Source organism: Bombina bombina, unplaced genomic scaffold, assembly GCF_027579735.1.
Source record: "Bombina bombina isolate aBomBom1 unplaced genomic scaffold, aBomBom1.pri scaffold_543, whole genome shotgun sequence".
Classification (NCBI taxonomy): Eukaryota; Metazoa; Chordata; class Amphibia; order Anura; family Bombinatoridae; genus Bombina; species Bombina bombina.
The window spans coordinates 232,331-302,845 of record NW_026510753.1 but is presented as its reverse complement, the minus strand read 5'-3'; the positions used below and the strand labels follow the sequence as shown (position 1 = coordinate 302,845).

The window sequence follows — 70,515 nt, the reverse complement described above, 5'->3', positions numbered from 1 at the left end:
TTTTTTTTCTTTTAGTTGAATTTGGAATTTATACTATTTCTCCAATATGTAAGGGAAACCACAGCTAATTTAGGCTTAAATTCCCCAGTTCAAGAAGAGTTTCAAATGAGTAGAAGACTTTTTCTAACAAATTTCAAAGTTATATTTATATATGTACTGTGAATTCTTGGAACATGCTCAGTTTGTGACTGTTTTAAAAGTGCTCGCCCGAACAGGGACTTGAACCCTGGACCCTCAGATTAAAAGTCTGATGCTCTACCGACTGAGCTATCCGGGCTTCGAAAGTTCCTGTAAGGATATAGTTGTGTGAGCTTTATAAAGACGGATGGTTTATGGGAATTGCAAATAGCTGCTGTGTGTTAATTTTCCTTGTTTCATTCATTTTTTTTTCTTTTAGTTGAATTTGGAATTTATACTATTTCTCCAATATGTAAGGGAAACCACAGCTAATTTAGGCTTAAATTCCCCTAGTTGAAGAAGAAATATTCTTTATGTCCTTCTGTTTTTCCTTTTTTTGATCATGTTCTCTTGATATGTAACTCAGAGGAATGAACAAGTTGAAGAAAGTCCAGATGTTCTGGTATTTATTTGAAGCAACATGACATTTTTCTTCTGCAAAACAAGTTTATTTTTCCTTGTCATTCCAAGCACTAGCTTGATATAACTTAAAGAACTAATAAATTCAGAAGACTTGCATAACCAACAACTGCATAATAAAAAGACAATGTAAAACACTTAGCATGGTCCAGATGTTCTGGTATTTATTTGAAGCAACATGACATTTTTCTTCTGCAAAACAAGTTTATTTTTCCTTGTCATTCCAAGCACTAGCTTGATATAACTTAAAGAACTAATAAATTCAGAAGACTTGCATAACCAACAACTGCATAATGAAAAGACAATGTAAAACACTTAGCATGAATTTCAAATGAGTAGAAGACTTTTTCTAACAAATTTCAAAGTTATATTTATATATATTCACATATATACTGTGAATTCTTGGAACATGCTCAGTTTGTGACTGTTTTAAAAGTGCTCGCCCGAACAGGGACTTGAACCCTCAGATTAAAAGTCTGATGCTCTACCGACTGAGCTATCCGGGCTTCGAAAGTTCCTGTAAGGATATAGTTGTGTGAGCTTTATAAAGACGGATGGTTTATGGGAATTGCAAATAGCTGCTGTGTGTTAATTTTCCTTGTTTCATTCATTTTTTTTTCTTTTAGTTGAATTTGGAATTTATACTATTTCTCCAATATGTAAGGGAAACCACAGCTAATTTAGGCTTAAATTCCCCAGTTGAAGAAGAAATATTCTTTATGTCCTTCTGTTTTTCCTTTTTTTGATCATGTTCTCTTGATATGTAACTCAGAGGAATGAACAAGTTGAAGAAAGTCCAGATGTTCTGGTATTTATTTGAAGCAACATGACATTTTTCTTCTGCAAAACAAGTTTATTTGTCCTTGTCATTCCAAGCACTAGCTTGATATAACTTAAAGAACTAATAAATTCAGAAGACTTGCATAACCAACAACTGCATAATAAAAAGACAATGTAAAACACTTAGCATGAGTTTCAAATGAGTAGAAGACTTTTTCTAACACATTTCAAAGTTATATTTATATATATTCACATATATACTGTGAATTCTTGGAACATGCTCAGTTTGTGACTGTTTTAAAAGTGCTCGCCCGAACAGGGACTTGAACCCTGGACCCTCAGATTAAAAGTCTGATGCTCTACCGACTGAGCTATCCGGGCTTCGAAAGTTCCTGTAAGGATATAGTTGTGTGAGCTTTATAAAGACGGATGGTTTATGGGAATTGCAAATAGCTGCTGTGTGTTAATTTTCCTTGTTTCATTCATTTTTTTTCTTTTAGTTGAATTTGGAATTTATACTATTTCTCCAATATTTAAGGAAAACCACAGCTAATTTAGGCTTAAATTCCCCAGTTCAAGAAGAGTTTCAAATGAGTAGAAGACTTTTTCTAACAAATTTCAAAGTTATATTTATATATGTACTGTGAATTCTTGGAACATGCTCAGTTTGTGACTGTTTTAAAAGTGCTCGCCCGAACAGGGACTTGAACCCTGGACCCTCAGATTAAAAGTCTGATGCTCTACCGACTGAGCTATCCGGGCTTCGAAAGTTCCTGTAAGGATATAGTTGTGTGAGCTTTATAAAGACGGATGGTTTATGGGAATTGCAAATAGCTGCTGTGTGTTAATTTTCCTTGTTTCATTCATTTTTTTTTCTTTTAGTTGAATTTGGAATTTATACTATTTCTCCAATATGTAAGGGAAACCACAGCTAATTTAGGCTTAAATTCCCCAGTTGAAGAAGAAATATTCTTTATGTCCTTCTGTTTTTCCTTTTTTTGATCATGTTCTCTTGATATGTAACTCAGAGGAATGAACAAGTTGAAGAAAGTCCAGATGTTCTGGTATTTATTTGAAGCAACATGACATTTTTCTTCTGCAAAACAAGTTTATTTTTCCTTGTCATTCCAAGCACTAGCTTGATATAACTTAAAGAACTAATAAATTCAGAAGACTTGCATAACCAACAACTGCATAATAAAAAGACAATGTAAAACACTTAGCATGAGTTTCAAATGAGTAGAAGACTTTTTCTAACAAATTTCAAAGTTATATTTATATATATTCACATATATACTGTGAATTCTTGGAACATGCTCAGTTTGTGACTGTTTTAAAAGTGCTCGCCCGAACAGGGACTTGAACCCTGGACCCTCAGATTAAAAGTCTGATGCTCTACCGACTGAGCTATCCGGGCTTCGAAAGTTCCTGTAAGGATATAGTTGTGTGAGCTTTATAAAGACGGATGGTTTATGGGAATTGCAAATAGCTGCTGTGTGTTAATTTTCCTTGTTTCATTCATTTTTTTTTCTTTTAGTTGAATTTGGAATTTATACTATTTCTCCAATATGTAAGGGAAACCACAGCTAATTTAGGCTTAAATTCCCAAGTTGAAGAAGAAATATTCTTTATGTCCTTCTGTTTTTCCTTTTTTTGATCATGTTCTCTTGATATGTAACTCAGAGGAATGAACAAGTTGAAGAAAGTCCAGATGTTCTGGTATTTATTTGAAGCAACATGACATTTTTCTTCTGCAAAACAAGTTTATTTTTCCTTGTCATTCCAAGCACTAGCTTGATATAACTTAAAGAACTAATAAATTCAGAAGACTTGCATAACCAACAACTGCATAATAAAAAGACAATGTAAAACACTTAGCATGAGTTTCAAATGAGTAGAAGACTTTTTCTAACAAATTTCAAAGTTATATTTATATATATTCACATATATACTGTGAATTCTTGGAACATGCTCAGTTTGTGACTGTTTTAAAAGTGCTCGCCCGAACAGGGACTTGAACCCTGGACCCTCAGATTAAAAGTCTGATGCTCTACCGACTGAGCTATCCGGGCTTCGAAAGTTCCTGTAAGGATATAGTTGTGTGAGCTTTATAAAGACGGATGGTTTATGGGAATTGCAAATAGCTGCTGTGTGTTAATTTTCCTTGTTTCATTCATTTTTTTTTCTTTTAGTTGAATTTGGAATTTATACTATTTCTCCAATATGTAAGGGAAACCACAGCTAATTTAGGCTTAAATTCCCTAGTTCAAGAAGAAATATTCTTTATGTCCTTCTGTTTTTCCTTTTTTTGATCATGTTCTCTTGATATGTAACTCAGAGGAATGAACAAGTTGAAGAAAGTCCAGATGTTCTGGTATTTATTTGAAGCAACATGACATTTTTCTTCTGCAAAACAAGTTTATTTTTCCTTGTCATTCCAAGCACTAGCTTGATATAACTTAAAGAACTAATAAATTCAGAAGACTTGCATAACCAACAACTGCATAATAAAAAGACAATGTAAAACACTTAGCATGAGTTTCAAATGAGTAGAAGACTTTTTCTAACAAATTTCAAAGTTATATTTATATATATTCACATATATACTGTGAATTCTTGGAACAAGCTCAGTTTGTGACTGTTTTAAAAGTGCTCGCCCAAACAGGGACTTGAACCCTCAGATTAAAAGTCTGATGCTCTACCGACTGAGCTATCCGGGCTTCGAAAGTTCCTGTAAGGATATAGTTGTGTGAGCTTTATAAAGACGGATGGTTTATGGGAATTGCAAATAGCTGCTGTGTGTTAATTTTCCTTGTTTCATTCATTTTTTTTTCTTTTAGTTGAATTTGGAATTTATACTATTTCTCCAATATGTAAGGGAAACCACAGCTAATTTAGGCTTAAATTCCCCAGTTGAAGAAGAAATATTCTTTATGTCCTTCTGTTTTTCCTTTTTTTGATCATGTTCTCTTGATATGTAACTCAGAGGAATGAACAAGTTGAAGAAAGTCCAGATGTTCTGGTATTTATTTGAAGCAACATGACATTTTTCTTCTGCAAAACAAGTTTATTTGTCCTTGTCATTCCAAGCACTAGCTTGATATAACTTAAAGAACTAATAAATTCAGAAGACTTGCATAACCAACAACTGCATAATAAAAAGACAATGTAAAAGACTTAGCATGAGTTTCAAATGAGTAGAAGACTTTTTCTAACACATTTCAAAGTTATATTTATATATATTCACATATATACTGTGAATTCTTGGAACATGCTCAGTTTGTGACTGTTTTAAAAGTGCTCGCCCGAACAGGGACTTGAACCCTGGACCCTCAGATTAAAAGTCTGATGCTCTACCGACTGAGCTATCCGGGCTTCGAAAGTTCCTGTAAGGATATAGTTGTGTGAGCTTTATAAAGACGGATGGTTTATGGGAATTGCAAATAGCTGCTGTGTGTTAATTTTCCTTGTTTCATTCATTTTTTTTCTTTTAGTTGAATTTGGAATTTATACTATTTCTCCAATATGTAAGGAAAACCACAGCTAATTTAGGCTTAAATTCCCCAGTTCAAGAAGAGTTTCAAATGAGTAGAAGACTTTTTCTAACAAATTTCAAAGTTATATTTATATATGTACTGTGAATTCTTGGAACATGCTCAGTTTGTGACTGTTTTAAAAGTGCTCGCCCGAACAGGGACTTGAACCCTGGACCCTCAGATTAAAAGTCTGATGCTCTACCGACTGAGCTATCCGGGCTTCGAAAGTTCCTGTAAGGATATAGTTGTGTGAGCTTTATAAAGACGGATGGTTTATGGGAATTGCAAATAGCTGCTGTGTGTTAATTTTCCTTGTTTCATTCATTTTTTTTTCTTTTAGTTGAATTTGTAATTTATACTATTTCTCCAATATGTAAGGGAAACCACAGCTAATTTAGGCTTAAATTCCCCAGTTGAAGAAGAAATATTCTTTATGTCCTTCTGTTTTTCCTTTTTTTGATCATGTTCTCTTGATATGTAACTCAGAGGAATGAACAAGTTGAAGAAAGTCCAGATGTTCTGGTATTTATTTGAAGCAACATGACATTTTTCTTCTGCAAAACAAGTTTATTTTTCCTTGTCATTCCAAGCACTAGCTTGATATAACTTAAAGAACTAATAAATTCAGAAGACTTGCATAACCAACAACTGCATAATAAAAAGACAATGTAAAAGACTTAGCATGAGTTTCAAATGAGTAGAAGACTTTTTCTAACAAATTTCAAAGTTATATTTATATATATTCACATATATACTGTGAATTCTTGGAACATGCTCAGTTTGTGACTGTTTTAAAAGTGCTCGCCCGAACAGGGACTTGAACCCTGGACCCTCAGATTAAAAGTCTGATGCTCTACCGACTGAGCTATCCGGGCTTCGAAAGTTCCTGTAAGGATATAGTTGTGTGAGCTTTATAAAGACGGATGGTTTATGGGAATTGCAAATAGCTGCTGTGTGTTAATTTTCCTTGTTTCATTCATTTTTTTTTCTTTTAGTTGAATTTGTAATTTATACTATTTCTCCAATATGTAAGGGAAACCACAGCTAATTTAGGCTTAAATTCCCCAGTTGAAGAAGAAATATTCTTTATGTCCTTCTGTTTTTCCTTTTTTTGATCATGTTCTCTTGATATGTAACTCAGAGGAATGAACAAGTTGAAGAAAGTCCAGATGTTCTGGTATTTATTTGAAGCAACATGACATTTTTCTTCTGCAAAACAAGTTTATTTTTCCTTGTCATTCCAAGCACTAGCTTGATATAACTTAAAGAACTAATAAATTCAGAAGACTTGCATAACCAACAACTGCATAATAAAAAGACAATGTAAAACACTTAGCATGAGTTTCAAATGAGTAGAAGACTTTTTCTAACAAATTTCAAAGTTATATTTATATATATTCACATATATACTGTGAATTCTTGGAACATGCTCAGTTTGTGACTGTTTTAAAAGTGCTCGCCCGAACAGGGACTTGAACCCTGGACCCTCAGATTAAAAGTCTGATGCTCTACCGACTGAGCTATCCGGGCTTCGAAAGTTCCTGTAAGGATATAGTTGTGTGAGCTTTATAAAGACGGATGGTTTATGGGAATTGCAAATAGCTGCTGTGTGTTAATTTTCCTTGTTTCATTCATTTTTTTTTCTTTTAGTTGAATTTGGAATTTATACTATTTCTCCAATATGTAAGGGAAACCACAGCTAATTTAGGCTTAAATTCCCTAGTTCAAGAAGAAATATTCTTTATGTCCTTCTGTTTTTCCTTTTTTTGATCATGTTCTCTTGATATGTAACTCAGAGGAATGAACAAGTTGAAGAAAGTCCAGATGTTCTGGTATTTATTTGAAGCAACATGACATTTTTCTTCTGCAAAACAAGTTTATTTTTCCTTGTCATTCCAAGCACTAGCTTGATATAACTTAAAGAACTAATAAATTCAGAAGACTTGCATAACCAACAACTGCATAATAAAAAGACAATGTAAAACACTTAGCATGAGTTTCAAATGAGTAGAAGACTTTTTCTAACAAATTTCAAAGTTATATTTATATATATTCACATATATACTGTGAATTCTTGGAACATGCTCAGTTTGTGACTGTTTTAAAAGTGCTCGCCCGAACAGGGACTTGAACCCTGGACCCTCAGATTAAAAGTCTGATGCTCTACCGACTGAGCTATCCGGGCTTCGAAAGTTCCTGTAAGGATATAGTTGTGTGAGCTTTATAAAGACGGATGGTTTATGGGAATTGCAAATAGCTGCTGTGTGTTAATTTTCCTTGTTTCATTCATTTTTTTTTCTTTTAGTTGAATTTGGAATTTATACTATTTCTCCAATATGTAAGGGAAACCACAGCTAATTTAGGCTTAAATTCCCCAGTTGAAGAAGAAATATTCTTTATGTCCTTCTGTTTTTCCTTTTTTTGATCATGTTCTCTTGATATGTAACTCAGAGGAATGAACAAGTTGAAGAAAGTCCAGATGTTCTGGTATTTATTTGAAGCAACATGACATTTTTCTTCTGCAAAACAAGTTTATTTGTCCTTGTCATTCCAAGCACTAGCTTGATATAACTTAAAGAACTAATAAATTCAGAAGACTTGCATAACCAACAACTGCATAATAAAAAGACAATGTAAAAGACTTAGCATGAGTTTCAAATGAGTAGAAGACTTTTTCTAACACATTTCAAAGTTATATTTATATATATTCACATATATACTGTGAATTCTTGGAACATGCTCGGTTTGTGACTGTTTTAAAAGTGCTCGCCCAAACAGGGACTTGAACCCTGGACCCTCAGATTAAAAGTCTGATGCTCTACCGACTGAGCTATCCGGGCTTCGAAAGTTCCTGTAAGGATATAGTTGTGTGAGCTTTATAAAGACGGATGGTTTATGGGAATTGCAAATAGCTGCTGTGTGTTAATTTTCCTTGTTTCATTCATTTTTTTTTCTTTTAGTTGAATTTGGAATTTATACTATTTCTCCAATATGTAAGGAAAACCACAGCTAATTTAGGCTTAAATTCCCCAGTTCAAGAAGAGTTTCAAATGAGTAGAAGACTTTTTCTAACAAATTTCAAAGTTATATTTATATATGTACTGTGAATTCTTGGAACATGCTCAGTTTGTGACTGTTTTAAAAGTGCTCGCCCGAACAGGGACTTGAACCCTGGACCCTCAGATTAAAAGTCTGATGCTCTACCGACTGAGCTATCCGGGCTTCGAAAGTTCCTGTAAGGATATAGTTGTGTGAGCTTTATAAAGACGGATGGTTTATGGGAATTGCAAATAGCTGCTGTGTGTTAATTTTCCTTGTTTCATTCATTTTTTTTCTTTTAGTTGAATTTGGAATTTATACTATTTCTCCAATATGTAAGGAAAACCACAGCTAATTTAGGCTTAAATTCCCCAGTTCAAGAAGAGTTTCAAATGAGTAGAAGACTTTTTCTAACAAATTTCAAAGTTATATTTATATATGTACTGTGAATTCTTGGAACATGCTCAGTTTGTGACTGTTTTAAAAGTGCTCGCCCGAACAGGGACTTGAACCCTGGACCCTCAGATTAAAAGTCTGATGCTCTACCGACTGAGCTATCCGGGCTTCGAAAGTTCCTGTAAGGATATAGTTGTGTGAGCTTTATAAAGACGGATGGTTTATGGGAATTGCAAATAGCTGCTGTGTGTTAATTTTCCTTGTTTCATTCATTTTTTTTTCTTTTAGTTGAATTTGGAATTTATACTATTTCTCCAATATGTAAGGGAAACCACAGCTAATTTAGGCTTAAATTCCCCAGTTGAAGAAGAAATATTCTTTATGTCCTTCTGTTTTTCCTTTTTTTGATCATGTTCTCTTGATATGTAACTCAGAGGAATGAACAAGTTGAAGAAAGTCCAGATGTTCTGGTATTTATTTGAAGCAACATGACATTTTTCTTCTGCAAAACAAGTTTATTTTTCCTTGTCATTCCAAGCACTAGCTTGATATAACTTAAAGAACTAATAAATTCAGAAGACTTGCATAACCAACAACTGCATAATAAAAAGACAATGTAAAATTGCATAACCAACAACTGCATAATAAAAAGACAATGTAAAACACTTAGCATGAGTTTCAAATGAGTAGAAGACTTTTTCTAACAAATTTCAAAGTTATATTTATATATATTCACATATATACTGTGAATTCTTGGAACATGCTCAGTTTGTGACTGTTTTAAAAGTGCTCGCCCGAACAGGGACTTGAACCCTCAGATTAAAAGTCTGATGCTCTACCGACTGAGCTATCCGGGCTTCGAAAGTTCCTGTAAGGATATAGTTGTGTGAGCTTTATAAAGACGGATGGTTTATGGGAATTGCAAATAGCTGCTGTGTGTTAATTTTCCTTGTTTCATTCATTTTTTTTTCTTTTAGTTGAATTTGTAATTTATACTATTTCTCCAATATGTAAGGGAAACCACAGCTAATTTAGGCTTAAATTCCCCAGTTGAAGAAGAAATATTCTTTATGTCCTTCTGTTTTTCCTTTTTTTGATCATGTTCTCTTGATATGTAACTCAGAGGAATGAACAAGTTGAAGAAAGTCCAGATGTTCTGGTATTTATTTGAAGCAACATGACATTTTTCTTCTGCAAAACAAGTTTATTTTTCCTTGTCATTCCAAGCACTAGCTTGATATAACTTAAAGAACTAATAAATTCAGAAGACTTGCATAACCAACAACTGCATAATAAAAAGACAATGTAAAACACTTAGCATGAGTTTCAAATGAGTAGAAGACTTTTTCTAACAAATTTCAAAGTTATATTTATATATATTCACATATATACTGTGAATTCTTGGAACATGCTCAGTTTGTGACTGTTTTAAAAGTGCTCGCCCGAACAGGGACTTGAACCCTGGACCCTCAGATTAAAAGTCTGATGCTCTACCGACTGAGCTATCCGGGCTTCGAAAGTTCCTGTAAGGATATAGTTGTGTGAGCTTTATAAAGACGGATGGTTTATGGGAATTGCAAATAGCTGCTGTGTGTTAATTTTCCTTGTTTCATTCATTTTTTTTTCTTTTAGTTGAATTTGTAATTTATACTATTTCTCCAATATGTAAGGGAAACCACAGCTAATTTAGGCTTAATTCCCCAGTTGAAGAAGAAATATTCTTTATGTCCTTCTGTTTTTCCTTTTTTTGATCATGTTCTCTTGATATGTAACTCAGAGGAATGAACAAGTTGAAGAAAGTCCAGATGTTCTGGTATTTATTTGAAGCAACATGACATTTTTCTTCTGCAAAACAAGTTTATTTTTCCTTGTCATTCCAAGCACTAGCTTGATATAACTTAAAGAACTAATAAATTCAGAAGACTTGCATAACCAACAACTGCATAATAAAAAGACAATGTAAAACACTTAGCATGAGTTTCAAATGAGTAGAAGACTTTTTCTAACACATTTCAAAGTTATATTTATATATATTCACATATATACTGTGAATTCTTGGAACATGCTCAGTTTGTGACTGTTTTAAAAGTGCTCGCCCGAACAGGGACTTGAACCCTGGACCCTCAGATTAAAAGTCTGATGCTCTACCGACTGAGCTATCCGGGCTTCGAAAGTTCCTGTAAGGATATAGTTGTGTGAGCTTTATAAAGACGGATGGTTTATGGGAATTGCAAATAGCTGCTGTGTGTTAATTTTCCTTGTTTCATTCATTTTTTTTTCTTTTAGTTGAATTTGGAATTTATACTATTTCTCCAATATGTAAGGGAAACCACAGCTAATTTAGGCTTAAATTCCCCAGTTGAAGAAGAAATATTCTTTATGTCCTTCTGTTTTTCCTTTTTTTGATCATGTTCTCTTGATATGTAACTCAGAGGAATGAACAAGTTGAAGAAAGTCCAGATGTTCTGGTATTTATTTGAAGCAACATGACATTTTTCTTCTGCAAAACAAGTCAGATTAAAAGTCTGATGCTCTACCGACTGAGCTATCCGGGCTTCGAAAGTTCCTGTAAGGATATAGTTGTGTGAGCTTTATAAAGACGGATGGTTTATGGGAATTGCAAATAGCTGCTGTGTGTTAATTTTCCTTGTTTCATTCATTTTTTTTCTTTTAGTTGAATTTGGAATTTATACTATTTCTCCAATATGTAAGGAAAACCACAGCTAATTTAGGCTTAAATTCCCCAGTTCAAGAAGAGTTTCAAATGAGTAGAAGACTTTTTCTAACAAATTTCAAAGTTATATTTATATATGTACTGTGAATTCTTGGAACATGCTCAGTTTGTGACTGTTTTAAAAGTGCTCGCCCGAACAGGGACTTGAACCCTGGACCCTCAGATTAAAAGTCTGATGCTCTACCGACTGAGCTATCCGGGCTTCGAAAGTTCCTGTAAGGATATAGTTGTGTGAGCTTTATAAAGACGGATGGTTTATGGGAATTGCAAATAGCTGCTGTGTGTTAATTTTCCTTGTTTCATTCATTTTTTTTCTTTTAGTTGAATTTGGAATTTATACTATTTCTCCAATATGTAAGGGAAACCACAGCTAATTTAGGCTTAAATTCCCCAGTTCAAGAAGAGTTTCAAATGAGTAGAAGACTTTTTCTAACAAATTTCAAAGTTATATTTATATATGTACTGTGAATTCTTGGAACATGCTCAGTTTGTGACTGTTTTAAAAGTGCTCGCCCGAACAGGGACTTGAACCCTGGACCCTCAGATTAAAAGTCTGATGCTCTACCGACTGAGCTATCCGGGCTTCGAAAGTTCCTGTAAGGATATAGTTGTGTGAGCTTTATAAAGACGGATGGTTTATGGGAATTGCAAATAGCTGCTGTGTGTTAATTTTCCTTGTTTCATTCATTTTTTTTTCTTTTAGTTGAATTTGGAATTTATACTATTTCTCCAATATGTAAGGGAAACCACAGCTAATTTAGGCTTAAATTCCCCAGTTGAAGAAGAAATATTCTTTATGTCCTTCTGTTTTTCCTTTTTTTGATCATGTTCTCTTGATATGTAACTCAGAGGAATGAACAAGTTGAAGAAAGTCCAGATGTTCTGGTATTTATTTGAAGCAACATGACATTTTTCTTCTGCAAAACAAGTTTATTTGTCCTTGTCATTCCAAGCACTAGCTTGATATAACTTAAAGAACTAATAAATTCAGAAGACTTGCATAACCAACAACTGCATAATAAAAAGACAATGTAAAACACTTAGCATGAGTTTCAAATGAGTAGAAGACTTTTTCTAACAAATTTCAAAGTTATATTTATATATATTCACATATATACTGTGAATTCTTGGAACAAGCTCAGTTTGTGACTGTTTTAAAAGTGCTCGCCCAAACAGGGACTTGAACCCTCAGATTAAAAGTCTGATGCTCTACCGACTGAGCTATCCGGGCTTCGAAAGTTCCTGTAAGGATATAGTTGTGTGAGCTTTATAAAGACGGATGGTTTATGGGAATTGCAAATAGCTGCTGTGTGTTAATTTTCCTTGTTTCATTCATTTTTTTTTCTTTTAGTTGAATTTGGAATTTGTACAATTTCTCCAATATGTAAGGGAAATCACAGCTAATTTAGGCTTAAATTCCCCAGTTGAAGAAGAAATATTCTTTATGTCCTTCTGTTTTTCCTTTTTTTGATCATGTTCTCTTGATATGTAACTCAGAGGAATGAACAAGTTGAAGAAAGTCCAGATGTTCTGGTATTTATTTGAAGCAACATGACATTTTTCTTCTGCAAAACAAGTTTATTTTTCCTTGTCATTCCAAGCACTAGCTTGATATAACTTAAAGAACTAATAAATTCAGAAGACTTGCATAACCAACAACTGCATAATAAAAAGACAATGTAAAACACTTAGCATGAGTTTCAAATGAGTAGAAGACTTTTTCTAACAAATTTCAAAGTTATATTTATATATATTCACATATATACTGTGAATTCTTGGAACATGCTCAGTTTGTGACTGTTTTAAAAGTGCTCGCCCGAACAGGGACTTGAACCCTGGACCCTCAGATTAAAAGTCTGATGCTCTACCGACTGAGCTATCCGGGCTTCGAAAGTTCCTGTAAGGATATAGTTGTGTGAGCTTTATAAAGACGGATGGTTTATGGGAATTGCAAATAGCTGCTGTGTGTTAATTTTCCTTGTTTCATTCATTTTTTTTCTTTTAGTTGAATTTGGAATTTATACTATTTCTCCAATATGTAAGGAAAACCACAGCTAATTTAGGCTTAAATTCCCCAGTTCAAGAAGAGTTTCAAATGAGTAGAAGACTTTTTCTAACAAATTTCAAGGTTATATTTATATATGTACAGTGAATTCTTGGAACATGCTCAGTTTGTGACTGTTTTAAAAGTGCTCGCCCGAACAGGGACTTGAACCCTGGACCCTCAGATTAAAAGTCTGATGCTCTACCGACTGAGCTATCCGGGCTTCGAAAGTTCCTGTAAGGATATAGTTGTGTGAGCTTTATAAAGACGGATGGTTTATGGGAATTGCAAATAGCTGCTGTGTGTTAATTTTCCTTGTTTCATTCATTTTTTTTTCTTTTAGTTGAATTTGGAATTTATACTATTTCTCCAATATGTAAGGGAAACCACAGCTAATTTAGGCTTAAATTCCCCAGTTGAAGAAGAAATATTCTTTATGTCCTTCTGTTTTTCCTTTTTTTGATCATGTTCTCTTGATATGTAACTCAGAGGAATGAACAAGTTGAAGAAAGTCCAGATGTTCTGGTATTTATTTGAAGCAACATGACATTTTTCTTCTGCAAAACAAGTTTATTTTTCCTTGTCATTCCAAGCACTAGCTTGATATAACTTAAAGAACTAATAAATTCAGAAGACTTGCATAACCAACAACTGCATAATAAAAAGACAATGTAAAACACTTAGCATGAGTTTCAAATGAGTAGAAGACTTTTTCTAACACATTTCAAAGTTATATTTATATATATTCACATATATACTGTGAATTCTTGGAACATGCTCAGTTTGTGACTTTTTTAAAAGTACTCGCCCGAACAGGGACTTGAACCCTGGACCCTCAGATTAAAAGTCTGATGCTCTACCGACTGAGCTATCCGGGCTTCGAAAGTTCCTGTAAGGAGATAGTTGTGTGAGCTTTATAAAGACGGATGGTTTATGGGAATTGCAAATAGCTGCTGTGTGTTAATTTTCCTTGTTTCATTCATTTTTTTTCTTTTAGTTGAATTTGGAATTTATACTATTTCTCCAATATGTAAGGAAAACCACAGCTAATTTAGGCTTAAATTCCCCAGTTCAAGAAGAGTTTCAAATGAGTAGAAGACTTTTTCTAACAAATTTCAAAGTTATATTTATATATGTACTGTGAATTCTTGGAACATGCTCAGTTTGTGACTGTTTTAAAAGTGCTCGCCCGAACAGGGACTTGAACCCTGGACCCTCAGATTAAAAGTCTGATGCTCTACCGACTGAGCTATCCGGGCTTCGAAAGTTCCTGTAAGGATATAGTTGTGTGAGCTTTATAAAGACGGATGGTTTATGGGAATTGCAAATAGCTGCTGTGTGTTAATTTTCCTTGTTTCATTCATTTTTTTTCTTTTAGTTGAATTTGGAATTTATACTATTTCTCCAATATGTAAGGGAAACCACAGCTAATTTAGGCTTAAATTCCCCAGTTCAAGAAGAGTTTCAAATGAGTAGAAGACTTTTTCTAACAAATTTCAAAGTTATATTTATATATGTACTGTGAATTCTTGGAACATGCTCAGTTTGTGACTGTTTTAAAAGTGCTCGCCCGAACAGGGACTTGAACCCTGGACCCTCAGATTAAAAGTCTGATGCTCTACCGACTGAGCTATCCGGGCTTCGAAAGTTCCTGTAAGGATATAGTTGTGTGAGCTTTATAAAGACGGATGGTTTATGGGAATTGCAAATAGCTGCTGTGTGTTAATTTTCCTTGTTTCATTCATTTTTTTTTCTTTTAGTTGAATTTGGAATTTATACTATTTCTCCAATATGTAAGGGAAACCACAGCTAATTTAGGCTTAAATTCCCCAGTTGAAGAAGAAATATTCTTTATGTCCTTCTGTTTTTCCTTTTTTTGATCATGTTCTCTTGATATGTAACTCAGAGGAATGAACAAGTTGAAGAAAGTCCAGATGTTCTGGTATTTATTTGAAGCAACATGACATTTTTCTTCTGCAAAACAAGTTTATTTGTCCTTGTCATTCCAAGCACTAGCTTGATATAACTTAAAGAACTAATAAATTCAGAAGACTTGCATAACCAACAACTGCATAATGAAAAGACAATGTAAAACACTTAGCATGAATTTCAAATGAGTAGAAGACTTTTTCTAACAAATTTCAAAGTTATATTTATATATATTCACATATATACTGTGAATTCTTGGAACATGCTCAGTTTGTGACTGTTTTAAAAGTGCTCGCCCGAACAGGGACTTGAACCCTGGACCCTCAGATTAAAAGTCTGATGCTCTACCGACTGAGCTATCCGGGCTTCGAAAGTTCCTGTAAGGATATAGTTGTGTGAGCTTTATAAAGACGGATGGTTTATGGGAATTGCAAATAGCTGCTGTGTGTTAATTTTCCTTGTTTCATTCATTTTTTTTCTTTTAGTTGAATTTGGAATTTATACTATTTCTCCAATATGTAAGGGAAACCACAGCTAATTTAGGCTTAAATTCCCTAGTTCAAGAAGAAATATTCTTTATGTCCTTCTGTTTTTCCTTTTTTTGATCATGTTCTCTTGATATGTAACTCAGAGGAATGAACAAGTTGAAGAAAGTCCAGATGTTCTGGTATTTATTTGAAGCAACATGACATTTTTCTTCTGCAAAACAAGTTTATTTTTCCTTGTCATTCCAAGCACTAGCTTGATATAACTTAAAGAACTAATAAATTCAGAAGACTTGCATAACCAACAACTGCATAATAAAAAGACAATGTAAAACACTTAGCATGAGTTTCAAATGAGTAGAAGACTTTTTCTAACAAATTTCAAAGTTATATTTATATATATTCACATATATACTGTGAATTCTTGGAACATGCTCAGTTTGTGACTGTTTTAAAAGTGCTCGCCCGAACAGGGACTTGAACCCTCAGATTAAAAGTCTGATGCTCTACCGACTGAGCTATCCGGGCTTCGAAAGTTCCTGTAAGGATATAGTTGTGTGAGCTTTATAAAGACGGATGGTTTATGGGAATTGCAAATAGCTGCTGTGTGTTAATTTTCCTTGTTTCATTCATTTTTTTTTCTTTTAGTTGAATTTGTAATTTATACTATTTCTCCAATATGTAAGGGAAACCACAGCTAATTTAGGCTTAAATTCCCCAGTTGAAGAAGAAATATTCTTTATGTCCTTCTGTTTTTCCTTTTTTTGATCATGTTCTCTTGATATGTAACTCAGAGGAATGAACAAGTTGAAGAAAGTCCAGATGTTCTGGTATTTATTTGAAGCAACATGACATTTTTCTTCTGCAAAACAAGTTTATTTGTCCTTGTCATTCCAAGCACTAGCTTGATATAACTTAAAGAACTAATAAATTCAGAAGACTTGCATAACCAACAACTGCATAATAAAAAGACAATGTAAAACACTTAGCATGAGTTTCAAATGAGTAGAAGACTTTTTCTAACACATTTCAAAGTTATATTTATATATATTCACATATATACTGTGAATTCTTGGAACATGCTCAGTTTGTGACTGTTTTAAAAGTGCTCGCCCGAACAGGGACTTGAACCCTGGACCCTCAGATTAAAAGTCTGATGCTCTACCGACTGAGCTATCCGGGCTTCGAAAGTTCCTGTAAGGATATAGTTGTGTGAGCTTTATAAAGACGGATGGTTTATGGGAATTGCAAATAGCTGCTGTGTGTTTATTTTCCTTGTTTCATTCATTTTTTTTCTTTTAGTTGAATTTGGAATTTATACTATTTCTCCAATATGTAAGGAAAACCACAGCTAATTTAGGCTTAAATTCCCCAGTTCAAGAAGAGTTTCAAATGAGTAGAAGACTTTTTCTAACAAATTTCAAAGTTATATTTATATATGTACTGTGAATTCTTGGAACATGCTCAGTTTGTGACTGTTTTAAAAGTGCTCGCCCGAACAGGGACTTGAACCCTGGACCCTCAGATTAAAAGTCTGATGCTCTACCGACTGAGCTATCCGGGCTTCGAAAGTTCCTGTAAGGATATAGTTGTGTGAGCTTTATAAAGACGGATGGTTTATGGGAATTGCAAATAGCTGCTGTGTGTTAATTTTCCTTGTTTCATTCATTTTTTTTTTCTTTTAGTTGAATTTGGAATTTATACTATTTCTCCAATATGTAAGGGAAACCACAGCTAATTTAGGCTTAAATTCCCCAGTTGAAGAAGAAATATTCTTTATGTCCTTCTGTTTTTCCTTTTTTTGATCATGTTCTCTTGATATGTAACTCAGAGGAATGAACAAGTTGAAGAAAGTCCAGATGTTCTGGTATTTATTTGAAGCAACATGACATTTTTCTTCTGCAAAACAAGTTTATTTTTCCTTGTCATTCCAAGCACTAGCTTGATATAACTTAAAGAACTAATAAATTCAGAAGACTTGCATAACCAACAACTGCATAATAAAAAGACAATGTAAAACACTTAGCATGAGTTTCAAATGAGTAGAAGACTTTTTCTAACACATTTCAAAGTTATATTTATATATATTCACATATATACTGTGAATTCTTGGAACATGCTCAGTTTGTGACTTTTTTAAAAGTACTCGCCCGAACAGGGACTTGAACCCTGGACCCTCAGATTAAAAGTCTGATGCTCTACCGACTGAGCTATCCGGGCTTCGAAAGTTCCTGTAAGGATATAGTTGTGTGAGCTTTATAAAGACGGATGGTTTATGGGAATTGCAAATAGCTGCTGTGTGTTAATTTTCCTTGTTTCATTCATTTTTTTTTCTTTTAGTTGAATTTGGAATTTATACTATTTCTCCAATATGTAAGGAAAACCACAGCTAATTTAGGCTTAAATTCCCCAGTTCAAGAAGAGTTTCAAATGAGTAGAAGACTTTTTCTAACAAATTTCAAAGTTATATTTATATATGTACTGTGAATTCTTGGAACATGCTCAGTTTGTGACTGTTTTAAAAGTGCTCGCCCGAACAGGGACTTGAACCCTGGACCCTCAGATTAAAAGTCTGATGCTCTACCGACTGAGCTATCCGGGCTTCGAAAGTTCCTGTAAGGATATAGTTGTGTGAGCTTTATAAAGACGGATGGTTTATGGGAATTGCAAATAGCTGCTGTGTGTTAATTTTCCTTGTTTCATTCATTTTTTTTCTTTTAGTTGAATTTGGAATTTATACTATTTCTCCAATATGTAAGGGAAACCACAGCTAATTTAGGCTTAAATTCCCCAGTTCAAGAAGAGTTTCAAATGAGTAGAAGACTTTTTCTAACAAATTTCAAAGTTATATTTATATATGTACTGTGAATTCTTGGAACATGCTCAGTTTGTGACTGTTTTAAAAGTGCTCGCCCGAACAGGGACTTGAACCCTGGACCCTCAGATTAAAAGTCTGATGCTCTACCGACTGAGCTATCCGGGCTTCGAAAGTTCCTGTAAGGATATAGTTGTTTGAGCTTTATAAAGACGGATGGTTTATGGGAATTGCAAATAGCTGCTGTGTGTTAATTTTCCTTGTTTCATTCATTTTTTTTTCTTTTAGTTGAATTTGGAATTTATACTATTTCTCCAATATGTAAGGGAAACCACAGCTAATTTAGGCTTAAATTCCCCAGTTGAAGAAGAAATATTCTTTATGTCCTTCTGTTTTTCCTTTTTTTGATCATGTTCTCTTGATATGTAACTCAGAGGAATGAACAAGTTGAAGAAAGTCCAGATGTTCTGGTATTTATTTGAAGCAACATGACATTTTTCTTCTGCAAAACAAGTTTATTTTTCCTTGTCATTCCAAGCACTAGCTTGATATAACTTAAAGAACTAATAAATTCAGAAGACTTGCATAACCAACAACTGCATAATGAAAAGACAATGTAAAACACTTAGCATGAATTTCAAATGAGTAGAAGACTTTTTCTAACAAATTTCAAAGTTATATTTATATATATTCACATATATACTGTGAATTCTTGGAACATGCTCAGTTTGTGACTGTTTTAAAAGTGCTCGCCCGAACAGGGACTTGAACCCTGGACCCTCAGATTAAAAGTCTGATGCTCTACCGACTGAGCTATCCGGGCTTCGAAAGTTCCTGTAAGGATATAGTTGTGTGAGCTTTATAAAGACGGATGGTTTATGGGAATTGCAAATAGCTGCTGTGTGTTAATTTTCCTTGTTTCATTCATTTTTTTTCTTTTAGTTGAATTTGGAATTTATACTATTTCTCCAATATGTAAGGGAAACCACAGCTAATTTAGGCTTAAATTCCCTAGTTCAAGAAGAAATATTCTTTATGTCCTTCTGTTTTTCCTTTTTTTGATCATGTTCTCTTGATATGTAACTCAGAGGAATGAACAAGTTGAAGAAAGTCCAGATGTTCTGGTATTTATTTGAAGCAACATGACATTTTTCTTCTGCAAAACAAGTTTATTTTTCCTTGTCATTCCAAGCACTAGCTTGATATAACTTAAAGAACTAATAAATTCAGAAGACTTGCATAACCAACAACTGCATAATAAAAAGACAATGTAAAACACTTAGCATGAGTTTCAAATGAGTAGAAGACTTTTTCTAACAAATTTCAAAGTTATATTTATATATATTCACATATATACTGTGAATTCTTGGAACATGCTCAGTTTGTGACTGTTTTAAAAGTGCTCGCCCGAACAGGGACTTGAACCCTCAGATTAAAAGTCTGATGCTCTACCGACTGAGCTATCCGGGCTTCGAAAGTTCCTGTAAGGATATAGTTGTGTGAGCTTTATAAAGACGGATGGTTTATGGGAATTGCAAATAGCTGCTGTGTGTTAATTTTCCTTGTTTCATTCATTTTTTTTTCTTTTAGTTGAATTTGTAATTTATACTATTTCTCCAATATGTAAGGGAAACCACAGCTAATTTAGGCTTAAATTCCCCAGTTGAAGAAGAAATATTCTTTATGTCCTTCTGTTTTTCCTTTTTTTGATCATGTTCTCTTGATATGTAACTCAGAGGAATGAACAAGTTGAAGAAAGTCCAGATGTTCTGGTATTTATTTGAAGCAACATGACATTTTTCTTCTGCAAAACAAGTTTATTTGTCCTTGTCATTCCAAGCACTAGCTTGATATAACTTAAAGAACTAATAAATTCAGAAGACTTGCATAACCAACAACTGCATAATAAAAAGACAATGTAAAAGACTTAGCATGAGTTTCAAATGAGTAGAAGACTTTTTCTAACACATTTCAAAGTTATATTTATATATATTCACATATATACTGTGAATTCTTGGAACATGCTCAGTTTGTGACTTTTTTAAAAGTACTCGCCCGAACAGGGACTTGAACCCTGGACCCTCAGATTAAAAGTCTGATGCTCTACCGACTGAGCTATCCGGGCTTCGAAAGTTCCTGTAAGGATATAGTTGTGTGAGCTTTATAAAGACGGATGGTTTATGGGAATTGCAAATAGCTGCTGTGTGTTAATTTTCCTTGTTTCATTCATTTTTTTTCTTTTAGTTGAATTTGGAATTTATACTATTTCTCCAATATGTAAGGAAAACCACAGCTAATTTAGGCTTAAATTCCCCAGTTCAAGAAGAGTTTCAAATGAGTAGAAGACTTTTTCTAACAAATTTCAAAGTTATATTTATATATGTACTGTGAATTCTTGGAACATGCTCAGTTTGTGACTGTTTTAAAAGTGCTCGCCCGAACAGGGACTTGAACCCTGGACCCTCAGATTAAAAGTCTGATGCTCTACCGACTGAGCTATCCGGGCTTCGAAAGTTCCTGTAAGGATATAGTTGTGTGAGCTTTATAAAGACGGATGGTTTATGGGAATTGCAAATAGCTGCTGTGTGTTAATTTTCCTTGTTTCATTCATTTTTTTTTTCTTTTAGTTGAATTTGGAATTTATACTATTTCTCCAATATGTAAGGGAAACCACAGCTAATTTAGGCTTAAATTCCCCAGTTGAAGAAGAAATATTCTTTATGTCCTTCTGTTTTTCCTTTTTTTGATCATGTTCTCTTGATAAGTAACTCAGAGGAATGAACAAGTTGAAGAAAGTCCAGATGTTCTGGTATTTATTTGAAGCAACATGACATTTTTCTTCTGCAAAACAAGTTTATTTTTCCTTGTCATTCCAAGCACTAGCTTGATATAACTTAAAGAACTAATAAATTCAGAAGACTTGCATAACCAACAACTGCATAATAAAAAGACAATGTAAAAGACTTAGCATGAGTTTCAAATGAGTAGAAGACTTTTTCTAACACATTTCAAAGTTATATTTATATATATTCACATATATACTGTGAATTCTTGGAACATGCTCAGTTTGTGACTGTTTTAAAAGTACTCGCCCGAACAGGGACTTGAACCCTGGACCCTCAGATTAAAAGTCTGATGCTCTACCGACTGAGCTATCCGGGCTTCGAAAGTTCCTGTAAGGAGATAGTTGTGTGAGCTTTATAAAGACGGATGGTTTATGGGAATTGCAAATAGCTGCTGTGTGTTAATTTTCCTTGTTTCATTCATTTTTTTTTCTTTTAGTTGAATTTGGAATTTATACTATTTCTCCAATATGTAAGGAAAACCACAGCTAATTTAGGCTTAAATTCCCCAGTTCAAGAAGAGTTTCAAATGAGTAGAAGACTTTTTCTAACAAATTTCAAAGTTATATTTATATATGTACTGTGAATTCTTGGAACATGCTCAGTTTGTGACTGTTTTAAAAGTGCTCGTCCGAACAGGGACTTGAACCCTGGACCATCAGATTAAAAGTCTGATTCTCTACCGACTGAGCTATTCGGGCTTCGAAAGTTCCTGTAAGGATATAGTTGTGTGAGCTTTATAAAGACGGATGGTTTATGGGAATTGCAAATAGCTGCTGTGTGTTAATTTTCCTTGTTTCATTCATTTTTTTTCTTTTAGTTGAATTTGGAATTTATACTATTTCTCCAATATGTAAGGAAAACCACAGCTAATTTAGGCTTAAATTCCCCAGTTCAAGAAGAGTTTCAAATGAGTAGAAGACTTTTTCTAACAAATTTCAAGGTTATATTTATATATGTACAGTGAATTCTTGGAACATGCTCAGTTTGTGACTGTTTTAAAAGTGCTCGCCCGAACAGGGACTTGAACCCTGGACCCTCAGATTAAAAGTCTGATGCTCTACCGACTGAGCTATCCGGGATTCGAAAGTTCCTGTAAGGATATAGTTGTGTGAGCTTTATAAAGACGGATGGTTTATGGGAATTGCAAATAGCTGCTGTGTGTTAATTTTCCTTGTTTCATTCATTTTTTTTTCTTTTAGTTGAATTTGGAATTTATACTATTTCTCCAATATGTAAGGGAAACCACAGCTAATTTAGGCTTAAATTCCCCAGTTGAAGAAGAAATATTCTTTATGTCCTTCTGTTTTTCCTTTTTTTGATCATGTTCTCTTGATATGTAACTCAGAGGAATGAACAAGTTGAAGAAAGTCCAGATGTTCTGGTATTTATTTGAAGCAACATGACATTTTTCTTCTGCAAAACAAGTTTATTTGTCCTTGTCATTCCAAGCACTAGCTTGATATAACTTAAAGAACTAATAAATTCAGAAGACTTGCATAACCAACAACTGCATAATAAAAAGACAATGTAAAACACTTAGCATGAGTTTCAAATGAGTAGAAGACTTTTTCTAACACATTTCAAAGTTATATTTATATATATTCACATATATACTGTGAATTCTTGGAACATGCTCAGTTTGTGACTTTTTTAAAAGTACTCGCCCGAACAGGGACTTGAACCCTGGACCCTCAGATTAAAAGTCTGATGCTCTACCGACTGAGCTATCCGGGCTTCGAAAGTTCCTGTAAGGAGATAGTTGTGTGAGCTTTATAAAGACGGATGGTTTATGGGAATTGCAAATAGCTGCTGTGTGTTAATTTTCCTTGTTTCATTCATTTTTTTTCTTTTAGTTGAATTTGGAATTTATACTATTTCTCCAATATGTAAGGAAAACCACAGCTAATTTAGGCTTAAATTCCCCAGTTCAAGAAGAGTTTCAAATGAGTAGAAGACTTTTTCTAACAAATTTCAAAGTTATATTTATATATGTACTGTGAATTCTTGGAACATGCTCAGTTTGTGACTGTTTTAAAAGTGCTCGCCCGAACAGGGACTTGAACCCCGGACCCTCAGATTAAAAGTCTGATGCTCTACCGACTGAGCTATCCGGGCTTCGAAAGTTCCTGTAAGGATATAGTTGTGTGAGCTTTATAAAGACGGATGGTTTATGGGAATTGCAAATAGCTGCTGTGTGTTAATTTTCCTTGTTTCATTCATTTTTTTTTTCTTTTAGTTGAATTTGGAATTTATACTATTTCTCCAATATGTAAGGGAAACCACAGCTAATTTAGGCTTAAATTCCCCAGTTGAAGAAGAAATATTCTTTATGTCCTTCTGTTTTTCCTTTTTTTGATCATGTTCTCTTGATAAGTAACTCAGAGGAATGAACAAGTTGAAGAAAGTCCAGATGTTCTGGTATTTATTTGAAGCAACATGACATTTTTCTTCTGCAAAACAAGTTTATTTTTCCTTGTCATTCCAAGCACTAGCTTGATATAACTTAAAGAACTAATAAATTCAGAAGACTTGCATAACCAACAACTGCATAATAAAAAGACAATGTAAAAGACTTAGCATGAGTTTCAAATGAGTAGAAGACTTTTTCTAACACATTTCAAAGTTATATTTATATATATTCACATATATACTGTGAATTCTTGGAACATGCTCAGTTTGTGACTGTTTTAAAAGTACTCGCCCGAACAGGGACTTGAACCCTGGACCCTCAGATTAAAAGTCTGATGCTCTACCGACTGAGCTATCCGGGCTTCGAAAGTTCCTGTAAGGATATAGTTGTGTGAGCTTTATAAAGACGGATGGTTTATGGGAATTGCAAATAGCTGCTGTGTGTTAATTTTCCTTGTTTCATTCATTTTTTTTCTTTTAGTTGAATTTGGAATTTATACTATTTCTCCAATATGTAAGGAAAACCACAGCTAATTTAGGCTTAAATTCCCCAGTTCAAGAAGAGTTTCAAATGAGTAGAAGACTTTTTCTAACAAATTTCAAAGTTATATTTATATATGTACTGTGAATTCTTGGAACATGCTCAGTTTGTGACTGTTTTAAAAGTGCTCGCCCGAACAGGGACTTGAACCCTGGACCCTCAGATTAAAAGTCTGATGCTCTACCGACTGAGCTATCCGGGCTTCGAAAGTTCCTGTAAGGATATAGTTGTGTGAGCTTTATAAAGACGGATGGTTTATGGGAATTGCAAATAGCTGCTGTGTGTTAATTTTCCTTGTTTCATTCATTTTTTTTTTCTTTTAGTTGAATTTGGAATTTATACTATTTCTCCAATATGTAAGGGAAACCACAGCTAATTTAGGCTTAAATTCCCCAGTTGAAGAAGAAATATTCTTTATGTCCTTCTGTTTTTCCTTTTTTTGATCATGTTCTCTTGATATGTAACTCAGAGGAATGAACAAGTTGAAGAAAGTCCAGATGTTCTGGTATTTATTTGAAGCAACATGACATTTTTCTTCTGCAAAACAAGTTTATTTTTCCTTGTCATTCCAAGCACTAGCTTGATATAACTTAAAGAACTAATAAATTCAGAAGACTTGCATAACCAACAACTGCATAATAAAAAGACAATGTAAAACACTTAGCATGAATTTCAAATGAGTAGAAGACTTTTTCTAACACATTTCAAAGTTATATTTATATATATTCACATATATACTGTGAATTCTTGGAACATGATCGGTTTGTGACTGTTTTAAAAGTGCTCGCCCGAACAGGGACTTGAACCCTGGACCCTCAGATTAAAAGTCTGATGCTCTACCGACTGAGCTATCCAGGCTTCGAAAGTTCATGTAAGGATATAGTTGTGTGAGCTTTATAAAGACGGATGGTTTATGGGAATTGCAAATAGCTGCTGTGTGTTAATTTTCCTTGTTTCATTCATTTTTTTTCTTTTAGTTGAATTTGGAATTTATACTATTTCTCCAATATGTAAGGGAAACCACAGCTAATTTAGGCTTAAATTCCCTAGTTCAAGAAGAAATATTCTTTATGTCCTTCTGTTTTTCCTTTTTTTGATCATGTTCTCTTGATATGTAACTCAGAGGAATGAACAAGTTGAAGAAAGTCCAGATGTTCTGGTATTTATTTGAAGCAACATGACATTTTTCTTCTGCAAAACAAGTTTATTTTTCCTTGTCATTCCAAGCACTAGCTTGATATAACTTAAAGAACTAATAAATTCAGAAGACTTGCATAACCAACAACTGCATAATAAAAAGACAATGTAAAACACTTAGCATGAATTTCAAATGAGTAGAAGACTTTTTCTAACAAATTTCAAAGTTATATTTATATATATTCACATATATACTGTGAATTCTTGGAACATGATCGGTTTGTGACTGTTTTAAAAGTGCTCGCCCGAACAGGGACTTGAACCCTGGACCCTCAGATTAAAAGTCTGATGCTCTACCGACTGAGCTATCCGGGCTTCGAAAGTTCATGTAAGGATATAGTTGTGTGAGCTTTATAAAGACGGATGGTTTATGGGAATTGCAAATAGCTGCTGTGTGTTAATTTTCCTTGTTTCATTCATTTTTTTTTCTTTTAGTTGAATTTGGAATTTATACTATTTCTCCAATATGTAAGGGAAACCACAGCTAATTTAGGCTTAAATTCCCCAGTTGAAGAAGAAATATTCTTTATGTCCTTCTGTTTTTCCTTTTTTTGATCATGTTCTCTTGATAAGTAACTCAGAGGAATGAACAAGTTGAAGAAAGTCCAGATGTTCTGGTATTTATTTGAAGCAACATGACATTTTTCTTCTGCAAAACAAGTTTATTTTTCCTTGTCATTCCAAGCACTAGCTTGATATAACTTAAAGAACTAATAAATTCAGAAGACTTGCATAACCAACAACTGCATAATGAAAAGACAATGTAAAACACTTAGCATGAATTTCAAATGAGTAGAAGACTTTTTCTAACAAATTTCAAAGTTATATTTATATATATTCACATATATACTGTGAATTCTTGGAACATGCTCAGTTTGTGACTGTTTTAAAAGTGCTCGCCCGAACAGGGACTTGAACCCTCAGATTAAAAGTCTGATGCTCTACCGACTGAGCTATCCGGGCTTCGAAAGTTCCTGTAAGGATATAGTTGTGTGAGCTTTATAAAGACGGATGGTTTATGGGAATTGCAAATAGCTGCTGTGTGTTAATTTTCCTTGTTTCATTCATTTTTTTTCTTTTAGTTGAATTTGGAATTTATACTATTTCTCCAATATGTAAGGAAAACCACAGCTAATTTAGGCTTAAATTCCCCAGTTCAAGAAGAGTTTCAAACGAGTAGAAGACTTTTTCTAACAAATTTCAAAGTTATATTTATATATGTACTGTGAATTCTTGGAACATGCTCAGTTTGTGACTGTTTTAAAAGTGCTAGCCCGAATAGGGACTTGAACCCTGGACCCTCAGATTAAAAGTCTGATGCTCTACCGACTGAGCTATCCGGGCTTCGAAAGTTCCTGTAAGGATATAGTTGTGTGAGCTTTATAAAGACGGATGGTTTATGGGAATTGCAAATAGCTGCTGTGTGTTAATTTTCCTTGTTTCATTCATTTTTTTTTTCTTTTAGTTGAATTTGGAATTTATACTATTTCTCCAATATGTAAGGGAAACCACAGCTAATTTAGGCTTAAATTCCCCAGTTGAAGAAGAAATATTCTTTATGTCCTTCTGTTTTTCCTTTTTTTGATCATGTTCTCTTGATAAGTAACTCAGAGGAATGAACAAGTTGAAGAAAGTCCAGATGTTCTGGTATTTATTTGAAGCAACATGACATTTTTCTTCTGCAAAACAAGTTTATTTTTCCTTGTCATTCCAAGCACTAGCTTGATATAACTTAAAGAACTAATAAATTCAGAAGACTTGCATAACCAACAACTGCATAATGAAAAGACAATGTAAAACACTTAGCATGAATTTCAAATGAGTAGAAGACTTTTTCTAACAAATTTCAAAGTTATATTTATATATATTCACATATATACTGTGAATTCTTGGAACATGCTCAGTTTGTGACTGTTTTAAAAGTGCTCGCCCAAACAGGGACTTGAACCCTGGACCCTCAGATTAAAAGTCTGATGCTCTACCGACTGAGCTATCCAGGCTTCGAAAGTTCCTGTAAGGATATAGTTGTGTGAGCTTTATAAAGACGGATGGTTTATGGGAATTGCAAATAGCTGCTGTGTGTTAATTTTCCTTGTTTCATTCATTTTTTTTTCTTTTAGTTGAATTTGGAATTTATACTATTTCTCCAATATGTAAGGGAAACCACAGCTAATTTAGGCTTAAATTCCCTAGTTCAAGAAGAAATATTCTTTATGTCCTTCTGTTTTTCCTTTTTTTGATCATGTTCTCTTGATATGTAACTCAGAGGAATGAACAAGTTGAAGAAAGTCCAGATGTTCTGGTATTTATTTGAAGCAACATGACATTTTTCTTCTGCAAAACAAGTTTATTTTTCCTTGTCATTCCAAGCACTAGCTTGATATAACTTAAAGAACTAATAAATTCAGAAGACTTGCATAACCAACAACTGCATAATAAAAAGACAATGTAAAACACTTAGCATGAGTTTCAAATGAGTAGAAGACTTTTTCTAACAAATTTCAAAGTTATATTTATATATATTCACATATATACTGTGAATTCTTGGAACATGCTCAGTTTGTGACTGTTTTAAAAGTGCTCGCCCGAACAGGGACTTGAACCCTCAGATTAAAAGTCTGATGCTCTACCGACTGAGCTATCCGGGCTTCGAAAGTTCCTGTAAGGATATAGTTGTGTGAGCTTTATAAAGACGGATGGTTTATGGGAATTGCAAATAGCTGCTGTGTGTTAATTTTCCTTGTTTCATTCATTTTTTTTCTTTTAGTTGAATTTGGAATTTATACTATTTCTCCAATATGTAAGGAAAACCACAGCTAATTTAGGCTTAAATTCCCCAGTTCAAGAAGAGTTTCAAATGAGTAGAAGACTTTTTCTAACAAATTTCAAAGTTATATTTATATATGTACTGTGAATTCTTGGAACATGCTCAGTTTGTGACTGTTTTAAAAGTGCTCGCCCGAACAGGGACTTGAACCCTGGACCCTCAGATTAAAAGTCTGATGCTCTACCGACTGAGCTATCCGGGCTTCGAAAGTTCCTGTAAGGATATAGTTGTGTGAGCTTTATAAAGACGGATGGTTTATGGGAATTGCAAATAGCTGCTGTGTGTTAATTTTCCTTGTTTCATTCATTTTTTTTCTTTTAGTTGAATTTGGAATTTATACTATTTCTCCAATATTTAAGGAAAACCACAGCTAATTTAGGCTTAAATTCCCCAGTTCAAGAAGAGTTTCAAATGAGTAGAAGACTTTTTCTAACAAATTTCAAAGTTATATTTATATATGTACTGTGAATTCTTGGAACATGCTCAGTTTGTGACTGTTTTAAAAGTGCTCGCCCGAACAGGGACTTGAACCCTGGACCCTCAGATTAAAAGTCTGATGCTCTACCGACTGAGCTATCCGGGCTTCGAAAGTTCCTGTAAGGATATAGTTGTGTGAGCTTTATAAAGACGGATGGTTTATGGGAATTGCAAATAGCTGCTGTGTGTTAATTTTCCTTGTTTCATTCATTTTTTTTCTTTTAGTTGAATTTGGAATTTATACTATTTCTCCAATATGTAAGGAAAACCACAGCTAATTTAGGCTTAAATTCCCCAGTTCAAGAAGAGTTTCAAATGAGTAGAAGACTTTTTCTAACAAATTTCAAAGTTATATTTATATATGTACTGTGAATTCTTGGAACATGCTCAGTTTGTGACTGTTTTAAAAGTGCTCGCCCGAACAGGGACTTGAACCCTGGACCCTCAGATTAAAAGTCTGATGCTCTACCGACTGAGCTATCCGGGCTTCGAAAGTTCCTGTAAGGATATAGTTGTGTGAGCTTTATAAAGACGGATGGTTTATGGGAATTGCAAATAGCTGCTGTGTGTTAATTTTCCTTGTTTCATTCATTTTTTTTCTTTTAGTTGAATTTGGAATGTATACTATTTCTCCAATATGTAAGGAAAACCACAGCTAATTTAGGCTTAAATTCCCCAGTTCAAGAAGAGTTTCAAATGAGTAGAAGACTTTTTCTAACAAATTTCAAAGTTATATTTATATATGTACTGTGAATTCTTGGAACATGCTCAGTTTGTGACTGTTTTAAAAGTGCTCGCCCGAACAGGGACTTGAACCCTGGACCCTCAGATTAAAAGTCTGATGCTCTACCGACTGAGCTATCCAGGCTTCGAAAGTTCATGTAAGGATATAGTTGTGTGAGCTTTATAAAGACGGATGGTTTATGGGAATTGCAAATAGCTGCTGTGTGTTAATTTTCCTTGTTTCATTCATTTTTTTTCTTTTAGTTGAATTTGGAATTTATACTATTTCTCCAATATGTAAGGGAAACCACAGCTAATTTAGGCTTAAATTCCCTAGTTCAAGAAGAAATATTCTTTATGTCCTTCTGTTTTTCCTTTTTTTGATCATGTTCTCTTGATATGTAACTCAGAGGAATGAACAAGTTGAAGAAAGTCCAGATGTTCTGGTATTTATTTGAAGCAACATGACATTTTTCTTCTGCAAAACAAGTTTATTTTTCCTTGTCATTCCAAGCACTAGCTTGATATAACTTAAAGAACTAATAAATTCAGAAGACTTGCATAACCAACAACTGCATAATAAAAAGACAATGTAAAACACTTAGCATGAATTTCAAATGAGTAGAAGACTTTTTCTAACAAATTTCAAAGTTATATTTATATATATTCACATATATACTGTGAATTCTTGGAACATGATCGGTTTGTGACTGTTTTAAAAGTGCTCGCCCGAACAGGGACTTGAACCCTGGACCCTCAGATTAAAAGTCTGATGCTCTACCGACTGAGCTATCCAGGCTTCGAAAGTTCATGTAAGGATATAGTTGTGTGAGCTTTATAAAGACGGATGGTTTATGGGAATTGCAAATAGCTGCTGTGTGTTAATTTTCCTTGTTTCATTCATTTTTTTTCTTTTAGTTGAATTTGGAATTTATACTATTTCTCCAATATGTAAGGGAAACCACAGCTAATTTAGGCTTAAATTCCCTAGTTCAAGAAGAAATATTCTTTATGTCCTTCTGTTTTTCCTTTTTTTGATCATGTTCTCTTGATATGTAACTCAGAGGAATGAACAAGTTGAAGAAAGTCCAGATGTTCTGGTATTTATTTGAAGCAACATGACATTTTTCTTCTGCAAAACAAGTTTATTTTTCCTTGTCATTCCAAGCACTAGCTTGATATAACTTAAAGAACTAATAAATTCAGAAGACTTGCATAACCAACAACTGCATAATAAAAAGACAATGTAAAACACTTAGCATGAATTTCAAATGAGTAGAAGACTTTTTCTAACAAATTTCAAAGTTATATTTATATATATTCACATATATACTGTGAATTCTTGGAACATGATCGGTTTGTGACTGTTTTAAAAGTGCTCGCCCGAACAGGGACTTGAACCCTGGACCCTCAGATTAAAAGTCTGATGCTCTACCGACTGAGCTATCCAGGCTTCGAAAGTTCATGTAAGGATATAGTTGTGTGAGCTTTATAAAGACGGATGGTTTATGGGAATTGCAAATAGCTGCTGTGTGTTAATTTTTCTTGTTTCATTCATTTTTTTTCTTTTAGTTGAATTTGGAATTTATACTATTTCTCCAATATGTAAGGGAAACCACAGCTAATTTAGGCTTAAATTCCCTAGTTCAAGAAGAAATATTCTTTATGTCCTTCTGTTTTTCCTTTTTTTGATCATGTTCTCTTGATATGTAACTCAGAGGAATGAACAAGTTGAAGAAAGTCCAGATGTTCTGGTATTTATTTGAAGCAACATGACATTTTTCTTCTGCAAAACAAGTTTATTTTTCCTTGTCATTCCAAGCACTAGCTTGATATAACTTAAAGAACTAATAAATTCAGAAGACTTGCATAACCAACAACTGCATAATAAAAAGACAATGTAAAACACTTAGCATGAATTTCAAATGAGTAGAAGACTTTTTCTAACAAATTTCAAAGTTATATTTATATATATTCACATATATACTGTGAATTCTTGGAACATGATCGGTTTGTGACTGTTTTAAAAGTGCTCGCCCGAACAGGGACTTGAACCCTGGACCCTCAGATTAAAAGTCTGATGCTCTACCGACTGAGCTATCCAGGCTTCGAAAGTTCATGTAAGGATATAGTTGTGTGAGCTTTATAAAGACGGATGGTTTATGGGAATTGCAAATAGCTGCTGTGTGTTAATTTTCCTTGTTTCATTCATTTTTTTTCTTTTAGTTGAATTTGGAATGTATACTATTTCTCCAATATGTAAGGGAAACCACAGCTAATTTAGGCTTAAATTCCCTAGTTCAAGAAGAAATATTCTTTATGTCCTTCTGTTTTTCCTTTTTTTGATCATGTTCTCTTGATATGTAACTCAGAGGAATGAACAAGTTGAAGAAAGTCCAGATGTTCTGGTATTTATTTGAAGCAACATTTTTCTTCTGCAAAACAAGTTTATTTGTCCTTGTCATTCCAAGCACTAGCTTGATATAACTTAAAGAACTAATAAATTCAGAAGACTTGCATAACCAACAACTGCATAATAAAAAGACAATGTAAAACACTTAGCATGAGTTTCAAATGAGTAGAAGACTTTTTCTAACACATTTCAAAGTTATATTTATATATATTCACATATATACTGTGAATTCTTGGAACATGATCGGTTTGTGACTGTTTTAAAAGTGCTCGCCCGAACAGGGACTTGAACCCTGGACCCTCAGATTAAAAGTCTGATGCTCTACCGACTGAGCTATCCAGGCTTCGAAAGTTCATGTAAGGATATAGTTGTGTGAGCTTTATAAAGACGGATGGTTTATGGGAATTGCAAATAGCTGCTGTGTGTTAATTTTCCTTGTTTCATTCATTTTTTTTCTTTTAGTTGAATTTGGAATTTATACTATTTCTCCAATATGTAAGGGAAACCACAGCTAATTTAGGCTTAAATTCCCTAGTTCAAGAAGAAATATTCTTTATGTCCTTCTGTTTTTCCTTTTTTTGATCATGTTCTCTTGATATGTAACTCAGAGGAATGAACAAGTTGAAGAAAGTCCAGATGTTCTGGTATTTATTTGAAGCAACATTTTTCTTCTGCAAAACAAGTTTATTTGTCCTTGTCATTCCAAGCACTAGCTTGATATAACTTAAAGAACTAATAAATTCAGAAGACTTGCATAACCAACAACTGCATAATAAAAAGACAATGTAAAACACTTAGCATGAGTTTCAAATGAGTAGAAGACTTTTTCTAACACATTTCAAAGTTATATTTATATATATTCACATATATACTGTGAATTCTTGGAACATGCTCAGTTTGTGACTGTTTTAAAAGTACTCGCCCGAACAGGGACTTGAACCCTGGACCCTCAGATTAAAAGTCTGATGCTCTACCGACTGAGCTATCCGGGCTTCGAAAGTTCCTGTAAGGATATAGTTGTGTGAGCTTTATAAAGACGGATGGTTTATGGGAATTGCAAATAGCTGCTGTGTGTTAATTTTCCTTGTTTCATTCATTTTTTTTTCTTTTAGTTGAATTTGGAATTTATACTATTTCTCCAATATGTAAGGAAAACCACAGCTAATTTAGGCTTAAATTCCCCAGTTCAAGAAGAGTTTCAAATGAGTAGAAGACTTTTTCTAACAAATTTCAAAGTTATATTTATATATGTACTGTGAATTCTTGGAACATGCTCAGTTTGTGACTGTTTTAAAAGTGCTCGCCCGAACAGGGACTTGAACCCTGGACCCTCAGATTAAAAGTCTGATGCTCTACCGACTGAGCTATCCGGGCTTCGAAAGTTCCTGTAAGGATATAGTTGTGTGTATGTAAGGGAAACCACAGCTAATTTAGGCTTAAATTCCCCAGTTGAAGAAGAAATATTCTTTATGTCCTTCTGTTTTTCCTTTTTTTGATCATGTTCTCTTGATAAGTAACTCAGAGGAATGAACAAGTTGAAGAAAGTCCAGATGTTCTGGTATTTATTTGAAGCAACATGACATTTTTCTTCTGCAAAACAAGTTTATTTTTCCTTGTCATTCCAAGCACTAGCTTGATATAACTTAAAGAACTAATAAATTCAGAAGACTTGCATAACCAACAACTGCATAATGAAAAGACAATGTAAAACACTTAGCATGAATTTCAAATGAGTAGAAGACTTTTTCTAACAAATTTCAAAGTTATATTTATATTTATTCACATATATACTGTGAATTCTTGGAACATGCTCAGTTTGTGACTGTTTTAAAAGTGCTCGCCCAAACAGGGACTTGAACCCTGGACCCTCAGATTAAAAGTCTGATGCTCTACCGACTGAGCTATCCAGGCTTCGAAAGTTCCTGTAAGGATATAGTTGTGTGAGCTTTATAAAGACGGATGGTTTATGGGAATTGCAAATAGCTGCTGTGTGTTAATTTTCCTTGTTTCATTCATTTTTTTTCTTTTAGTTGAATTTGGAATTTATACTATTTCTCCAATATGTAAGGGAAACCACAGCTAATTTAGGCTTAAATTCCCTAGTTCAAGAAGAAATATTCTTTATGTCCTTCTGTTTTTCCTTTTTTTGATCATGTTCTCTTGATAAGTAACTCAGAGGAATGAACAAGTTGAAGAAAGTCCAGATGTTCTGGTATTTATTTGAAGCAACATGACATTTTTCTTCTGCAAAACAAGTTTATTTTTCCTTGTCATTCCAAGCACTAGCTTGATATAACTTAAAGAACTAATAAATTCAGAAGACTTGCATAACCAACAACTGCATAATAAAAAGACAATGTAAAACACTTAGCATGAGTTTCAAATGAGTAGAAGACTTTTTCTAACAAATTTCAAAGTTATATTTATATATATTCACATATATACTGTGAATTCTTGGAACATGCTCAGTTTGTGACTGTTTTAAAAGTGCTCGCCCGAACAGGGACTTGAACCCTCAGATTAAAAGTCTGATGCTCTACCGACTGAGCTATCCGGGCTTCGAAAGTTCCTGTAAGGAGATAGTTGTGTGAGCTTTATAAAGACGGATGGTTTATGGGAATTGCAAATAGCTGCTGTGTGTTAATTTTCCTTGTTTCATTCATTTTTTTTCTTTTAGTTGAATTTGGAATTTATACTATTTCTCCAATATGTAAGGAAAACCACAGCTAATGTAGGCTTAAATTCCCCAGTTCAAGAAGAGTTTCAAATGAGTAGAAGACTTTTTCTAACAAATTTCAAAGTTATATTTATATATGTACTGTGAATTCTTGGAACATGTTCAGTTTGTGACTGTTTTAAAAGTGCTCGCCCGAACAGGGACTTGAACCCTGGACCCTCAGATTAAAAGTCTGATGCTCTACCGACTGAGCTATCCGGGCTTCGAAAGTTCCTGTAAGGATATAGTTGTGTGAGCTTTATAAAGACGGATGGTTTATGGGAATTGCAAATAGCTGCTGTGTGTTAATTTTCCTTGTTTCATTCATTTTTTTTCTTTTAGTTGAATTTGGAATTTATACTATTTCTCCAATATTTAAGGAAAACCACAGCTAATTTAGGCTTAAATTCCCCAGTTCAAGAAGAGTTTCAAATGAGTAGAAGACTTTTTCTAACAAATTTCAAAGTTATATTTATATATGTACTGTGAATTCTTGGAACATGCTCAGTTTGTGACTGTTTTAAAAGTGCTCGCCCGAACAGGGACTTGAACCCTGGACCCTCAGATTAAAAGTCTGATGCTCTACCGACTGAGCTATCCGTGCTTCGAAAGTTCCTGTAAGGATATAGTTGTGTGAGCTTTATAAAGACGGATGGTTTATGGGAATTGCAAATAGCTGCTGTGTGTTAATTTTCCTTGTTTCATTCATTTTTTTTCTTTTAGTTGAATTTGGAATTTATACTATTTCTCCAATATGTAAGGAAAACCACAGCTAATTTAGGCTTAAATTCCCCAGTTCAAGAAGAGTTTCAAATGAGTAGAAGACTTTTTCTAACAAATTTCAAAGTTATATTTATATATGTACTGTGAATTCTTGGAACATGCTCAGTTAGTGACTGTTTTAAAAGTGCTCGCCCGAACAGGGACTTGAACCCTGGACCCTCAGATTAAAAGTCTGATGCTCTACCGACTGAGCTATCCGGGCTTCGAAAGATCCTGTAAGGATATAGTTGTGTGAGCTTTATAAAGACGGATGGTTTATGGGAATTGCAAATAGCTGCTGTGTGTTAATTTTCCTTGTTTCATTCATTTTTTTTTCTTTTAGTTGAATTTGGAATTTATACTATTTCTCCAATATGTAAGGAAAACCACAGCTAATTTAGGCTTAAATTCCCCAGTTCAAGAAGAGTTTCAAATGAGTAGAAGACTTTTTCTAACAAATTTCAAAGTTATATTTATATATGTACTGTGAATTCTTGGAACATGCTCAGTTTGTGACTGTTTTAAAAGTGCTCGCCCGAACAGGGACTTGAACCCTGGACCCTCAGATTAAAAGTCTGATGCTCTACCGACTGAGCTATCCGGGCTTCGAAAGTTCCTGTAAGGATATAGTTGTGTGTATGTAAGGGAAACCACAGCTAATTTAGGCTTAAATTCCCCAGTTGAAGAAGAAATATTCTTTATGTCCTTCTGTTTTTCCTTTTTTTGATCATGTTCTCTTGATAAGTAACTCAGAGGAATGAACAAGTTGAAGAAAGTCCAGATGTTCTGGTATTTATTTGAAGCAACATGACATTTTTCTTCTGCAAAACAAGTTTATTTTTCCTTGTCATTCCAAGCACTAGCTTGATATAACTTAAAGAACTAATAAATTCAGAAGACTTGCATAACCAACAACTGCATAATGAAAAGACAATGTAAAACACTTAGCATGAATTTCAAATGAGTAGAAGACTTTTTCTAACAAATTTCAAAGTTATATTTATATTTATTCACATATATACTGTGAATTCTTGGAACATGCTCAGTTTGTGACTGTTTTAAAAGTGCTCGCCCAAACAGGGACTTGAACCCTGGACCCTCAGATTAAAAGTCTGATGCTCTACCGACTGAGCTATCCAGGCTTCGAAAGTTCCTGTAAGGATATAGTTGTGTAAGCTTTATAAAGACGGATGGTTTATGGGAATTGCAAATAGCTGCTGTGTGTTAATTTTCCTTGTTTCATTCATTTTTTTTCTTTTAGTTGAATTTGGAATTTATACTATTTCTCCAATATGTAAGGGAAACCACAGCTAATTTAGGCTTAAATTCCCTAGTTCAAGAAGAAATATTCTTTATGTCCTTCTGTTTTTCCTTTTTTTGATCATGTTCTCTTGATATGTAACTCAGAGGAATGAACAAGTTGAAGAAAGTCCAGATGTTCTGGTATTTATTTGAAGCAACATGACATTTTTCTTCTGCAAAACAAGTTTATTTTTCCTTGTCATTCCAAGCACTAGCTTGATATAACTTAAAGAACTAATAAATTCAGAAGACTTGCATAACCAACAACTGCATAATAAAAAGACAATGTAAAACACTTAGCATGAGTTTCAAATGAGTAGAAGACTTTTTCTAACAAATTTCAAAGTTATATTTATATATATTCACATATATACTGTGAATTCTTGGAACATGCTCAGTTTGTGACTGTTTTAAAAGTGCTCGCCCGAACAGGGACTTGAACCCTCAGATTAAAAGTCTGATGCTCTACCGACTGAGCTATCCGGGCTTCGAAAGTTCCTGTAAGGATATAGTTGTGTGAGCTTTATAAAGACGGATGGTTTATGGGAATTGCAAATAGCTGCTGTGTGTTAATTTTCCTTGTTTCATTCATTTTTTTTCTTTTAGTTGAATTTGGAATTTATACTATTTCTCCAATATGTAAGGAAAACCACAGCTAATTTAGGCTTAAATTCCCCAGTTCAAGAAGAGTTTCAAATGAGTAGAAGACTTTTTCTAACAAATTTCAAAGTTATATTTATATATGTACTGTGAATTCTTGGAACATGTTCAGTTTGTGACTGTTTTAAAAGTGCTCGCCCGAACAGGGACTTGAACCCTGGACCCTCAGATTAAAAGTCTGATGCTCTACCGACTGAGCTATCCGGGCTTCGAAAGTTCCTGTAAGGATATAGTTGTGTGAGCTTTATAAAGACGGATGGTTTATGGGAATTGCAAATAGCTGCTGTGTGTTTATTTTCCTTGTTTCATTCATTTTTTTTCTTTTAGTTGAATTTGGAATTTATACTATTTCTCCAATATTTAAGGAAAACCACAGCTAATTTAGGCTTAAATTCCCCAGTTCAAGAAGAGTTTCAAATGAGTAGAAGACTTTTTCTAACAAATTTCAAAGTTATATTTATATATGTACTGTGAATTCTTGGAACATGCTCAGTTTGTGACTGTTTTAAAAGTGCTCGCCCGAACAGGGACTTGAACCCTGGACCCTCAGATTAAAAGTCTGATGCTCTACCGACTGAGCTATCCGGGCTTCGAAAGTTCCTGTAAGGATATAGTTGTGTGAGCTTTATAAAGACGGATGGTTTATGGGAATTGCAAATAGCTGCTGTGTGTTAATTTTCCTTGTTTCATTCATTTTTTTTCTTTTAGTTGAATTTGGAATTTATACTATTTCTCCAATATGTAAGGAAAACCACAGCTAATTTAGGCTTAAATTCCCCAGTTCAAGAAGAGTTTCAAATGAGTAGAAGACTTTTTCTAACAAATTTCAAAGTTATATTTATATATGTACTGTGAATTCTTGGAACATGCTCAGTTTGTGACTGTTTTAAAAGTGCTCGCCCGAACAGGGACTTGAACCCTGGACCCTCAGATTAAAAGTCTGATGCTCTACCGACTGAGCTATCCGGGCTTCGAAAGTTCCTGTAAGGATATAGTTGTGTGAGCTTTATAAAGACGGATGGTTTATGGGAATTGCAAATAGCTGCTGTGTGTTAATTTTCCTTGTTTCATTCATTTTTTTTCTTTTAGTTGAATTTGGAATTTATACTATTTCTCCAATATGTAAGGAAAACCACAGCTAATTTAGGCTTAAATTCCCCAGTTCAAGAAGAGTTTCAAATGAGTAGAAGACTTTTTCTAACAAATTTCAAAGTTATATTTATATATGTACTGTGAATTCTTGGAACATGCTCAGTTTGTGACTGTTTTAAAAGTGCTCGCCCGAACAGGGACTTGAACCCTGGACCATCAGATTAAAAGTCTGATGCTCTACCGACTGAGCTATCCGGGCTTCGAAAGTTCCTGTAAGGATATAGTTGTGTGAGCTTTATAAAGACGGATGGTTTATGGGAATTGCAAATAGCTGCTGTGTGTTAATTTTCCTTGTTTCATTCATTTTTTTTCTTTTAGTTGAATTTGGAATTTGTACTATTTCTCCAATATGTAAGGGAAACCACAGCTAATTTAGGCTTAAATTCCCCAGTTCAAGAAGAAATATTCTTTATGTCCTTCTGTTTTTCCTTTTTTTGATCATGTTCTCTTGATATGTAACTCAGAGGAATGAACAAGTTGAAGAAAGTCCAGATGTTCTGGTATTTATTTGAAGCAACATGACATTTTTCTTCTGCAAAACAAGTTTATTTTTCCTTGTCATTCCAAGCACTAGCTTGATATAAATTAAAGATTTAAATACTCTTCACCCTGTATAGAGTGTGTTCTTTCAAAGCGATTCTCGCTTTGGGTGCGAGAGGTCCCGGGTTCAAATCCCGGGCGAGCCCACATTTTCTGAAAAAATAAAACCATAGAACTATTTCCTTTAAATAGATTCCTCCTAAAGAGTTAACTTCCTCAGAGGCCATCTTCCTGTATCTCATTCACAAAGCAATGATACTTCCTACAGTTATGTGAAGGATAGTAAACATAAGAAAGAATTGTTTTTTATTTCCTTTTTGATGATACTTTATCAGACATATCTAACAAAATCCTTGCCAGCAAATCAGGGATGTCTTACTGGCTCGTTCGTGTAGTGGTATGATTTTGCTTCAGGTACGAGAGTTCCCTGGTTCAAATCCCTGACGAGCCCTTGATTTAAATACTCTTTACCATGTATAGAGTGTGTTCTTTCTAACATACATTAGATCTACTAAAAGGATATCAAATTACTAAAAACTATAGTACTCACAGGAAAAAAAGACAAAAGCGATATGGCTCAAAAACTTAGGAAAAATCTTTTACCAATTATGAAATCATGTTTTTTGGAAAATATAGACTAACAGACACTTCTAAGATTTATTCTGAGAAACTCGTACCTACTGGACAAACAATTTAATCAACAAAATCAAAGAACCAACACAGAAATCATCCCAAAACATGGGCTTGCTCCACAGAACATTTGTCATACATGTTGTTCATTAATAATAGAATTTATCGACCCACCTGCTGCTGAGACCCAGGTAAGACTCTCTCCCCCGACTTGTACCCTAGATCAGGCCCCCTTAGGCTGGGATACCCCAGAGACGTACGGCAGGGAAACCCGGGAAGATCCCACCCTTCAGAAGTACAGGGCTAGGACAGATGCTGGAGAAGAGGGGGTAGATGGGGAACGTTATGAGTGGGTGGGGGATAGGCTATATAGAATCCCCAAACCTGCCCAGAAAAGTACTGCCCCTCCACAGAATCGGCAGCTGGTGGTGCCTGCGAAATACCGGCAAGAGATTCTGTGGATTGGGCAAGATGTACCATTAGCTGGACATCTAGGGTCCCGCCGCACAGCTCATAGGATCACCCAAAATTTCTTCTGGCCCAATTTCAACCGAGATGTGCGGGTATATTGTAGCACTTGCGACACCTGTCAACGGGTGGGTAAGCGGGGGGACCACCCGAAAGCTAGGCTTATGACTATGCCTGTCATTGGGGAACCCTTTTCCCGCATAGCCGTTGACATTGTGGGCCCACTGGCCAGGGCTAGTCCATCAGGTAAGAAGTATATTCTCACTGTGGTGGACTATGCCACTCGTTACCCAGAGGCAGTAGCACTGTCGAATATAGAGGCAGAAACAGTAGCTGACGCCCTGGTTAAGGTTTTTACTAGGGTCGGGTTCCCTAAGGAGATTCTCTCTGACCAGGGGACCCAGTTTACCGCTGTGCTCACCCAGCAGCTGTGGAAGGTGTGCGGCATTAAACCATTGCTCAGTTCGCCTTATCACCCACAGACTAACGGTCTCTGCGAGCGCTTTAATGGCACCCACAAGCAAATGCTGAGGACCTTTACTGACACTTGCAGAGACTGGGAATGATTCCTGCCTCATCTGTTATTTGCGTACAGAGAGGTGCCCCAGGAATCTACGGGGTTCTCTCCCTTCGAGTTACTCTATGGGAGAAGGGTCCGCGGACCCCTGTATCTCATTAGAGGACACTGGGAGGGAGAGACAGAGCAGGAGGGGATACCCATAGTGCCATATGTTCTGGAACTCCAGGACCGCATGGAGAAACTGTCCCTGATGGTAAGAGAGAATCTCCAGGTGGCCCAGGGGAGACAGAAGGGGTGGTAAGATCGGGGTGCCCGGCAGCGGGTCTTCCAGGTTGGACAGAAAGTTTTGGTGCTCAAGCCTGTGAAGGCCAACAAGATGCAAGCATCTTGGCAGGGCCCGTATAAGGTGTTATCTCAGGTGTGTGATACTACCTATATTATAGCCAGCTGTGCAGATGAAAGGATCCAGCGATCCTTTCATGTGAACATGCTGAAGGAGTATCAGGAGAGGCCAGAGGATGTCGCTGCAGTGTGTGCCCCTGCTGCAGATGACCCAGAGAATTTACCCCTGCCCGACTTATTAAAAAAGGACCCCCAGACCGACCTCACTAGTCTTGTGCAGCTAGGGGACCGGTTAAGCCCTACCGAGAGGGTACAGGCAAGGCAGCTCCTGTGGGAAAAGCAGGCGACGTTCTCCCAAGAGCCCGGCTACACTACTCTAGCTGTACATAAGGTAGAGACCCCTGGACAGAATCCCCTGCGACAGCCCCCCTACCGTATCCCCGAAGCAGTCCGAGAAGGAATGCGGAAGGAGATACAGGAGATGGCTCGGATGGGAGTCATCGAGCACTCCGATAGTCCTTGGGCTTCACCTGTAGTCCTGGTACCTAAGAAAGATGGGACCACCCGGTTCTGTGTGGACTACAGGCGGCTCAACGAAAGGACCACCACTGACGCTTACCTGATGCCCCGGGTAGACAAATTACTAGACCGTATTGCTAGGGGACGCTATCTGACCACAATAGACCTGTGTAAAGGCTATTGGCAGATTCCCCTGGCTGAGGATGCTATCCCCAAGTCGGCATTCGTCACCCCATTCGGCCTGTACCAGTTTAAGGTCATGCCCTTTGGGATGAAGAATCCCCCGGCTACCTTCCAGCGTATGGTGGATAGACTCCTCGATGGCTTCCAGGAATTTGCTTGTGCATACCTGGACGACATTGCGGTTTACAGTGAGTCCTGGGAAGAACACCTAATCCATGTAGGGGTGGTTCTGGACAGGATTCGGGCCGCTGGCCTGACCTTGAAACCAGACAAGTGCCATCTAGGTATGGCTGAGGTACAGTACTTGGGTCACCGAGTGGGGTGTGGGAGCCAGAGACCGGAGCCAGCCAAGGTAGAGGCTGCGGCTAACTGGCCCACACCTATCACTAAGACCCAAGTGCTAGCCTTCCTGGGGACGGCCGGGTATTACCGACGTTTTGTCCCGGACTACAGTACTATTGCCAAGCCCCTGACTGACCTGACTAAAAAGAACCTCCCCAAAAAGGTCCTGTGGTCTCCAGCTTGTGAAGCCGCGTTTCAGGCAATGAAGCAGGCCCTTGTGAATGCCCCTGTTTTGGCTGCCCCAGTCCCTAACAAACGTTTTCTCATTCATACAGATGCTTCCATGTATGGACTGGGGGCTGTGCTGAGCCAAGTCGGGGAGGATGGAGGAGAGCACCCTGTCGCATACCTGAGCAGAAAGTTGTTACCTCGGGAAGTCAGTTATTCGGCAGTAGAGAAGGAATGTTTAGCCCTGGTCTGGGCACTGAAGAAGTTGAACCCTTATCTATATGGACAGGAATTCTCTCTCATAACGGACCACAATCCCTTAGTCTGGCTTAACCGGGTCTCAGGAGACAATGGCAGATTGCTGCGGTGGAGTTTAGCCCTCCAACCCTATAACTTCACCATCAGCTACCGGCCCGGTAAGCTAAACGGGAATGCAGATGGATTATCCCGGCAAACTGACATGCCTACCACCTCCTAGTCCGGTCATCCCCAAGTTGACCCGCCAAAGGGTCAAGCCGGGTCTGCCGGAGTGTTCCACCAGGGGGGAGCCATGTGACAGACCCTTCTGTTAGGACTGAAGGAGTTAACTGTGTTCAGCTTTAAGAAGCTAATTTCTAACGACAAGGTTACTAGCCTCAGCTATTGTGTACTGTCATTAAAGTTAGTGATAAACATTCTATTGTTTAATCACCCTCAGAGAGCAGACGCCTAGTGATAAGAAAAGCCAAGTGTGTGTCTTGTGTTTAAGTTATTATCAGCTTGAGCAAGGTATTCTATTGTATCATGTCAAAGGGTGTGTTCCCTCCATCTAATGTACAACATTCTTTCCACCCCCCATCTGGGGTCTAACCTGCATAAATACTGGGCATATGGCCCTTAATAAAGTTCACTTTGTTTTACCTTGAATGTGGAGCCTGGTCTCATGTTTGAGGGGAAATACTGGCTGAGTTGTGAGTTGCTGATCCCATATTCAGGACATTGTTCATCTGGTGTTAACCCTTGGTACACTGTTGGTACCGTAACAGAGGCCATCTTCCTGTATCTCATTCACAAAGCAATGATACTTCCTACAGTTATGTGAAGGATAGTAAACATAAGAAAGAATTGTTTTTTTATTTCCTTTTTGATGATACTTTATCAGACATATCTAACAAAATGCTTGCCAGCAAATCAGGGATGTCTTACTGGCTCGTTTGTGTAGTGGTATGATTTTGCTTCAGGTGCGAGAGTTCCCTGGTTCAAATCCCTGACGAGCCCTTGATTTAAATACTCTTCACCATGTATAGAGTGTGTTCTTTCTAACATACATTAGATCTACTGAAAGGATATCAAATTACTAAAACCTATAGTACTCACAGGAAAGAAGACAAAACTGATGTGGCTCAAAAACTTAGGAAAAATCTTTGACCAATTATGAAATCAAGTTTTTTGGAAAATATAGACTAACAGACACTTACTAAGATTTATTCTGAGAAACTCGTACCTACTGGACAAACAATTTAGTCAACAAAATCAAAGCACCAACACAGAAATCATCCCAAAACATGGGCTTGCTCCACAGAACATTTTTCATACATGTTGTTCATTAATAATAGAATTTATGAACCCAGGGATTGAAGGAGATGGGAAAAATTCTCTATGCTGCCTATTCTAGTGTATATTTTAGTGATAGTGTTGTGTTACTTTAGGTGAGGAAATTGCTTTAGATAATTATTTTTTTTGTACATGTCATAGAATAAACATCATACTCTTAAGTGCTCTGAATTGTTTAATGTCAGCACTAAGGGTAAAAGAGCATTATACAACAGTTTTAGACCTATTATTTCAAGAATGATCTCTCTGTGGACAGAGATTCCATGTTAACACCTTTTCTAGACTTGCTATTCTTCACTACCCTGAGATCTTTGAAACCTAGGTTTTTATTATAGTCTGATTGGTTAAGCATAGAGTACGACAGAGTCTGTTTCCACAAATTGTATTTTTTGGTCTGAATATAATTACAGAAAGCTGCTATATACAGTATCTTTGGACTACAAGACTGGAAACCTTATTATTTTTTTAAGTGGAATGTGTGTTAGAGACCACTTTGAAAAAGTTCACACAAAAATATAAAAAACACATATAAAATGGTATCTAAGGCTTGTTGGTCTAGGGGTATGATTCTCGCTTAGGGTGCGAGAGGTCCTGGGTTCAAATCCCGGACGAGCCCAACTTTTCTGAAAAAAGAAAACCATAGAACTATTTCCTTTAAATGAAACCATAGAACTAATTCCTTTAAATAATAATTAAGAGTTAAGTTCACACAAAAAAAATAAAAAAATATGGAATCTAAAGCTCGTTGGTCTAGGGGTATGATTCTCGCTTTGGGTGCAAGAGGTCCTGGGTTCAAATCCCGGACGAGCCCAAATTTTCTGAAAAAAGAAAACCATAGAACTATTTCCTTTAAATAGATTCCTCCTAAAGAGTTAACTTCCTCAGACACCATCTTCCTGTATCTCATTCACAAAGCAATGATACTTCCTACAGTTATGTGAAGGATACTAAACATAAGAAAGAATTGTTTTTTATTTCCTTTTTGATGATACTTTATCAGACATATCTAACAAAATGCTTGCCAGCAAATCAGGAATGACTTACTGGCTCGTTCGTGTAGTGGTATGATTTTGCTTCGGGTGCTAAAGTTCCCTGGTTCAAATCCCTGACGAGCCCTTGATTTAAATACTCTTCACCATGTATAGAGTGTGTTCTTTCTAACATACATTAGATCTACTGAAAGGATATCAAATTACTAAAACCTATAGTACTCACAGGAAAGAAGACAAAAGTGATGTGGCTCAAAAACTCTTTGACCAATTATGAAATCATGTTTTTTGGAAAATATAGACTAACAGATACTTCTAAGATTTATTCTGAGAAACTCGTACCTACTGGACAAACAATTTAATCAACAAAATCAAAGCACCAACACAGAAATCATCCCAAAACATGGGCTTGCTCCACAGAACATTTTTCATACATGTTGTTCATTAATAATAGAATTTTTGAACCCAGGGATTGAAGGAGATGGGAAAAATTCTCTATGCTGCCTATTCTGGTGTATATTTTAGTGATAGTGTTGTGTTACTTTAGGTGAGGAAATTGCTTTAGATAATGATTTTTTTTGTACACGTCATAGAATAAACATCATACTCTTAAGTGCTCTGAATTGTTTAATGTCAGCACTAAGGGTAAAAGAGCATTATACAACAGTAGTGATGTCGCGAATTGTTCGCCGTTGAATAGTTCCCAGCGAACATAGCTTGTTTGCGTTCGCAACTGCGGGCAAACATATGCAATGTTTGATCTGCCCCCTATTTGTCATCATTGAGTTAACTTTGACCCTGTATCTCACAGTCTGCAGACACATTCCAATCAGCAGCAGACCCTCCCTCCCAGACCCTACCAGCTCCTGGACAGCAGCCATTTTAGATTCATTCGGAAGCTGTATTCTTAGTGAGAGGAGGGACAGTGTAGCTGCTGCTGATTTAATAGGGAAATTGATAGCTAGGCTAGTAAATTAAGTGTCCACTACAGTCCTGAAGGACTCATCTGATCTCTGCTGTAAGGACAGCACCCCAAAAAGCCCTTTTTAGGGCTAGAACATCAGTCTGTTGTTTTTGTTTTTTTCCTGTGTAATCTAATTGCAGTTGCCTGCCTGCCAAGCCACTTGCCCAGTGCCACCACTCATATCTGGTGTAACAGTAGTGTAAATTTAAAAAAAACAAAAACTTTTTTGACTGTGAAACATCAGTCTGCTAGTGTAATCTAATTGCAGTTGCCTGCCTGCCAGCCTGTGTGCCAGGCCCACTTGCCCAGTGCCACCACTCATATCTGGTGTAACAGTAGTATAAATAAAAAAAAAAAATACTTTTTTGACTGTGAAACAGTCTGCTAGTGTAATCTAATTGCAGTTGCCTGCCAGCGTGTGTGCCAGGCCCACTTACCCAGTGCTACCACTCATATCTGGTGTAACAGTAGTGTAAATTTTAAAAAAATATACTTTTTTGACTGTGAAACATCAGTCTGCTAGTGTAATCTAATTGCAGTTGCCTGCCAGCGTGTGTGCCAGGCCCACTTGCCCAGTGCCACCACTCATATCTGGTGTAACAGTAGTGTAAATTTAAAAAAAAAAAACTTTTTTGACTGTGAAACATCAGTCTGCTTGTGTAATCTAATTGCAGTTGCCTGCCTGCCAGCGTGTGTGCCAAGCCCACTTGCCCAGTGCCACCACTCATATCTGGTGTAACAGTAGTGTAAATTTAAAAAAAAAAAAACTTTTTTGACTGTGAAACATCAGTCTGCTAGTGTAATCTAATTGCAGTTGCCTGCCTGCCAGCGTGTGTGCCAGGCCCACTTGCCCAGTGCCACCACTCGTATCTGGTGTAACTATCTGGTGTAACAGTAGTGTAAATTTAAAAAAAAAAAAACTTTTTTGACTGTGAAACATCAGTCTGCTTGTGTAATCTAATTGCAGTTGCCTGCCTGCCAGCGTGTGTGCCAGGCCCACTTGCCCAGTGCCACCACTCATATCTGGTGTAACAGTAGTGTAAATGTAAAAAAAAAAACTTTTTTGACTGTGAAACATCAGTCTGCTAGTTTAATCTAATTGAAGTTGCCTGCCTGCCAGCGTGTGTGCCAGGCTCACAGCGTATACTGTGTCCACTTGCCCAGTGCTACCACTCATATCTGGTGTAACAGAAGTGTAAATTTAAAAAAAAAAAAACTTTTTTGACTGTGAAACATCAGTCTGCTTGTGTAATCTAATTGCAGTTGCCTGCCTGCCAGCATGTGTGCCAGGCTCACAGCGTATACTGTGCCCACTTGCCCAGTGCCACCACTCATATCTGGTGTAACAATAGTGTAAATTTAAAAAAAAAAAGTTTTTGACTGTGAAACATCAGTCTGCTTGTGTAATCTAATTGCAGTTGCCTGCCTGCCAGCGTGCGTGCCAGGCCCACTTGCCCAGTGCCACCACTCATATCTCTTGTACCAGTAGTGTAAATTTAACAAAAAAAAATACTTTTTTGACTGTGAAACATCAGTCTGCTAGTGTAATCTAATTGCAGTTGCCTGCCTGCCAGCGTGTGTGCCAGGCTCACAGCGTATACTGTGCCCACTTGCCCAGTGCCACCACTCATATCTGGTGTAACAGTAGTGTAAATTTAAAAAACAAAAACAAATTTTGACTGTGAAACATCAGTCTGCTTGTGTAATCTAATTGCAGTTGCCTGCCTGCCAGCGTGTGTGCCAGGCTCACAGCGTATACTGTGCCTACTTGCCCAGTGCCACCACTCATATCTGGTGTAACAGTAGTGTAAATTTAAAAAAAAAAACTTTTTGACTGTGAAACATCAGTCTGCTTGTGTAATCTAATTGCAGTTGCCTGCCTGCCAGCGTGTGTGCCAGGCCCACTTGCCCAGTGCCACCACTCATATCTAGTGTAACAGTAGTGTAAATTTAAAAAAAAAAACTTTTTTGAATGTGAAACATCAGTCTGCTTGTGTAATCTAATTGCAGTTGCCTGCCTGCCAGCGTGTGTGCCAGGCCCACTTGCCCAGTGCCACCACTCATATCTAGTGTAACAGTAGTGTAAATTTAAAAAAAAAAACGTTTTTGACTGTGAAACATCAGTCTGCTAGTGTAATCTAATTGCAGTTGCCTGCCTGCCTGCCAGCCTGTGTGCCAGGCCCACTTGCCCAGTGCCACCACTCATATCTGGTGTAACAGTAGTGTAAATTAAAAAAAAAAAACTTTTTTGACTGTTAAACATCAGTCTGCTAGTGTAATCTAATTGCAGTTGCCTGCCAGCGTGTGTGCCAGGACCACTTGCCCAGTGCCACCACTCATATCTGGTGTAACAGTAGTGTAAATTTAAAAAAAAAAACTTTTTTGACTGTGAAACATCAGTCTGCTTGTGTAATCTAATTGCAGTTGCCTGCCTGCCAGCGTCTGTGCCAGGCCCACTTGCCCAGTGCCACCACTCATATCTGGTGTAACAGTAGTGTAAATTTAAAAAAAACAACCCTTTTTGGACTGTGAAACATCAGTCTGCTTTTTTGTGTCAGGCTCACAGCGTATACTGTGCCCACTTGCCCAGTGCCACCACTCATATCTGGTGTAACAGTAGTGTAAATTTAAAAAAAAAAACTTTTTTGACTGTGAAACATCAGTCTGCTTGTGTAATCTAATTGCAGTTGCCTGCCAGCGTGTGTGCCAGGCTCACAGCGTATACTATGCCCACTTGCCCAGTGCCACCATTCATATCTGGTGTAACAGTAGTGTAAATTTTTTTAAAAAAACTTTTTTGACTGTGAAACATCAGTCTTCTTGTGTAATCTAATTGCAGTTGCCTGCCTGCCAGCATGTGTGCCAGGCCCACTTGCCCAGTGCCACCACTCATATCTGGTGTAACAGTAGTGTAAATTTAAAAAAAAAAATTTTTTAACTGTGAAACATCAGTCTGCTAGTGTAATCTAATTGCAGTTGCCTGCCTGCCAGCGTGTGTGCCAGGCCCACTTGCCCAGTGCCACCACTCATATCTGGTGTAACAGTAGTGTAAATTAAAAAAAAAAAAAACTTTTTTGACTGTGAAACATTAGTCTGCTAGTGTAATCTAATTGCAGTTGCCTGCCTGCCAGCATGTGTCTCATGCTCACAGCGTATACTGTGCCCACTTGCCCAGTGCCACCACTCATATCTGGTGTAACAGTAGTGTAAATTTAAAAAAAAAAACTTTTTTTGACTGTGAAACATCAGTCTGCTTGTGTAATCTAATTGCAGTTGCCTGCCTGCCAGCATGTGTGCCAGGCCCACTTGCCCAGTGCCACCACTCATATCTGGTGTAACAGTAGTGTAAATTTAAAAAAAAAACTTTTTTAACTGTGAAACATCAGTCTGCTTGTGTAATCTAATTGCAGTTGCCTGCCAGCGTGTGTGCCAGGCTCACAGCGTATACTATGCCCACTTGCCCAGTGCCACCATTCATATCTGGTGTAACAGTAGTGTAAATTTTTTTAAAAAAACTTTTTTGACTGTGAAACATCAGTCTTCTTGTGTAATCTAATTGCAGTTGCCTGCCTGCCAGCATGTGTGCCAGGCCCACTTGCCCAGTGCCACCACTCATATCTGGTGTAACAGTAGTGTAAATTAAAAAAAAAAACTTTTTTAACTGTGAAACATCAGTCTGCTAGTGTAATCTAATTGCAGTTGCCTGCCTGCCAGCGTGTGTGCCAGGCCCACTTGCCCAGTGCCACCACTCATATCTGGTGTAACAGTAGTGTAAATTAAAAAAAAAAAAAAAAACTTTTTTGACTGTGAAACATTAGTCTGCTAGTGTAATCTAATTGCAGTTGCCTGCCTGCCAGCATGTGTCTCATGCTCACAGCGTATACTGTGCCCACTTGCCCAGTGCCACCACTCATATCTGGTGTAACAGTAGTGTAAATTTAAAAAAAAAAAAAACTTTTTTTGACTGTGAAACATCAGTCTGCTTGTGTAATCTAATTGCAGTTGCCTGCCTGCCAGCATGTGTGCCAGGCCCACTTGCCCAGTGCCACCACTCATATCTGGTGTAACAGTAGTGTAAATTTAAAAAAAAAACTTTTTTAACTGTGAAACATCAGTCTGCTAGTGTAATCTAATTGCAGTTGCCTGCCTGCCAGCGTGTGTGCCAGGCCCACTTACCCAGTGCCACCACTCATATCTGGTGTAACAGTAGTGTAAATTTAAAAAAAAAAAACTTTTTTGACTGTGAAACATCAGTCTGCGTGTGTAATCTAATTGCAGTTGCCTGCCTGCCAGCGTGTGTGCCAGGCCCACTTGTCCAGTGCCACCACTCATATCTGGTGTAACAGTAGTGTAAATTTAAAAAAAAAAACTTTTTTGACTGTGAAACATCAGTCTGATTGTGTAATCTAATTGCAGTTGCCTGCCTGCCAGCATGTGTGCCAGGCCCACTTACCCAGTGCCACCACTCATATCTGGTGTAACAGTAGTGTAAATTTTAAAAAAAAAAAACTTTTTTGACTGTGAAACATCAGTCTGCGTGTGTAATCTAATTGCAGTTGCCTGCCTGCCAGCGTGTGTGCCAGGCCCACTTGTCCAGTGCCACCACTCATATCTGGTGTAACAGTAGTGTAAATTTAAAAAAAAAACTTTTTTGACTGTGAAACATCAGTCTGCTAGTGTAATCTAATTGCAGTTGCCTGCCTGCCAGCGTGTGTGCCAGGCCCACTTACCCAGTGCCACCACTCATATCTGGTGTAACAGTAGTGTAAATTTAAAAAAAAAAAACTTTTTTGACTGTGAAACATCAGTCTTCTTGTGTAATCTAATTGCAGTTGCCTGCCTGCCAGCATGTGTGCCAGGCCCACTTGCCCAGTGCCACCACTCATATCTGGTGTAACAGTAGTGTAAATTTAAAAAAAAAACTTTTTTAACTGTGAAACATCAGTCTGCTAGTGTAATCTAATTGCAGTTGCCTGCCTGCCAGCGTGTGTGCCAGGCCCACTTGCCCAGTGCCACCACTCATATCTGGTGTAACAGTAGTGTAAATTTAAAAAAAAAAACTTTTTTGACTGTGAAACATCAGTCTGCTTGTGTAATCTAATTGCAGTTGCCTGCCAGCGTGTGTGCCAGGCTCACAGCGTATACTATGCCCACTTGCCCAGTGCCACCATTCATATCTGGTGTAACAGTAGTGTAAATTTTTTTAAAAAAACTTTTTTGACTGTGAAACATCAGTCTTCTTGTGTAATCTAATTGCAGTTGCCTGCCTGCCAGCATGTGTGCCAGGCCCACTTGCCCAGTGCCACCACTCATATCTGGTGTAACAGTAGTGTAAATTAAAAAAAAAAACTTTTTTAACTGTGAAACATCAGTCTGCTAGTGTAATCTAATTGCAGTTGCCTGCCTGCCAGCGTGTGTGCCAGGCCCACTTGCCCAGTGCCACCACTCATATCTGGTGTAACAGTAGTGTAAATTAAAAAAAACAAAAAACTTTTTTGACTGTGAAACATTAGTCTGCTAGTGTAATCTAATTGCAGTTGCCTGCCTGCCAGCATGTGTCTCATGCTCACAGCGTATACTGTGCCCACTTGCCCAGTGCCACCACTCATATCTGGTGTAACAGTAGTGTAAATTTAAAAAAAAAAAACTTTTTTTGACTGTGAAACATCAGTCTGCTTGTGTAATCTAATTGCAGTTGCCTGCCTGCCAGCATGTGTGCCAGGCCCACTTGCCCAGTGCCACCACTCATATCTGGTGTAACAGTAGTGTAAATTTAAAAAAAAAACTTTTTTAACTGTGAAACATCAGTCTGCTTGTTTAATCTAATTGCAGTTGCCTGCCAGCGTGTGTGCCAGGCTCACAGCGTATACTATGCCCACTTGCCCAGTGCCACCATTCATATCTGGTGTAACAGTAGTGTAAATTTTTTTAAAAAAACTTTTTTGACTGTGAAACATCAGTCTTCTTGTGTAATCTAATTGCAGTTGCCTGCCTGCCAGCATGTGTGCCAGGCCCACTTGCCCAGTGCCACCACTCATATCTGGTGTAACAGTAGTGTAAATTTAAAAAAAAAACTTTTTTAACTGTGAAACATCAGTCTGCTAGTGTAATCTAATTGCAGTTGCCTGCCTGCCAGCGTGTGTGCCAGGCCCACTTGCCCAGTGCCACCACTCATATCTGGTGTAACAGTAGTGTAAATTAAAAAAAAAAAAAAAACTTTTTTGACTGTGAAACATTAGTCTGCTAGTGTAATCTAATTGCAGTTGCCTGCCTGCCAGCATGTGTCTCATGCTCACAGCGTATACTGTGCCCACTTGCCCAGTGCCACCACTCATATCTGGTGTAACAGTAGTGTAAATTTAAAAAAAAAACTTTTTTAACTGTGAAACATCAGTCTGCTAGTGTAATCTAATTGCAGTTGCCTGCCTGCCAGCGTGTGTGCCAGGCCCACTTACCCAGTGCCACCACTCATATCTGGTGTAACAGTAGTGTAAATTTAAAAAAAAAACTTTTTTAACTGTGAAACATCAGTCTGCTAGTGTAATCTAATTGCAGTTGCCTGCCTGCCAGCGTGTGTGCCAGGCCCACTTACCCAGTGCCACCACTCATATCTGGTGTAACAGTAGTGTAAATTTAAAAAAAAAAAACTTTTTTGACTGTGAAACATCAGTCTGCGTGTGTAATCTAATTGCAGTTGCCTGCCTGCCAGCGTGTGTGCCAGGCCCACTTGTCCAGTGCCACCACTCATATCTGGTGTAACAGTAGTGTAAATTTTAAAAAAAAAACTTTTTTGACTGTGAAACATCAGTCTGCTTGTGTAATCTAATTGCAGTTGCCTGCCTGCCAGCATGTGTGCCAGGCCCACTTACCCAGTGCCACCACTCATATCTGGTGTAACAGTAGTGTAAATTTAAAAAAATAAAACTTTTTTGACTGTGAAACATCAGTCTGCTAGTGTAATCTAATTGCAGTTGCCTGCCTGCCAGCGTGTGTGCCAGGCCCACTTGCCCAGTGCCACCACTCATATCTGGTGTAACAGTAGTGTAAATTTAAAAAAAAAAAAACTTTTTTGACTGTGAAACATTAGTCTGCTAGTGTAATCTAATTGCAGTTGCCTGCCTGCCAGCGTGTGTCTCATGCTAACAGCGTATACTGTGCCCACTTGCCCAGTGCCACCACTCATATCTGGTGTAACAGTAGTGTAAATTTAAAAAAAAAACTTTTTTAACTGTGAAACATCAGTCTGCTAGTGTAATCTAATTGCAGTTGCCTGCCTGCCAGCGTGTGTGCCAGGCCCACTTGCCCAGTGCCATCACTCATATCTGGTGTAACAGTAGTGTAAATTTAAAAAAAAAAAACTTTTTTGACTGTGAAACATTAGTCTGCTAGTGTAATCTAATTGCAGTTGCCTGCCTGCCAGCATGTGTGCCAGGCCCACTTGCCCAGTGCCACCACTCATATCTGGTGTAACAGTAGTGTAAATTTAAAAAAAAAACTATTTTAACTGTGAAACATCAGTCTGCTAGTGTAATCTAATTGCAGTTGCCTGCCTGCCAGCGTGTGTGCCAGGCCCACTTGCCCAGTACCATCACTCATATCTGGTGTAACAGTAGTGTAAATTTAAAAAAAAAAAACTTTTTTGACTGTGAAACATTAGTCTGCTAGTGTAATCTAATTGCAGTTGCCTGCCTGCCAGCGTGTGTCTCATGCTCACAGCTTATACTGTGCCCACTTGCCCAGTGCCATCACTCATATCTGGTGTAACAGTAGTGTAAATTTAAAAAAAAAAAACTTTTTTGACTGTGAAACATCAGTCTGCTTGTGTAATCTAATTGCAGTTGCCTGCCTGCCAGCGTGTGTGCCAGGCCCACTTACCCAGTGCCACCACTCATATCTGGTGTAACAGTAGTGTAAATTTAAAAAAAAAAAAACTTTTTTGACTGTGAAACATCAGTCTGCGTGTGTAATCTAATTGCAGTTGCCTGTCTGCCAGCGTGTGTGCCAGGCCCACTTGTCCAGTGCCACCACTCATATCTGGTGTAACAGTAGTGTAAATTTTAAAAAAAAACTTTTTGGACTGTGAAACATCAGTCTGCTTGTGAAATCTAATTGCAGTTGCCTGCCTGCCAGCGTGTGTGCCAGGCCCACCACTCATATCTGGTGTAATAGTAGTGTAAATTTAAAAAAAAAAAAAACTTTTTTGAATGTGAAACATCAGTCTGCTAGTGTAATCTAATTGCAGTTGCCTGCCTGCCAGAGTGTGTGCCAGGCTCACAGCGTATACTGTGCCCACTTGCCCAGTGCCACCACTCATATCTGGTGTAACAGTAGTGTAAATTTAAAAAAAAAAAACTTTTTTGACTGTGAAACATCAGTCTGCTAGTGTAATCTAATTGCAGTTGTGTGCCTGCCTGCCTGCCTGCCAGCGTGTGTGCCAGGCCCACTTGCCCAGTGCCACCACTCATATCTGGTGTAACAGTAGTGTAAATTTAAAAAAAAAAAACTTTTTGGACTGTGAAACATCAGTCTGCTTTTTTGTGTCAGGCTCACAGCGTGTACTGTGCCCACTTGCCCAGTGCCACCACTCATATCTTGTTTAATAGTAGTGTAAGTGTAAATTTAAAAAAAAAAAACTTTTTTGACTGTGAAACATCAGTCTGCTTGTGTAATCTAATTGCAGTTGCCTGCCTGCCAGCGTCTGTGCCAGGCCCACTTGCCCAGTGCCACCACTCATATCTGGTGTAACAGTAGTGTAAATTTAAAAAAAAAAAAACTTTTTTGACTGTGAAACATTAGTCTGCTAGTGTAATCTAATTGCAGTTGCCTGCCAGCGTGTGTCTCATGCTCACAGCATATACTGTGCCCACTTGCCCAGTGCCACCACTCATATCTGGTGTAACAGTAGTGTAAATTTAAAAAAAAAAAACTTTTTTGACTGTGAAACATTAGTCTGCTAGTGTAATCTAATTGCAGTTGCCTGCCTGCCAGCGTGTGTCTCATGCTCACAGCTTATACTGTGCCCACTTGCCCAGTGCCATCACTCATATCTGGTGTAACAGTAGTGTAAATTTAAAAAAAAAAAACTTTTTTGACTGTGAAACATCAGTCTGCGTGTGTAATCTAATTGCAGTTGCCTGCCTGCCAGCGTGTGTGCCAGGCCCACTTGTCCAGTGCCACCACTCATATCTGGTGTAACAGTAGTGAAAATTTAAAAAAAAACTTTTTTGACTGTGAAACATCAGTCTGCTTGTGAAATCGAATTGCAGTTGCCTGCCTGCCTGCCAGCGTGTGTGCCAGGCTCACAGCGTATACTGTGCCCACTTGCCCAGTGCCACCACTCATATCTGGTGTAACAGTAGTGTAAATTTAAAAAAAAAACTTTTTTGACTGTGAAACATCAGTCTGCTTGTGTAATCTAATTGCAGTTGCCTGCCTGCCTGCCAGCATGTGTGCCAGGCCCACTTGCCCAGTGCCACCACTCATATCTGGTGTATCAGTAGTGTAAATTAAAAAAAAAAAAACTTTTTGAACTGTGAAACATCAGTCTGCTTTTTTGTGTCAGGCTCACAGCGTGTACTGTGCCCACTTGCCCAGTGCCACCACTCATATCTTGTTTAATAGTAGTGTAAGTGTAAATTTAAAAAAAAAAAACTTTTTGACTGTGAAACATCAGTCTGCTTGTGTAATCTAATTGCAGTTGCCTGCCTGCCAGCGTGTGTGCCAGGCCCACTTGCCCAATGCCACCACTCATATCTGGTGTAACAGTAGTGTAAATTAAAAAAAAAAAAACTTTTTTGACTGTGAAACATCAGTCTGCTAGTGTAATCTAATTGCAGTTGCCTGCCAGCGTGTGTGCCAGGCTCACAGCGTATACTGTGCCCACTTGCCCAGTGCCACCACTCATATCTGGTGTAACAGTAGTGTAAATTTAAAAAAAAAACTTTTTTGACTGTGAAACATCAGTCTGCTTGTGTAATCTAATTGCAGTTGCCTGCCTGCCAGCATGTGTGCCAGGCCCACTTGCCCAGTGCCACCACTCATATCTGGTGTAACAGTAGTGTAAATTTAAAAAAAAAAACTTTTTTGACTGTGAAACATCAGTCTGCTAGTGTAATCTAATTGCAGTTGCCTGCCTGCCTGCCAGCGTGTGTGCCAGGCCCACTTACCCAGTGCCACCACTCATATCTGGTGTATCAGTAGTGTAAATTAAAAAAAAAAAAACTTTTTGAACTGTGAAACATCAGTCTGCTTTTTTGTGTCAGGCTCACAGCGTGTACTGTGCCCACTTGCCCAGTGCCACCACTCATATCTTGTTTAATAGTAGTGTAAGTGTAAATTTAAAAAAAACAACTTTTTGACTGTGAAACATCAGTCTGCTTGTGTAATCTAATTGCAGTTGCCTGCCTGCCAGCATGTGTGCCAGGCCCACTTGCCCAGTGCCACCACTCATATCTGGTGTAACAGTAGTGTAAATTTAAAAAAAAAAAATTTTTGACTGTGAGACATCAGTCTGCTAGTGTAATCTAATTGCAGTTGCCTGCCTGCCAGCGTGTGTGCCAGGCCCACTTGCCCAGTGCCACCACTCATATCTGGTGTAACAGTAGTGTAAATTTAAAAAAAAAAAAAAAACTTTTTGGACTGTGAAACATCAGTCTGCTTTTTTGTGTCAGGCTCACAGCGTATACTGTGCCCACTTGCCCAGTGCCACCACTCATATCTGGTGTAACAGTAGTGTAAATTTAAAAAAAAAACTTTTTTGACTGTGAAACATCAGTCTGCTTGTGTAATCTAATTGCAGTTGCCTGCCAGCGTGTGTGCCAGGCTCACAGCGTATACTATGCCCACTTGCCCAGTGCCACCACTCATATCTGGTGTAACAGTAGTGTAAATTTAAAAAAAAAAAACTTTTTTGACTGTGAAACATCAGTCTGCTTGTGTAATCTAATTGCAGTTGCCTGCCTGCCAGCGTGTGTGCCAGGCCTACTTGCCCAGTGCCACCACTCATATCTGGTGTAACAGTAGTGTAAATTTAAAAAAAAAAACTTTTTTGACTGTGAAACATCAGTCTGCTAGTGTAATCTAATTGCAGTTGCCTGTCTGCCAGAGTGTGTGCCAGGCCCACTTGCCCAGTGCCACCACTCATATCTGGTGTAACAGTACTGTAAATTTAAAAAAAAAAAAAAACTTTTTTGACAGTGAAACATTAGTCTGCTAGTGTAATCTAATTGCAGTTGCCTGCCTGCCAGCGTGTGTCTCATGCTCACAGCATATACTGTGCCCACTTGCCCAGTGCCACCACTCATATCTGGTGTAACAGTAGTGTAAATTTAAAAAAAAAACTTTTTTGACTGTGAAACATCAGTCTGCTTGTGTAATCTAATTGCAGTTGCCTGCCAGCGTGTGTGCCAGGCTCACAGCGTATACTATGCCCACTTGCCCAGTGCCACCACTCATATCTGGTGTAACAGTAGTGTAAATTTAAAAAAAAAAAACTTTTTTGACTGTGAAACATCAGTCTGCTTGTGTAATCTAATTGCAGTTGCCTGCCTGCCAGCGTGTGTGCCAGGCCTACTTGCCCAGTGCCACCACTCATATCTGGTGTAACAGTAGTGTAAATTTAAAAAAAAAAACTTTTTTGACTGTGAAACATCAGTCTGCTAGTGTAATCTAATTGCAGTTGCCTGTCTGCTAGAGTGTGTGCCAGGCCCACTTGCCCAGTGCCACCACTCATATCTGGTGTAACAGTAGTGTAAATTTAAAAAAAAACAAAAACTTTTTTGACAGTGAAACATTAGTCTGCTAGTGTAATCTAATTGCAGTTGCCTGCCTGCCAGCGTGTGTCTCATGCTCACAGCATATACTGTGCCCACTTGCCCAGTGCCACCACTCATATCTGGTGTAACAGTAGTGTAAATTAAAAAAAAAAAAAACTTTTTGGACTGTGAAACATCAGTCTGCTTTTTTGTGTCAGGCTCCCAGCGTGTACTGTGCCCACTTGCCCAGTGCCACCACTCATATCTTGTTTAATAGTAGTGTAAGTGTACATTTAAAAAAAAAAAAACTTTTTGGACTGTGAAACATCAGTCTGCTTTTTTGTGTCAGGCTCACAGCGTATACTGTGCCCACTTGCCCAGTGCCACCACTCATATCTTGTTTAATAGTAATGTAAGTGTACATTTAAAAAAATAAAAACTTTTTGGACTGTGAAACATCAGTCTGCTTTTTTGTGTCAGGCTCACAGCGTATACTGTGCCCACTTGCCCAGTGCCACCACTCATATCTTGTTTAATAGTAGTGTAAGTGTACATTTAAAAAAAAAAAAAAAACTTTTTGGACTGTGAAACATCAGTCTGCTTTTTTGTGTCAGGCTCACAGCGTATACTGTGCCCATTTGCCCAGTGGCACCACTCATATCTTGTTTAATAGTAGTGTAAGTGTACATTTAAAACAAAAAAAACTTTTTGGACTTTGAAACATCAGTCTGCTTTTTTGTGTCAGGCTCACAGCGTATACTGTGCCCACTTGCCCAGTGGCACCACTCATATCTTGTTTAATAGTAGTGTAAGTGTACATTTAAAAAAAAATGACAGGCTGAGGCAGGCCACCCCGCAGGTGCCATCGTGGTCGTGGTGCTGTGATTCCCTTTGGCCCTAGAATAATGCCCAGTGTTCAGAGGCCACGTACCATGAACTCGAAAAGTTCTGAGGACATAGTTGACTTTTTAACACAGGACACCCAATCTTCTATAGCTTCCGCTCCGAACCTTGACGCACCATCCTCCTCCAGCTTATCTTCGGGCACCTCTCAAGTTACCACTCGCCCGCCTGCCGCCACCACCAACACTAGCACCACAGCCGCTTCACTTGATCTGTCAGAGGAGTTATTTACACATCAGTTGGAAGAAATGAGTGATGCGCAACCATCATTGACAGAGGATGTAGATAACAGTGATATGTCTCAGTCAGGCAGCATTACAGACATGGACGTACAGTGTGATGATGATGATGATGTTGTACCCGCTGCTGCTTCCTTTGTTGATTTGTCAGATACAAGTGAAGCGGTTGATGATGACGATGCGTCCGTGGATGTCACGTGGGTGCCCGCTAGAAGAGAAGAAGAACAGGGGGAAAGTTCAGATGGGGAGACAGAGAGGAGGAGGAGACGAGTTGGAAGCAGGGGGAAGTCATCGCAAGGAGCTAGTGGCATAGTCAGACAGCATGCATCGGCACCCGGGGTCAGCCAGACAGCACGCCAATCAACGCATGCTGTTGCCACCACCAGAATGCCGTCATCGCAGAGCTCAGCAGTGTGGCATTTTTTTTGTGTGTCTGCCTCTGACAACAGCGATGCCATTTGCAACCTGTGCCAAAAGAAACTGAGTCGTGGGAAGTCCAACACCCACCTAGGTACAACTGCTTTGCGAAGGCACATGATAGCACATCACAAACGCCTATGGGATCAACACATGAGTACAAGCAGCACACAAACTCAAAGCCGCCATCCTCCTCCTGGTCCAGCATCTTCAGCCACGTCAACCACTGCTGTCCTCCTTGCCCCTCTCAACCATCTGCCACTCCGTCTCTCTTCCGGAGCAGTTCCTGCTCATCTGCCCACAGTCAGGTGTCTGTCAATGACATGTTTGAGCGTAAGAAGCCAATGTCACAAAGTCACCCCCTTGCCCGGCGTCTGACAGCTGGCTTGTCTGAACTCTTAGCCCGCCAGCTTTTACCATACAAGCTGGTGGAGTCTGAGGCGTCCAAAAAAATTGTAGCTATTGGGACACCGCAGTGGAAGGTACCCGGACGAAATTTCTTTGCACAAAAGGCAATCCCCAACCTGTACTCGATTGTGCGAAAGGAAGTAATGGCATGTCTGGCACACAGTGTTGGAGCAAGGGTCCATCTGACCACTGATAGCTGGTCTGCAAAGCATGGTCAGGGCAGGTATATCACCTACACTGCACATTGGGTAAACCTACTGACGGCTGCCAAGTATGGAATGCGTGGCTCTGCAGAGGAGTTGGTGACACCACCACGACTTGCAGGCAGGCCTGCTGCCACCTCCTCTACTCCTCCTACTCCTTACTCTTCCATAACCTCCTTGGCTGAGTCCTCTTCTGCTGCTGCGTTTTGCTCCACATCAACGGCACCCCCCCCCAAGCTCCCCAGGTACTATTCCACATCCCGGATACGGCAGTGTCACGCCGTCTTGGGGTTGACTTGCCTGAAAGCAGAGAGTCACATCGGACCAGCACTCCTGTCCGCCCTGAATGCACAGGTGGATCAGTGGCTGACTCCGCACCAACTGGAGATCGGCAAAGTGGTTTCTGACAACGGAAGTAATTTGGTGGCGGCATTGAAATTGGGCAAGTTGACACATGTGCCGTGCATGGCACATGTGTGTAATCTGATTGTACAACGCTTTGTGCACAAGTACCCAGGCTTACAGGACATCCTGAAGCAGGCCAGGAAGGTGTGTGGCCATTTCAGGCGTTCCTACACGGCCATGGCGCACTTTTCAGATATCCAGCGGCGAAACAACATGCCAGTGAGGCGCTTGATTTGCGACAGCCCGACACGTTGGAATTCAACACTCCTAATGTTCGACCGCCTGCTCCAACAAGAAAAAGCCGTTAACGAGTATTTGTATGACCGGAGTGCTAGGACAGCCTCTGCGGAGCTGGAAATTTTTTTGCCACGTTACTGGACGCTCATGCGCAATGCCTGTAGGCTCATGCATCCTTTTGAGGAGGTGACAAACCTAGTCAGTCGCACCGAAGGCACCATCAGTTACATAATACCATTTGTTTTCTTCCTGGAGCGTGCCCTGCGAAGAGTGCTGGATCAGGCCATAGATGAGCGTGAAGAGGAAGAGTTGTGGTCACCATCACCACCAGAAACAGCCTTTTCAGCATCGCTTGCTGGACCAGCGGCAACACTGGAAGAGGATTGTGAGGAAGAGGAGTCAGAGGAGGAATGTGGCTTTGAGGAGGAGGAGGAAGACCAACCACAACAGGCATCCCAGGGTGCTCATTGTCACCTATCTGGTACCCGTGGTGTTGTACATGGCTGGGGGAAGAACATACCTTCAGTGAGATCACTGAGGATGAGGAACGGGACATGAGTAGCTCGGCATCCAACCTTGTGCAAATGAGGTCTTTCATGCTGTCGTGCCGGTTGAGGGACCTTCATATAAAAAAGCTGAAGGAGAACGACCTGTACTGGATGTCCACGCTACTAGACCCCTGGTATAAGCATAAAGTGCCTGAAATGTTACCGAATTACCACAAGTCGGAAAGGATGCAGCAGTTCCAAAATAAATTAAAAAGTATGCTTTATACAGCGTATAAGGGTGATGTCACAGCACAACGGGAATCTAACAGAGGAAGAGGTGAAAGTAATCCTCTGACTCCCACGACCACGCCGGCAAGGACAGGACGCTTTACAGACGTGTTGTTGATCGAGGACATGTGGAGCTTTTTAAGTCCTATGCATCGCCACAGCCCTTCGGGGTCCACCCTCAGAGAACGACTCGACCGACAGGTAGCAGACTACCTCGTCTTAACTGCAGATCTCGACACTCTGAGGAGCGATGAGCCCCTTGACAACTGGGTGTGCAGGCTTGACCTGTGGCCTGAGCTATCCCAATTTGTGATAGAACTTCTGGCCTGCCCCGCTTCAAGTGTCCAGTCAGAAAGGACCTTCAGTGCAGCAGGAGGTATTGTCACTGAGAAGAGAAGTCGCCTAGGTCAAAAAAGTCTAGATTACCTCACCTTTATTAAGATGAATGAGGGATGGATCCCGAAGGTACTGACATTGGGCGATACATTAGAGTAAAAAAGGCCTGATGAGATGAACTCCCTTGGGCTAAAAATGGTCCACACGCTGCTGTATTTTATCTTCGAATGCCGGATGACTTGCGTGACTTATCCGCCACCAACTAGGGTTCAAGCCGCAATGGTTTAGGGCACTTTCTGCCTGGGAAACAAACATCAATTTTTCTGGCCGCTGCTACAGCAGTGGCTGCAACAATACCTAATTTTTCAGGCATGTGTACATGCCAAATTTTTCTGGCCTCTGGTGCTGCACTGTGGCTTCAAAAACCAAACCAAAAAAAGGCACGTAACAGGGATTAAACTGATAAGAATAGTACTACTTAACACACCACTCATATTTGGTGGCACAGTAGATTGCACGCGCAGTGCCCCAAATTTAAAGTAGGAGGACCGACCAAGCATCTTTTTCCATCTCCCGGTTCCTAAAATCCATGCCATATACACGTCCCCTGATAGGGGACACCGCAGTGGAAGGTACCCGGCCGAAATTTCTTTGCACAAAAGGCAATCCCCAACCTGTACTCGATTGTGCAAAAGGAAGTAATGGCATGTCTGGCACACAGTGTTGGGGCAAGGGTCCATCTGACCACTGATACCTGGTCTGCAAAGCATGGTCAGGGCAGGTATATCACCTACACTGCGCATTGGGTAAACCTGCTGATGGCTGCCAAGCATGGAATGCGTGGCTCTGCAGAGGAGTTGGTGACACCGCCACGACTTGCAGGCAGGCCTGCTGCCACCTCCTCTACTGCTCCTACTCCATCCTCTTCCATAACCTCCTCGGCTGAGTCCTCTTCTGCTGCTGCGTCTTGCTCCACATCAACGGCACCCCCCCAGCTCCCCAGGTACTATTCCACATCCTGGATACGGCAGTGTCACGCCGTCTTGGGGTTGACTTGCCTGAAAGCAGAGAGTCACACCGGACCAGCACTCCTGTCCGCCCTAAACGCACAGGTGGATCAGTGGCTGACTCTGCACCAACTGGAGATCGGCAAAGTGGTTTCTGACAACGGAAGAAATTTTGTGGCGGCATTGAATTTGGTCAAGTTGACACATGTGCCGTGCATGGCACATGTGTGTAATCTGATCGTACAACGCTTTGTGCATAAGTACCCAGGCTTACAGGACGTCCTGATAGGGGACGTAACAGGGATTAAACTGAAAAGAATAGTACTAGTTAACACACCACTCATATCTGGTGGCACAGTAGATTGCACGCGCAGTGCCCCAAATTTGAAGTAGGAGGACCGACCAAGCATCTTTTTCCATCTCCCGGTTCCTAAAATCCATGCCATATACACGTCCCCTGATAGGGGACGTAACAGGGATTAAACTTATAAAAATAGTACTACTTAACACACCACTCATATCTGGTGGCACAGTAGATTGCACGTGCAGTGCCCCAAATTTGAAGTAGGAGGACCGACCAAGCATCTTTTTCCATCTCCCGGTTCCTAAAATCGATGCCATATACACGTCCCCTGATAGGGGACGTAACAGGGATTAAACTGATAAGAATAGTACTACTTAACACACCACTCATATCTGGTGGCACAGTAAATGCAGAAGGACATTTGGCAGACGGACATTTGGCCGACAGAAAGAAAGCTAAAGAATGTTCCGATTTCGGCCGAGGGCAGATACGTTCTAGAGTGCTCTGTTCTAATCAGAGCCTCGGGCGCCGCAACTGCCTCTGGGAACCTTACCATGGGTCCCAGACCGCACGTCTTGTAATTCTCTGTCTGGGAAATTATCTATCAAATCTATCTATTTATCTATCAAATCTATCTATCGTATCTATCAAATGTATCTATTGCATCTATTGAGCTATCTATCTAATCTATGTATCTATCTATCAAATCTATCTATCTCGTGGCCGGACTGTTATCTGACAGCCACTTGTGTTTCGGCCAAATGTCCGTCGGCCAAATGTCTGTCTGCCAAATGTCCATCGGCTAAAAGTCCGGCCACGATTGCACGCGCAGTGCCCCAAATTTGAAGTAGGAGGACCGACCAAGCATCTTTTTCCATCTCCCGGTTCCTAAAATCCATGCCATATACACGTCCCCTGATAGGGGACATAACAGGGATTAAACTGATAAAAATAGTACTACTTAACACACCTTATAATAACGCAGAGAGAGGCAACGCAGAGAGATGAGTCTGAAGAAGAGGAGTCAGAGGAGGAAGGTGGCTTTGAGGAGGTGGAAGACCAAACACAGCAGGCATCCCAGGGGCCTTGTTGTCACCTTTCGGGGACCCTTGGTGTTGTACGTGGCTGGGTGGAGGAAGAGACCTTCAATGACATCAGTGAGGACAAGGAACGGGACATGGCTAGCTTGGTATCCAACCTTGTGCAAATGGGGAGTTTGCGTTTGTGCAAATGGACTGTTTGCGGTTGTTTGCGGTGCATTAAACTGGGAGTTTGGTCTGTCACTGTGAAGCGGGCGTAACCCTTACACTACCTGATCGATACAACATCATACCTGATGTTTTAAAGCACGTTATTCCAAACAATTTAGGAATGTTAGGTGATTTATGCCCTTTATTGATTAAAACCAGACTCTGCATCAACTATGTAATTTTCCGTGGGAGTTTTGCCATGGATCCCCCTCCGGCATGCCACAGTCCAGGTGTTAGTACCCTTGAAACAACTTTTCCATCACTATTGTGGCCAGAAAGAGTCCCTGTGGGTTTTAAAATTTGCCTGCCTGTTGAAGTCAATGGCGGTTCGCCCGGTTCGCGAACATTTGCAGAAGTTCGCGTTCGCCATTCGCGAACGGAAAATTTTAAGTTTGCGACATCACTATACAACAGTTTTAGACCTCTTATTTCAAGAATGATCTCTCTGTGGACAGAGATTCCATGTTAACACCATTTCTAGACTTGCTTTTCTTCACTACCCTAAGATCTTTGAAACCTAGGTTTTTATTATAGTCTGATTGGTTAAGCATAGAGTTTGACAGAGTCTGTTTCCACAAATTGTATTTTTTGGTCTGAATATAATTACAGAAAGCTGCTATATACAGTATCTTTGGACTACAAGACTGAAAACCTTATTATTTTTTTAAGTGGAATGTGTGTTAGAGACCACTTTGAAAAAGTTCACAAAAAAAAATAAAAAACACATATAAAATGGCATCTAAGGCTCGTTGGTCTAGGGGTATGATTCTCGCTTAGGGTGGGAGAGGTCCTGGGTTCAAATTCTGGATAAGCCCAACTTTTCTGAAAAAAGAAAACCATAGAACTATTTCCTTTAAATAAAACCATAGAACTATTTCCTTTAAAAAATAATTAAGAGTTAAGTTCACATAAAAAAATAAAAACAACAAATAATATGGCATCTAAGGCTTGTTGGTCTAGGGGTGTGATTCTCGCTTTGGGTGCTAGAGGTCCCGGGTTCAAATCCTGGATGAGCCCAAATTTTCTGAAAAAAGAAAACCATAGAACTATTTCCTTTAAATAGATTCCTCCTAAAGAGTTAACTTCCTCAGACGCCATCTTCCTGTATCTCATTCACAAAGCAATGATACATACTACAGTTATGTGAAGGATACTAAACATAAGAAATAATTGTTTTTTATTTCCTTTTTGATGATACTTTATCAGACATATCTAACAAAATGCTTGCCAGCAAATCAGGGATGACTTACTGGCTCGTTCGTGTAGTGGTATGATTTTGCTTCGGGTGCGAGAGTTCCCTGGTTCAAATCCCTGACGAGCCCTTGATTTAAATACTCTTTACCATGTATAGAGTGTGTTCTTTCTAACATACATTAGATCTACTGAAAGGATATCAAATTACTAAAACCTATAGTACTCACAGGAAAGAAGACAAAACTGATGTGGCTCAAAAACTTAGGAAAAATCTTTGACCAATTATGAAATCATGTTTTTTTGGAAAATATAGACTAACAGACACTTCTAAGATTTATTCTGAGAAACTCGTACCTACTGGACAAACAATTTAATCAACAAAATCAAAGCACCAACACAGAAATCATCCCAAAATATGGGCTTGCGCCACAGAACATTTTTCATACATGTTGTTCATTAATAATAGAATTTATGAACCCAGGGATTGAAGGAGATGGGAAAAATTCTCTATGCTGCCTATGCTAGTGTATATTTTAGTGATAGTGTTGTGTTACTTTAGGTGAGGAAATTGCTTTAGATAATTATGTTTTGTACACGTCATAGAATAAACATCATACTCTTAAGTGCTCTGAATTGTTTAATGTCAGCACTAAGGGAAAAAAAGAGCATTATACAACAGTTTTAGACCTCTTATTTAAAGAATGATCTCTCTGTGGACAGAGATTCCATGTTAACACCTTTTCTAGACTTGCTTTTCTTCACTACCCTGAGATCTTTGAAACCTATGTTTTTATTATAGTCTGATTGGTAGTGATGTCGCGAACATAAAAATTTGGGTTCGCAAACGGCGAACTTCCACAAATGTTCGCGAACGGGCGAACCGCCATAGACAGGTGGAAGCGATCCTGATCGCTTCCAGCCGCTTTCAAGGTATTCTTGCAACAATGTATCATGAAACACAGCACTCACTGCACAGCCAGGAACAGGTTTACCAAACCCAGTATAGATACATAGACACAGAAGTCGTTCCAGCTGGTGCTACAAAAGACTTTATTGTGCAAACAGGGATAAAAAGCGACGTTTCAGGCCCACACTTGGCCTTTTCTCAAGCTTGAGAAAAGGCCAAGTGTGGGCCTGAAACGTCGCTTTTTATCCCTGTTTGCACAATAAAGTCTTTTGTAGCACCAGCTGGAACGCTTTCAAGGTATTGCCATGATACCTCGATATTAAGGCATCACTGCAATACCTTTTTCACACACCGATGCAGAGAGAGCCACTCTGTGGCCCTCTCTACATCGGGCAGCAATGGTGCTGATCATTGCTGGGTGGGAGCCATTGCAGGGAGGCGGATGGGCAGCCCATTGCTGGCGAACTTCCGGACAGCAGTGGGAAATCACTTGCGGGTGCGCGCAGGAGTGTGCGCGGGGGGTGGGTGCACGCCCACGCCCACAATCTGCACATATGTGCCCAAATACAGTGGTGGAAGAGGGATCTGGGAGAGGGTAGGGTATTGAGGGGGGGCAGCTACACTACAGAAAAAGTGGGAAAGACTAAAAAAAAAGCACAAATTTATTGCAAAGTGGGTACTGGCAGATAGCAGATAGCTGCCAGTACCCAAAATGGTGGCAAATAGTTAGTGGGGGGAATGTTAGAGAGCTGTTTGGGAGGGCTCAGGGAGGTTGGGTGGTAACGGGGGATCCTACACTGCAGAAAATATATAATTAAAAAAAACCTTTTTTTTTATACTGGCAGAGTTTCTGCCAGTACTAAAGATGGCGGTGAAAATAGTTAGGTGGGGAGGGAAGAGAGCTGTTTGAGAGTGGTCAGGGAGGGATCAAGGGGTGGGATGTGTCAGGTGGGGGACTGATCTCTACACTAAAGCTAAAATTAACCCTTCAAGCTCCCTAATTAACCCCTTCACTGCTGGGTATAATACAAGTATGGTGCGCAGTGGCATTAAGCGGCCTTCTAATTACCAAAAAGCAATGCCAAAGCCATATATGTCTGCTATTTATGAACAAAGGGGATCACAGAGAAGCTTTTACAACCATTTGTGCCATAAGTGCACAAGCTGTTTGTAAATAATTTCAGCGAGAAACCTAAAGTTAGTGAAAAAAATAACGAATTTTTTTATTTGATCGCATTTGGCCGTGAAAAGGTGGCATGAAATATACCAAAATGGGCCTAGATCAATACTTTGGGTTGTCTACTAAAAAAAAAAATATATACATGTAAAGGGTTATTCAGGGATTCCTGACAGATATCAGTGTTCCAATGTAATTATCGCTAATTTTGAAAAAAAAAATGGCTTGGAAAGTGCTACTTGTATTTATTGCCCTATAACTTGCAAAAAAAAAAAGCAAAGAACATGCAAACATTGGGTATTTCTAAACTCAGGACAACATTTAGAAACTATTTGGCATGGGTGTTTTTGGTGATTGTAGATGTGTAACAGATTTTGGGGGTCAAAGTTAGAAAAAGTATGTTTTTTTTTCATTTTTTCATCATATTTTATAAAAAATCTTAAAGTAATTTATAAGATATGACTAAAATAATGGTACCTTTAGAAAGTCCATTTAATGTAGAGAAAAACTGTATATAATATGTGTGGGTACAGTAAATAAGAGGAAAATTACAGCTAAACACAAACACCGCAGAAATTTAAAAATAGCCCTGGTCCCAAACGGTCAGAAAATTGAAAACTGCTGTGGTCCTTAAGGGGTTAAGGGAAGATAATCAGGTCTGGTGATTTATCAGCATTATACGGTTTTTCACCATTTTTTTCTTATATGGAAAATATCCAGATGTGGTGAGTTTTTCAGCATTATGGGTACTTGCCCATAGTTTTTCTTCTATGAGCCACACTTCGCAACTGCTTGAGGTGCAGAGGGGCGCCTCAAACAGCCCCAAAAGTGTGCCCCCCAGAGGACAACATGTAATCATCATCTGCACTCTAGACATTGTGTGGATGACAACTATCTAGGTTAAGCTCTGATTTTCTTTAATATGAACTTTCTGATAATTTATAAAAGAGTTGATTGTTGAGTAAAACAGTTCCCACATATAGAACACAAAAATGCTTTCTCTCCTGTATGAATTTTCATATGATTATTAAGATTTGATTTCAAGGTAAAACATTTCCCACATTGAGAACATGAAAATGCTTTGTCCCCTGTATGACTTTTCTGATGACTGAGATGCGATTTCAAAGTACAGCCTTTTCCACATTCAGAACATAAAAATCCTCTCTCTCTTGTATGAATTTTCTGATGCGTAACAAGATGGGATTCCAGAGTAAACCATTTCTCACAGTCAGAACATGAAAATGTTTTCTCCCCTGTATGAATTTTCTGATGCCTAATATGAGATGATTTAGTTGTAAAACATCTCCCACATTCAGAACATTAAAATTTTCTTCTCTTCTATGAATTTTCTGTTGACTAATAAGATGTGATTTCCAAGTAAAACATTTCCCACATTCAGAACATAAATATCCCACGTGGCTTCTTTGATTTTGAAGAAGACTTAAAGAAGCATTAGCACTTTGACCATGACTAGGATTACTGCAGTTTGTTAATAAAAAATTTCAAATAAGTGTCTTATACAAGGGGAGGGGACTCGCTATGACCCTATATCTATCCACAGCCTCCATGCTAAGGCTGAAGTGTATTTTAAAAGACAATAGGGAAAAAGGTGGGAAAGATCTTCTTTTTTTGTTTGTTTATTTTTACTAGTTATTTCAGCCTGATGTATATTGTATTTTGTGTTTGTATAAACATCCCTGTTTAATCCTGTTTATTGATTTAAAGGAAAATGTATTCTGAATTGGTTCTAAATAAATATATGAAAAAAAAGACAATAGGGAATATGTTTAAAGATTTCCTAGGAATTTCATATCTGTAAATTACAGAAATAAATAGGAATTAATGCTGTTGAAGTTTTCCTTACCTATGATTTTTCCTCAAAGTATTTACAGATTTTAAAATGCACAAGGACATTCAAGGATTCAAATCAGAGCTGCAAATTTTATGCACAAAATTGGTTTAATACCTTGATTATCTAGAACACACACAAGAATAAACTGACATTTATCTCTGGATGAGGCACACATGCTACAAGATATGGAAGCAAGAGAGAACAGAGTATGTCTGCTATAAGGAAATAAAGGACCCGGGGCGCGATCCGATATACGGCGTAGTTTGCGGCGCAAGCGAGGGAACCCGCGTCGCCCGCAGTTTCAGCTCGCAACTCGAGCTATCCAATATACGGCGCCGTCAGATGCTAACGTGCCGTAAATCGGATAAACCAGCGATGTCCAGAAATCTGCGTAAGTACAAATTTCTGGCGTCGCCAGTGACTTGCGCCACGTTAGAAACTGCCGGCGCCTACAAAACCTGACTAAAGTATGAAATCACCCGCACTGTCTAACACGCCTCCTAAACATAGCCCGACACGTCTAACCCTCTATCCGCTATCCCCCCTCACTATCCTAACAATAAAAAATGTATTAACCCCTAAACCGCCGCTCCCGGCCCCCGCTACAACCTAATAAAGTTATTAACCCCTAAACTGCCGCTCCCGGACCCCGCCGCCAGCTATATTAAATCTATAACCCCCTAAAGTGAGCCCCTACCCCGCCGCCATCTACCTTACCTACCCCCTAAAGTGAGCCCCTACCCTGCCGCCATCTATTTTAAAATTATTAACCCCTAATCTAATCCCCCTACCCCGCCGCCATCTATATTAAATTATTTAACTCCTAAAATACTAAACTATCCCTACCACTAAACCTAAGTCTAACCCTACAAATAGCCCTGAAAAGGGATTTTTGCGTGGCATTACCCCAAAGTAAACTGCTCTTTTGCCAGCCCTTAAAAGGGCTTTTTGCGGGGCATGCCCCAAAGAAAACTGCTCTTTTACCAGCCCTTAAAAGGGCTTTGTCACAAAGTAATCAGCTCTTTTGCCTACAATCTAAATCCCCCTACACCGCTGCCACCTATAATAAATGTATTAACCCCTAATCTAATCCCCCTACACCGCCGCCAGCTATATTAAACACATTAACCCCTAATCTAATCCCCCTACACCGCCGCCAGCTATATTAACTATATTAACCCTAATTATATTAGGGTTAATATAGTTAATATAATTATTATATTATATATATTAACTATATTAACCCTAATTATATTAGGGTTAATATAGTTAATATCGTTATTATATTATATATATATTAAGTATAATAACCCTATCTAACTCTAACATCCCTAACTAAACTCTTATTAAAATAAATCTAATATTAATATTATTAATGAAAATATTCCTATTTAAATCTAAATACTTACCTATAAAATAAACCCTAAGATAGCTACAATGTAATTAATAATTACATTGTAGCTATGTTAGGGTTTATATTTATTTTACAGGTAACTTGGTATTTATTTT

The 70,515-nt window shown here is 38.0% G+C and overlaps 19 non-coding genes across 19 annotated transcripts; all 19 read right to left on the bottom strand.

Moving 5' to 3' along the window:
- Positions 1 to 204: 204 nt before the first annotated feature.
- On the bottom strand, positions 205 to 277 carry TRNAK-UUU (transfer RNA lysine (anticodon UUU)). Its single transcript has one exon. It is a non-coding gene; the product is annotated as a tRNA-Lys (tRNA).
- Positions 278 to 1,685: 1,408 nt separating this feature from the next.
- On the bottom strand, positions 1,686 to 1,758 carry TRNAK-UUU (transfer RNA lysine (anticodon UUU)). The gene has a single exon. It is a non-coding gene; the product is annotated as a tRNA-Lys (tRNA).
- A 308-nt stretch (positions 1,759 to 2,066) lies between these two features.
- Positions 2,067 to 2,139, bottom strand: TRNAK-UUU (transfer RNA lysine (anticodon UUU)). Its single transcript has one exon. It is a non-coding gene; the product is annotated as a tRNA-Lys (tRNA).
- Positions 2,140 to 2,721: 582 nt separating this feature from the next.
- Positions 2,722 to 2,794, bottom strand: TRNAK-UUU (transfer RNA lysine (anticodon UUU)). Its single transcript has one exon. It is a non-coding gene; the product is annotated as a tRNA-Lys (tRNA).
- Positions 2,795 to 3,376: 582 nt separating this feature from the next.
- On the bottom strand, positions 3,377 to 3,449 carry TRNAK-UUU (transfer RNA lysine (anticodon UUU)). Its single transcript has one exon. It is a non-coding gene; the product is annotated as a tRNA-Lys (tRNA).
- Positions 3,450 to 4,679: 1,230 nt separating this feature from the next.
- Positions 4,680 to 4,752, bottom strand: TRNAK-UUU (transfer RNA lysine (anticodon UUU)). Its single transcript has one exon. It is a non-coding gene; the product is annotated as a tRNA-Lys (tRNA).
- Positions 4,753 to 5,060: 308 nt separating this feature from the next.
- On the bottom strand, positions 5,061 to 5,133 carry TRNAK-UUU (transfer RNA lysine (anticodon UUU)). The gene has a single exon. It is a non-coding gene; the product is annotated as a tRNA-Lys (tRNA).
- Positions 5,134 to 5,715: 582 nt separating this feature from the next.
- On the bottom strand, positions 5,716 to 5,788 carry TRNAK-UUU (transfer RNA lysine (anticodon UUU)). The gene has a single exon. It is a non-coding gene; the product is annotated as a tRNA-Lys (tRNA).
- A 582-nt stretch (positions 5,789 to 6,370) lies between these two features.
- On the bottom strand, positions 6,371 to 6,443 carry TRNAK-UUU (transfer RNA lysine (anticodon UUU)). Its single transcript has one exon. It is a non-coding gene; the product is annotated as a tRNA-Lys (tRNA).
- Positions 6,444 to 7,025: 582 nt separating this feature from the next.
- Positions 7,026 to 7,098, bottom strand: TRNAK-UUU (transfer RNA lysine (anticodon UUU)). Its single transcript has one exon. It is a non-coding gene; the product is annotated as a tRNA-Lys (tRNA).
- A 25,609-nt stretch (positions 7,099 to 32,707) lies between these two features.
- TRNAK-UUU (transfer RNA lysine (anticodon UUU)) lies at positions 32,708 to 32,780 on the bottom strand. The gene has a single exon. It is a non-coding gene; the product is annotated as a tRNA-Lys (tRNA).
- A 309-nt stretch (positions 32,781 to 33,089) lies between these two features.
- On the bottom strand, positions 33,090 to 33,162 carry TRNAK-UUU (transfer RNA lysine (anticodon UUU)). Its single transcript has one exon. It is a non-coding gene; the product is annotated as a tRNA-Lys (tRNA).
- A 1,492-nt stretch (positions 33,163 to 34,654) lies between these two features.
- On the bottom strand, positions 34,655 to 34,727 carry TRNAK-UUU (transfer RNA lysine (anticodon UUU)). The gene has a single exon. It is a non-coding gene; the product is annotated as a tRNA-Lys (tRNA).
- A 689-nt stretch (positions 34,728 to 35,416) lies between these two features.
- TRNAK-UUU (transfer RNA lysine (anticodon UUU)) lies at positions 35,417 to 35,489 on the bottom strand. Its single transcript has one exon. It is a non-coding gene; the product is annotated as a tRNA-Lys (tRNA).
- A 309-nt stretch (positions 35,490 to 35,798) lies between these two features.
- Positions 35,799 to 35,871, bottom strand: TRNAK-UUU (transfer RNA lysine (anticodon UUU)). The gene has a single exon. It is a non-coding gene; the product is annotated as a tRNA-Lys (tRNA).
- Positions 35,872 to 37,363: 1,492 nt separating this feature from the next.
- Positions 37,364 to 37,436, bottom strand: TRNAK-UUU (transfer RNA lysine (anticodon UUU)). The gene has a single exon. It is a non-coding gene; the product is annotated as a tRNA-Lys (tRNA).
- A 308-nt stretch (positions 37,437 to 37,744) lies between these two features.
- TRNAK-UUU (transfer RNA lysine (anticodon UUU)) lies at positions 37,745 to 37,817 on the bottom strand. The gene has a single exon. It is a non-coding gene; the product is annotated as a tRNA-Lys (tRNA).
- A 308-nt stretch (positions 37,818 to 38,125) lies between these two features.
- On the bottom strand, positions 38,126 to 38,198 carry TRNAK-UUU (transfer RNA lysine (anticodon UUU)). Its single transcript has one exon. It is a non-coding gene; the product is annotated as a tRNA-Lys (tRNA).
- Positions 38,199 to 38,506: 308 nt separating this feature from the next.
- TRNAK-UUU (transfer RNA lysine (anticodon UUU)) lies at positions 38,507 to 38,579 on the bottom strand. Its single transcript has one exon. It is a non-coding gene; the product is annotated as a tRNA-Lys (tRNA).
- Between the last annotated feature and the right edge of the window lie 31,936 nt (positions 38,580 to 70,515).